The sequence below is a fragment of the Oncorhynchus nerka genome, linkage group LG28 (genome assembly GCF_034236695.1).
Source record: "Oncorhynchus nerka isolate Pitt River linkage group LG28, Oner_Uvic_2.0, whole genome shotgun sequence".
Classification (NCBI taxonomy): Eukaryota; Metazoa; Chordata; class Actinopteri; order Salmoniformes; family Salmonidae; genus Oncorhynchus; species Oncorhynchus nerka.
In genome coordinates this window covers 43,959,786-44,027,778 of record NC_088423.1, presented here as the reverse complement: position 1 = coordinate 44,027,778, position 67,993 = coordinate 43,959,786, and the positions used below count along the sequence as shown (strand labels likewise).

The 67,993-nt window shown below is 42.4% G+C and overlaps 1 protein-coding gene and 1 pseudogene across 1 annotated transcript; both read left to right on the top strand.

Annotated features, from left to right (window-relative positions):
• Positions 1-13,417: 13,417 nt before the first annotated feature.
• Positions 13,418-49,934, top strand: LOC115113260 (enolase 4). The gene is made up of 13 exons (XM_029640729.2): positions 13,418-13,872; positions 14,419-14,547; positions 24,279-24,478; positions 34,114-34,250; positions 34,737-34,906; positions 35,381-35,512; positions 35,959-36,027; positions 40,510-40,674; positions 40,763-40,888; positions 40,997-41,192; positions 46,561-46,622; positions 48,805-48,922; positions 49,466-49,934. The coding sequence occupies exons 1-13, from the start codon at positions 13,633-13,635 to the stop codon at positions 49,528-49,530; spliced, it is 1,809 nt and encodes a 602-aa protein (XP_029496589.1). The 5' UTR covers positions 13,418-13,632; the 3' UTR covers positions 49,531-49,934.
• Positions 49,935-66,108: 16,174 nt separating this feature from the next.
• LOC135565505 (general transcription factor II-I repeat domain-containing protein 2A-like) overlaps positions 66,109-67,993 on the top strand; it is a 13,169-nt pseudogene continuing 11,284 nt past the window's right edge.

Here is a 67,993-nt window from a genome sequence, read left to right as displayed (position 1 = left end):
ATCAAAGTTCGGTAGCCAAAGTCTATGCCCCTTCATCTGTGATTGGTCAACAGTACTACTCCTAGTAGAAATGTAAACTATGGATGGGATTCTTCAATTAAGTGTTTGTTCTCATTTAAAGAGAGGCAACTACTTTCCATGCAAATTTCTTCACTTGAGAAATACTGCACCAGACATCTTAGTTCAGTGTAAAATTGCGTGACTAAGACCTCCTTGTCAAAAACGTTACAATCAATTTCATATTTCTTCATTTATCTTAGATCAGGGCTCTCCAACCCTGTTCCTGGAGAGATATTGTCCTGTAGGTTCACAGTTCAACCCTAAACTAGCACACCTAGATTCTAATAATTAGCTGGTTGATAAACTGAATTGGGTTAGTTACGACTGGGGTTGGAGTGGAAACCTACAGGAGGGTAGCTATCCAGGAACAGTGTTGGAGACTCCTGTTTTTAGATTAATTCAGACTATTTTGAGGAAGTGTAGAGGCCCAACTCAGCAGAAAAGCTGTCTCCCTCCAGCAGGTGGCGTTTTCTTTGTTTCTTTGTTTTTCTACCCACCAAGCAAGGAGTTTTTGTATGGAGGTCAATGAGAGTGTGTGGAATTTGGTCAACAACAAAAAAATGTATGGCTTATTTGCTACATGGAGGTTTATTTGATTGAATAGAAGTTGTGTAATGCTTAGGGTGTTAAGAATGTACTGATATAAGTAGGACAAGTTACATCCCTGAAATTTTGAGAAAAAACAGATGGCTATTCATATTGATGTCAAGAGACTAGTGGCATAGCATCTCTCTCCATTGAATACAGGCAGTTGACATCAACAACTCTCATCAAATATTCAAACAAGTATTAAAATAATTAAATGCATCCACCAATCCAAAGAAAGGATAGGCAAGAGCTAGACTACGATGCCGCTTTGTGGACGAGGACTCCCATTGTTAGGGAGGAGAGACAAGTATAGCCATAATCTTTGATACTGGCTATGTTGTTGCTACTGCATCTCAAGAGGGACAAACAGTAACATTGCAGCTTTTTTCTCGTTTTTCAAGCTAAGATATTTTAAGGGACTATGCAAGGCACAGATGGTGCTTTGCCTATAGACAAGTTCTGCTAGAAGCAAACCGAACACGTCGGTCATTTCCAACAATCCGCACTTCCCTAGTGTTTCTTTGACCAAATTAGAATTATATGCACAAGCATCCTACTGGTTCCAAAATGAACCCTTCTTTGAAAAAGGTTTCTCAAACCACCCGTCACATGTGCAAAGTTTAAAGAACGATCTGATGGCAGTGTATAACCTACAGGTTCATGAAATAACCTTAAGTTTCCTTTTTTAACCTTAAATGATCTTAAGGATAAAAATCACATTCAAATGTATTGGTCACACACGTGTTTAGCAGATGTTATTGCAGGTGTAGCGAAATGCTTGTATCCACCAGGAAGCTGTAATTTTTTTAGAGTGATGATGACACATGGAGGTTGGAATAGCATTTTTAATATAGATGAAAAGGCTGTAGTGTGATTACTTCAGCTATGTCCAGTTAATGGTGGCAGTAACAAGCAATCATACTATTTGTATGACTCTCCACATGACCTAACAATCATGCAGATATAATTAACAATACACATGTATAAATGTGCATAACAATGTATTGCTTGGTTTTGGACCAATATTGTAATCACTGCCGGTTATCCAAATAAGACGTTTTCCCCAATTAATTACATTCATTTCTGAAGGAAAGGGACTAAACAGGTTTGTCTTATCTTGAAAACAGTGATGGATCATTATTGACTAGTAGGTTAATTAGTCACTCTAGAATTAGTCCTGTTTCATTGGACTCACATCAGGGAAGCAGGACTTTGTTAGATTAATCATTTGTGCTTTCATTATATAAAACAACCCAATACGCATGCTCTACTATGTGAGTGTGATGGAGATGAGCTTGTCTTTTTTTGTGTCAGATATGATTTGTGTCTAGATAGCTAATGAATGCGCTCGATTCCGTGGTGTCGCCGACGCTGGGGCCCTCTCGTTGATTTCCTGTCCTGGTGCAAACTGCCCTTTTGAGTGAACCCTGATTACAGGCTTGAGCTGATACACGAGCCTCCTCAACGGTATGGCTGTTCATTCAATGCGGTTTTAGGATTGCTTAGTGTAGTCCACAGTTTACATTTGGGTAGAGATAGGGGTGAACAATTTGCTGCATAGTGTTTAAGTAGAGTCACATTCTAAGCAACGTTGCTTGTTGGTTTCAACGTCGAAATAATGAACGCATAGATGTTTTAGCAGATGCGCTGATTTACACACACACACACACGACGCACTACTAGTCTATATTTTCCATGTAGGCTATTTTTATTTCTTCCACCGACCGATGTTATAAAACATACGCCTGACTAAAACATGGAAATAATATATGTAAATTATGTCAGATATTAAACCACCTCAACCAAACTTGTAGGCTACTATGTAGGTGTTTCTAGCCTATTGAACATACATTTTGGCCAAATACAGCCTAACTCGAATAAAGGTTTCGCCATGATGTAAATATGTTTACAAAAAAAAAGAATCTGACTGTGGAACAGTATGCATTTTCTGTAACTGTTTAATTTAAAGAGTAAGGAAAATATGTTCAACTCTACAGTCATATATTCATTTTCTATACATTAGCCTAATGCAATTTGTTCCTTTCCTTCAAAAAACGACTTCATCATGCCAAATGTGAACTACTGCAGTGTTTTCTTCCAGCAAGTGCGCATTTTGATGTCAAACATTGTCTCTTCTAACATCGGTGACCTCTTTGGCAACCAACGGCTGTCAATTTACGAGACCTGTCTTAATTCAAAAAACGAGACATGGCCACATTGGTCTTTTCCAGGTATGCCGGATTTAACCCTGGTTGTCTGCCAAAATTGAATGCACGGGTGTTATTATTAGAAGTGGACGTGGTAAATATAAAGATGCAGATTAAACAATCAGACTCACATTTGCGGGGATATTCTAATTCACCGGACATTCTCCATGAGCACCAAACTGGGGAAAGTGATTACCAATTACAAGAGCATCCCTGAATTGTGCTTATTGCGCTCCTCACACTCCGATACACCCATATGCAAGTCCTGTTCTCACTTATGATAGTGTAATAGTATTTCAGACTTAAACACGAGACTGAAATATAATTACGTGCTAGATAGGATCACCCATAATCGAGTAGAAATTCACCATGGAATACCCCAAGTGAAGTCACAAACTCGGGATTAGCCTATATATAAAAAAGAGAACGGAACGGAATGCTGTCATCCTTACATCATGAAGTGAAACCTATTTCATATGGCAAAGATGCAAATAGTAATAATTTATTTCACAATGATGTTTAAAGATGTGCCTAGTTGTTGAAGGCTATTACTACATTGTCAACAAACGGCAGGGGCGGCAGGGTAGCCTAGTGGTTAGAGCTTTGGACTAGTAACTGGAAGGTTGCAAGTTCAAATCCCCGAGCTGACAAGGTACAAATCTGTCGTTCTGCTCCTGAACAACCCACTGTTCATAGGCCGTCATTGAAATTAAGAATTTGTTCTTAACTGACTTGCCTAGTAAAATAAAATAAACATTGTCAGTAAACAATGTTGATGTCTGTAGGCCTACTCGTTAGAAATGATTATTTTTGGGCCTATAGACACATTGATTTGGCTATGAATTGTAATCAAACAGCCATCAACCTCTGTTTTTAAACTAATCAATGTATTGTTATCACCAGTGACTCAAGCCATCTGACCATGAACGGTTGCTCCTATAGTCTAAACAAAATTAGTGTTGGTTGAGAATGAATAGCAGTGCAATTGCATAGCATGACCATTTCTGTAAGGCATTGTTTTCTGGTTTCTTATATATATTTTGTTGTTGCATTAAATTCATTTTGGTTTGGAAACCCATTGAATATTAGACAGGTTGCCTACTGTTGACTGTTGGATAATCTAACCTATTGTCTATGGATAATCTAATGGATAACTTCAATTAATCACCAGATTTACCTCAGCTAATTATGTATACAGCCTTCTTCCCTGACACGAGTTATTATAAAAATATTATAGCCAAAATGTGGATAATGCAAAAGATATTGCCATATTTCTAGACAAACTTAAAGCCATATTTGGGTAATGTGGGATGTAGTGCAGTCTAAAATAAAGATGTGGAAATCAGAATGAAGATTATTGGACATTATGCCGATGTGCTGTGCTATGCTATGTGATAGTAGTAGCCCAAAGGTCAATGAGCAGAAGTGAGAATGGGAAATCCAAAGATCATCTACCGATCATCTTGAAATGTTCCTTTGTTGTTATTTTAAGTTATCCTAACACAACCTCAGGGTCTTTGCTAAACTATACATGACAGAGTCAACGCGTTCAATGGTTTAGAGACCTAGCCTACTCCAAATCAGGCCTTCATCAACTAACTTGAAATTATTATCGAAAGCATTTGTAGTGGAGGTTTGAGTTAAATACCAATGCCCCCCCCCCCCCCCCCTCCCCAAAAGCTAGGAGTTGGGATGGGGAATAGTTGTTCTTTATTCAATCATTTGTCTCCAGCTCTGTGTACTCCTTTAATCAAAAAGGAGTGCACAGCATTTCCCTCATATTCTTTGAATTGACATTTCTCCCAACAATGGGAGCCTATACTGTAACATTTTTGGATTTGGATTCTGTATGGCAGTGATACCTGGCTCAGCTGCATGGCTAATGAACACTGTAACCATCGTTTTCTGACCCTTCAAGACATATAAGCCTCAGCTCCTAATGCTGTTTCTAATATTAATAATACTAATATTAATACATTAATCATTTTAATAATAGTAGGCTATTAATAATAATAGTAATAACAAATAATAATTATAATAAATCATTAATGATAGGAAATGTGTTTGCTTGTGCTTAAGTAGCATCTTATTATTATGTAATTCATTACAGTTGTATTATGGTCATACTGTTCTATTTGTGGGTCACATGTTTAACCACAGTTAGCTGAAATCATTTATTATTTTCTTAGGTTTTAACTTTTTTGTTGTTACTACCACATGTATTTATCCATAGGGGATAGTCATATTGACTTAGGTTTTGGACAGTGGTATAAAGTAACTAAGTAAAAATACTTTGAAGTACTACTTAAGTAGTTTTTTGGGGTATCTGTACTTAATTTAATTTATTTGATCAAAATGTTATTTAACTAGGCAAGTCAGTTGAGAACAATTTCTTATTTACAATGACGGCCTACCCCGGACAAACACTAACCCGGACGACACTGGGCCAATTGTGCGCCGCCCTATGGGACGGTTGTGATACAGCCTGGAATCAAACCAGCCTGGAATCCACTACCTTCCCAAAGAAAATATTTACGTTTTACACCATACATTTTCCTTGAAACCGAAAAGTACTCGGTTCATTTTGAATGCTTAGAAGGACAGAAAAATGGTCCAATTCACAGACTTATCAAGATAAGCACTGCAGTGCTTGAGGCATCACTACAGACCTGGGTTTGATCCCAGGCTGCGCCGCGACCAGGAGAAACATGAGGCGGTGCACAATTGGCCCAGTATCATCTGGGTTAGGGGAGGGTTTGGCCTGCCGGGATGTCCTTGTCCCATCGAGCTCTAGCGACCCCTTGTGGTGGTCCGGGCGCATGCACACTGACTTTGTTTGCCAGTTATACGGTGTTTCCTCCGACACATTGGCGGGTTAAGTGAGCTGTGTGACTTGGCAGGGTTGTGTTTCGGAGGACGCATGGGTCTTGACCTTTGCCTCTCCTGAGTCCGTATGGGAGTTGCAGCGATGGGACAAGAATGTACCTACCAATCAGGGAGAAAAAGTAAAAAATATATAAATTCAAAACATTTGGTTGAGTAAGTTTGAGGGGTGAACGTAGCACTTTGGGATGTGTGAAACTTACTCCTCAGCCTCGTTAGCTAGCTTTTGAGGTGGCACGATGTGTTTGTGAGTCCGAGGTTCCAAGTTCGGGCCAGGTATGGGCTGAATAGGTAGGAAGTGGTACTCTCTAAGCAAGCAGCGTGACGTCCCATATGTCTTGAATGCTTGGAAGTCAAAGATTTCTGAGATCCCAGTTGTTTTGAACATGGCAGTCTCAGTGGAGGGAGAGCGAGCGGTTGAGGGCCTCTCCCGGTTCCTGCTATCTCCTTTCTTTTCTCCAGTGAGACTGACCAGAGAGTGGGCACCGTCTTCCACCTAAATTCATGTTGTTCCTATGACCAGAGAAATTGAGATATTCATAGACATTATAATAGACACAACGAGCTGCTAATAATAACAAAAACACAGGGCACACTTGGCTACTCTTTCATTGCCGCACAAGTGGATCTAGGAAGAAGTGCGTTTTATGATTTTTGTGCTGAATAAAAGTGTTGATAGTGCTGAATACATATTTAGACATGAACTCACTCGTAAAAACAGCATCTCTTTGATGTGTTCTTTGACAGTCTCTCTCTCTGGTAATGGTTTTAAAAGTTATGACATTTCACAAGAAATGGAGAAAAGGGGGAACAACTAGTCGCCATTAAAGAGCAGAGAAGACTCAGAGGGTTGGTATCCTCTGGAAACCAACTACATTAGGGCAGAGGGTTTTTATATTAGTTTTATTCAGTGCAGTTTTATTTTTAAGTGAACATGGCTGGCAACTGTTTTGACCTTAGAAAAAATATATTAAATGAAATACAGACAAGACAATAACGACATTGACAAGACAACCATAAAAAATCTGACCATTTTCTTCAAGATTTTTTTTGTATTAGAATCCTATCCTAAGTTCATATGTCTTGTTGTGCTTCTCTCCAGGCATATGTCCTAGCTCCAAGCACAGACCACGCTGAGGACTTCTCTGCCTTCCCACTGGGCACACACTAGTTGATTCAAAGTTGTTTCCACGTCATTTCAATGAAATTACATTGACCCAACGTGGAATAAATGTTAAGTTGGCGTCTGTGCCCAGTGGCTTAGCTTACCAAGACGACAATTCCCCTGGTTGACATTTGCCTCCTGGTGAAATGGGTTGCACTTTAACTATTATTTAAGCACTGTTGTTTGGATTTTTTTCTATTCCAACACACTGGTTATTTTGTACATTTTGGTGTCATTTCTCCTCCTGGCTTGTTTTCTGATAGAAGCACTATGAAGGAAATGTTCAATTAGGCCTGTGACAAGAAATGCGCTGGTAATGTTGATGGCTTGTCTCATCATGCTTTTTCCACTGCTATATTGAGGATAAGGAGTTACCTGTCTAACATAACACAGAGGGTGTTCTTTAATGGAAGCCTCCAACAAAATCCAGGTAGAATCAGGAAGGGCAGCTGTCTAGGCCCCTTACTTTTTCAATATTAACTAACGACATGCCACTGGCTTTGTGTAAAGCCAGTGTGTCTATGTATGCTGATGGCTCGGCACTATACACGTCAGCTACCACAGTGACTGAAATGACAGCAACACTAAACAAAGAACTGCAGTTAGTTTCAGAATAGGTGGCAAGGAATAAGTTTGTCCTAAGTATTAAAAAACTTAAAGCATTATATTTGAGACAAATCATTCACTAAACACTAAACCTAAACTAAATCTTGCAATGAATAATGTGGAAATTGAGCAAGTTGAGGTGACTAAACTGCTTGGAGTAACCCTGGATTGTAAACTGTCATGGTCAAAACATATTGACACAACAGTAGCTACTGTAGGATGGGGAGAAGTCTGTCTGTAATAAAGCACTACTCTGCATTCTTAACAGCACTATCAACAAGGCAGGTCCTATAGGCCCTAGTTGTGTCGCACCTGGACTACTGTTCAGTCGTGTGGTCAGATGCCACAAAGAGGGACTTAGGAAAATTAAAATAGGCTCAGAACAGGGCAGCACGGCTGGCCCTTGGATGTACACAGAGAGCTAACATTAAGAATATGTCAATCTCTCCTGGCTCAAAGTGGAGGCGAGATTGACTTCATCAATACTTGTATTTGTGAGAGGAATTGACATGTTGAATGCACCGAGTTGTCTGTTTGAACTACTGGCACCCAGTTCGGACACCCATGCATACACCACAAGACATGCCACCAAGTCCAGAACAGACTATGGGAGGCGCACAGTGCTACATAGAGCCATGACTACATGGAACTCAATTCCACATCAAGCAACTCATGCCAGCAGTAAAATATGATTTAAAAAACAGATAAAAATACACCTGATTGAACATCGGGGACTGTGAAGCAACATAAACATAGACACATGCATACAAACACACGCTAACATATGCACTATACACACACGTACAAATGGATTTTGTGTTGTAGATATGTGGTAGTAGAGTATAGGCCTGAGGGTATACACTTAATTTATTGTGAAATCTGTTATGAATATATTGTAATGTTTTTAAAATGTATAACTGCCTTAATTTTGCTGGACCCCAGGAAGAGTAGCTGCTGCCTTGGATCCATAATAAATAATAATAAATACAAATAAAAATACAAAATACACTAGCGTCGGCCTTGCCCAGCAGTTGCGCAGCCTCAGACCATAGAATATTGGCAGTCATTTTCTGATAATTTCCCAATGATTCTATGAATGACCACCATTCGTCGACACCAATTAGTGCTGCACACGGCTGACTGTTTGAGTTGGCCTGTTTTGTCCTTTACACACTTGAGTCTTGCCAGTTACAGTTAGGGGTGTTCTACATGATGTCCCTCAGTGGTGATTTCATAGATGTACAGCTACAGACTGAACATTCAGATCACTCATCACAGGAAACACTAGGGCTGTGTTTACACAGGCCTAATTCTGATCTTTTGACCAATCAGATTGTTGCAAAAAATCTGTTCGGCTGCCTGTGTAAACACAGCTTAAGAACAGGAAAAACATACACTCCTGTGATCAGCAACCACTATCCAGCTGTGAAGTATACAATATATGTACAGTATTCAAGATTAAATGCACAAAGCTTGGGAAATTGTGAGCAGTGAAAAGCGAGGGGTGCCCATGAACAGAAAACATAGTTGTTTTTGTACAAGATGTCACCATGCTTTAATAATTGACACGTCAGAATCTGGTTCAAAGTAAATAACTGTCAAGTACAACGGTGAGTATAAGTGGTGGTATTTTATTTAAAAAGGCTGGTATATTTCATGTTCTCTGAGCGGATATTTATTGCATGATAATCATGAATGAGATGAGGCCCCTTTAGGAACATCTTGTATGTTATACTGATTACTAAGGATCAAAAAGAAGAACAAAAATATTTAAACTGTAAATAAGTAATTTGATATACTGAAAACAATGAATTAGTACTTTTAAGTACAGCAGCTCAGCAAAAAAAGACAACTGACTGGAAGCTTCACTGGAGAATGAAAGAAATCTGGGGCATTTTAAGTGAAACACAACCGTGCAGAATGCCATCGATTATTCCAGAGAGTGGAATCGTAGAAGTTCTTCTTTGCATTACATTTCCATCTGCAACATTCTGAAAGATGGTCTCAGAAGAGCATAACCTGAGTAAACACTGTGCTTGTTCTAGAGGGCCCACTTGAGCTAGGCTTTTCTCAAATGATTTAATCTACAAAACACCTCAACTCGCAAACAACTGATCATGAACTCATATCATACAAAGGTTAAGAAGATATCTGAGCAGTGCCTAGCTCAGAAGGACCTTCATCAACAAGTAGATTGATCCTGAACTAACTAACATGTCAATCTGGGTTGCCATGGCATCTTTCTACTTGTACTTAAACAAGCAGGCAACGAGTATGTACATCTGAAATGACACTATTCCCACTACTTATGGCCAGGACTAGTAGTGCACTATACAGGGAATCAAGTGTTTTAAGATACACACACCCTTTATGTTATACTTTTGTTCCATTATATAAACAGTGACACCTGACATGATGACTCCTTGCTGTCCCCAGTCCACCTGGCCATGCTGCTGCTCCAGTTTCAACTGTTCTGCCTTACTATTATTCAACCATGCTGGTCATTTATGAACATTTGAACATCTTGGCCACGTTCTGTTATAATCTCCACCCGGCACAGCCAGAAGAGGACTGGCCACCCCACATATGCTCTCTCTAATTCTCTCTTTCTTTCTCTCTCTCGGAGGACCTGAGCCCTAGGACCGTGCCCCAGGACTACTTGACATGATGACTCCTTGCTGTCCCCAGTCCACCTGACTGTGCTGCTGCTCCAGTTTCAACTGTTCTGCCTTATTATTATTCGACCATGCTGGTCATTTATGAACATTTGAACATCTTGGTCATGTTCTGTTATCTCTACCCGGCACAGCCAGAAGAGGACTGGCCACCCCACATAGCCTGGTTCCTCTCTAGATTTCTTCCTAGGTTTTGGCCTTTCTAGGGAGTTTTTCCTAGCCACCGTGCTTTTACACCTGCATTGTTTGCTGTTTGGGGTTTTAGGCTGGGTTTCTGTACAGCACTTTGAGATATCAGCTGATGTACGAAGGGCTATATAAATACATTTGATTTGATTTGATATAAAAAATCAGTGCCCTGTTAAAAAATGTTTGGGAAATTAATTGCAAACTAACCAAACACGGTTGACATCTTCATTACATCATATCTGATAACTCGTTCTTCCTATTCCCAATTAGAGACATCAGATTTCCTCAACATCATCCCTTAATCAACAATGACTGGACTGGTTCAAGTAAAATTAAACCCAGACCACTCTTAAGAAATTAAGACTGGACTGGTATTTCTGTTTCAGCTGATCAAAAGACATAAGAACTCCCTCCTCATAACAATGTTCCAGAAGAGCGATACCCTTATCAGACCATGGTCTAAAGTTACTATTCTGGAAAAACATAGGGATCAATCTATTGTTCCATAAAGGGGTTTTAGGGGAAAGGAATCCCCCTCGTCTGAACAGCTCATGCAGTTTGCACCATGCCAGGACAGAATGTATGATTAAAGGGTTGTCTGTGATGTTTTTTTTATAGATTTTCTGTCCCATTTTTAAAACAATTCTGCCCCAGTGTCATCATTCACCTCAAACTTTTCAATGTTCAACCATGAGGGAGAGGGACCATTGTCAAACCTCTGAGCCAGAAACCTAGATTGTGCAGCCCAGTAGTACATTCTAAAATTGGGGAGGTTTAAGCCCCCTTGACCGTAATCAAGGGTCAGTTTATCCGGGCCAACCCTAGGGGTTTTGCCGTGCCAGATAAACTGTCTGGTCAGCTTGTCGAGAGAGGAAAAGAATGCTGCGGGCACAGGGATAGGGAGAGATTGAAACAAATATAGAAATCTGGGCAGGACATTCATTTTAATTAAATGTATTCTACCCAGTAGAGTGAGAGGCAAGTCCATCCATTTACAAAGGTCACCCTCCACCTTTTGCAATAACCTGCCAGATTGAGTTTATATAGGTTGTTCAGGTTACCAACCACCATTATGCCCAAATATGTGAAGCCCATAGGCGACCATCTAAAAGGAAACTTGTGCTTGATGGTATGGTGGTCAAAGACAGACAACGGTGAGATTTCGCTTTGATCCAAATTATAACACTGTAGTAGGATCTGCAAGTGAGAGAGGGAGTGTTCTGGGTTTGTTAGAAATAAGATAAGGTCGTCCGCAAAGAGTGATAACTTATGGGTATGGGGGCCCACCTCAAAGCCATGTATGACAGGGCACGTTCTAATAGCTTCAGCCAACGGTTCGATGGCGAGGGCAAAGAGGTGGAGGCTAATTGGACAACCTTGTCTGTTCACCCTATAGAGAGGGAAAGAGGAGGAAGTAATCCCATTGGTAGCAATCCTAGCTTTAGGAGATTTGTAGAGTGATTTTATCAAATTTACAATCACGGTACCTAAACCAAACTTTTCCAAGACGCGAAAGAGGTATGGCCATTCAACCCTCTCAAAGACCTTTTCAGCGTCGAGGGATACTAGGTATTTTGTTTTTGTTAGCAAGGTGAATTATATCAAAGAACCTTCTGAGATTATTGGAGGACAATCTATTAATTATGAAACCAGTCTGATCTGGGTTGACCAACAGGGGAAGACATGACTCCAGTCTCTTAGATAGCATCTTGGTGACCAGTTTACAATCTGTGTTAAGGAGAGAGATTGGTCTATAGGAGGCACACTTTTTAGCGGGTTTTTCCCTTTCTTGTGGATTACAGTAATCACTGCTTGAGAGAAAGATTCTGGAAAGCAGTTGTCTTCCCCGGCTTTTTTTAAAGTACATCCATAAGGTAGGGGACCAACAGCTCCCTAAATTATTTATAGAACTCTGGAGTGAAGCCATCCTCCCCGGGAGATTTATTAGAAGGTAAGGATTTAATGGCCTCCAACAATTCAGGAACTGAGAACTGTTCACTCAGGCGCTCTCTGTCTTCCTCTGACAGGCATGGGAGATTTAGAGTGGAGAGAAAGGAGTCGATCTCTGATAGATCATCGCTTGATTGGGAAGTGTAGAGGTCTTCGTAGTATTTCTTAAAAGTATAATTATTTTCAGTAGGCCTAAAAGGCACTTTGACTGCTAATATACCTGCAATGAGTTTTGCTCATGAAACAGCCTGCAGCATCTTGATTTATCAGCTTCTGAGGCTGCTATTGAATCTGATCAGCCTGCCAGGAATAGCGCTCACCCACTGGATCATATGCATTAGCCTATAAGGCACGTTGACTGCTTATTTGCCTGCAAGGAGCTTTGCTCATGAAACAGCCTACAATCTGATCAAGCTCTGAGACTAAAAGCGAATCTGATCAGCCTGTCAGAAATGGAGCGCTGTATGTTGTCTGTCTGTTTATAATTATACAGATCAGTTATGCAAGCTAACAACCAGCATAGATAACTAGGTAGCTAACTAGCTAGCAAGACTACCTAGCTAGTTCCAAAAACTGCGTCCTAGGGCCCCCCGTGGGTGCACATTTTGTTATTGTCCCTAGCAGTGGACAGATGATTCAAAGAACCAACTCATCATCAAGCTTTGGTTATTTGAATCAACTGTGTAGTGCTAACTTAGCACTGCTAAGGCAAAAACCCGAGAAGGCAGGACCAATTTTGTGAAACCCTGGCTCACAAGACTAGCAGCCCTGCTAGCAAGCAAGCTACCGAAAAGCACACAAATATGGTTAATCTACAACAAATCAGTCTGATATAATATCTGTGACATATCAGTATAAAGTTGCCTCAATTTAGAAATATGTTAGCTAACTATTTTTTCCCCCCTCTAGGCTTCAGGATTCTGGCTGTTTGTGGCTTGATAGCGCATTGTTCCTTGACTCGTTATTCCTCCGCTGGTCTTGGGGCAGCACGCAGCCTGGAATACAAAGCTGCCTGTCAGGCGCTGTTCCGGGCTTAAATGCCCACCAGCGATTTCTCTCCACGTATTCATAGTTCAGGTTATAGATGAAAATGTAACCAGATATGTTTCCTAACGATCGTGTTACGTTCTTTTCTCTCTGATGAAACATGTAAATGATATAATTCAATGTAGTAAGTTTGTCACATTTAAGTTGCTAAGCGACCAGTATTGTACACAAAGACACGGCTCTGTTGACAGTTTGCTTGGTGTAGTAGCTATGTAAGTGAACAGTAGCTGCATGCAGTACTGTCGGTAGCTCGTTTCTCTGGATGTGGCGACTGCGAATACAAGCCTTATTTTCTCTACAAACACTCCGACAGAACGTTATAGCTATGTCTTATAAAGGCTTTATAAATTGTAACAGTCGTGTCTCCAAAGAAGAGCAGGAGTTTTATGATTTAAAAATTAAAGCTGCAGAATATTATAGGGCAAACGGCGTCCCACAGAAGATGGAGGGTGTCCTGAACGACATGTTCTTTGATAAGCCCGAGGATATTTATGGTTACCTGGTATGATTGACAATGATTCATTGATTCCTGAACTGCTGACCATCATATTGTCATGCTTTCTATCTAGCTAGTTTGCTAAGCCAATGTTAAGTTAATCAGCTAACTTACTGGAGCCAGAGGTCATGTGTAAATGCGGGCAAGTATTTGGGTGCTGAAATTCGTTTATTTTTATTTTATTTTAATAAAAAATAAATTGTATGTAATGTCTAAGCTCCAGTCCTCCCTAGTAGTGGCTGCACAACTCCATCGTAAATCGTGGAGTTTAGTTGGCTAAATTAGCTTCTGTAGCTGACTCAAGGGGAACGTTATTTAGTCTTAGTTTACCATGTAAACAAAAAACAGCTATCTAACGTTAGCTAGTTTTGGCTCAAGTCGAGCACTAGTGTTACTGAGCACTGATGACCAAATCATGCCCTTGTTTAGGCCTAATTGAATCAGTAATCCTGCTGGGCTGTGGCACTGCAGTGTACCGGCTGGTGTGGTCCCAATATCCAGGTTGTTGTTTCTTTCTGCTGTGATTATTAAACGTTTTATGAAATGTTCTAGGCAAATTACTTCTCAAAATTGTCATCGCCACCTGTGATAAGCAGACTATTGGGGAAAGAAATGTATGATGGAAAGGGTCAACTATCCCTCCAGGCACAGGTCCTCTGCATCATCAAAAACGAAGAAAAGGTAAGTTCATGAGCAAGCTAGCTAGCGAGCTCCATTTTCCTTGTACCAGGTTCTTTTCAGTTTTGTGCATCTTCTCCTTGTTGGAAATTGAAGTTGCCCACTCACTTCCCAAATATTCAATTCATATAGCCAAATCTGTGATCAATATATGTAGAGGTTGCAATAGGCAGTGGGGGAAAAAGTACCCAATCATCATACACGAGTAAAAGTAAAGATACCTTAATAGAAAATGACTCGGGTAAAAGTGAAAGTAACCCAGTAAAATCCTACTTGAGTAAAAGTCTAAAAGTATTTGGTTTTAAATATACTTAAGTTTCAAACGTAATATACTTAGGTAAAAAGTAAAAGTATAAATCTTTTCAAATTCCTTATATTAAGCAAACCAGATGGCACCATTTTTTTGTTTTTAGGCATGCTCCAACACTCAGACATAATTTACAAATGAAGCATGTGTTTAGTCAGTCAGCCAGATAATTTGAAGCATTCAAAATGTAACGAGTACTTTTGGGTGTCAGGGAAAATGTATGGAGTAAAAATGACATCATTGGCATTAGGAATGTAGTGAAGTAAAAGTAAAAGTTGTCAAAAATATAAATAGTAAAGTACAGATACCCTCCCAAGTAGTAGTTCCAAATATTTTTTACTTAAGTACTTTACACCACTGGCAGTAGGTTCGTAATGTAACCTAATTTCTAGCACAATTCCAGAAAGTTTTTTCATCTGTCATATTATGGATATTCAATCAAATGTATTTGTTGCTATCAAGTGGGGCATTGTTGACTCATAAGGTTTTCAACTGGAATTACCAGTATGGTCATGTTTGACATGACAGTATCTGGGCTCTTCAGCCATTCAAGGAGATCTAATGTGAAGATGCAGCTGGGGAAACGTGCAGGCTTGGAGGGTAGTCATCAGAGGACAACCACTGCCCCTTGCCATTTCAGTTTTTCAGTATTTTAGTCTGGGCAAAGAAACATAATCATGAACTATCAGTTTTTACTAAACAGTCGCCTCTACAATGCCTGGGCATTCATTTACATCCGACGGTGCTGAGGCCAGCAGTTTTACACTGAACAATATCAAAGATTTTACTGAGTTACAGTTCATAGAAGGAAATCAGTCAATTTAAATAAATAAATGAGGCCCTAATCTATTGATTTCACATGACTGGGCAGGGGGTGCAGCCAGGTGGGCCTGGGAGGGCATAGGCCCACCCACTGGGGAGCCAGCCTCGGCCATTCAAAAGTAGTTTTTCTCCACAAAATAGCTTTATTACAGACAGGAAATACTCCTCAGCACCCCCTTCCCCCTCAGACGATCCTTGGGCTGGCGTGGTTACACGTGGTCTGCTATTGTGAGGCCGGTTTGATGGACTGACAAATTCTCTAAAACAATGTTGAATGCGGCTTATGGTAGAGAAATTAACATTCAATTACCTGGAAACAGCTCCGTTGGACATTCCTGCAGTCAGCATGCCAATTGCACACTTTTTTAAATTAATTTTTTATTTAACCTTTATTTAACCAGGTAGGCTAGTTGAGAACAAGTTCTCATTTACAACCGCGACCTGGCCAATATAAAGCAAAGCGACACAAACAACAAAACAGAGTTACACATGGAATAAACAAACATACAGTCAATAATACAAATGGAAAGGTCTATATACAGTGTGTGCAAATGAGGTAGGATAAGGGCGGTAGGTAATAAATAGGCCATAGTGGCGAAATAATTACAATATAGCAATTAAACACTGGAGTGATATATGTGCAGAAGATGAATGTGCAAGTGGAGATACTGGGGTGCAAAGGAGCAAAATAAATAACAGTATGGGGATGAGGTAGTTGGATGGGCTATTTACAGATGGGCTATGTACAGGTGCAGTGATCTGTGAGCTGCTCTGACAGATGGTGCTTAAAGTTAGTGAGGGAGTAAGTCAAAATTTGAGAGAAATAGGCTTTGTGTGTGTATGGAACATTTCTGTGATCTTTTATTTTAGCTCATGGGACCAACACTTTACATGTTGTGTTTATATTTTTGTTCAGTATAGATTCGACACAGGAAACCTCTCTCACAGTCGACAGAGAACATTTTCGGCCAAAGGGACAGAGTAGTGGATTTAGCAGCCTTTAGAGTGATGCTCTTGGATTATTACCATGCCCACTTGGCAGATACCATGAGATGGCTGATGGTAGTCTGCCATGACAGGGAACAGTGAGGCTAGTGGTTGAACCTAAAGGGAGAGAGAGAGAGAAAGAAGAGAGTGGATAATTAACTCAGATATTCCACCTTCTAACTACGCTGCTGGCTTCAGGTCAGTGGGAGGTGCCTGTGTTAGCGCTGCCTGCCTCAGTGCTCATCACAGTCTGGGACCACTCTAAGATGGCAGCCGAGGCAGAGGGAGGCACAAATCCAAACAAACCTTTATTTCACTGTTTTCCCTCAGTGCAACATTTGAATTGTTTCACACCTTGAGCCATGTTAACTCAGTCAGGGTGCAATGCTTTTGACGGATGCTGTTTTTGTTTGACTTATTACACTGTGACACTCTGGTTAAATTTCTAAATCTTTTCCCCCTAATCGAACCAAAACAAATCTGTTTGTTGACATTGGGCCCGATTCAGACTTAGGAAATGTATGCCTTTCATGTGCCTTTCCTTCATACTTCTTAGTAGTTGGTATTCAGACTTACCCTTGTGTAGGTGTGTGTAAAGGGCTTTGCAGGTGTGGTTCCCTTGCACATGCTGTATACATGTAATTGAACTGCTGAAAACTCTTACCCGCTTACCGGACAACAGATGTTCTCATGGAGTTTTCATTCAATAGGGTTTTCAGTACATTTATCTAAAGCCTAAATTATCTAAATTTGGTGTAGCTTTTAATTATAACTTTTTTTCCCGAAAGACTCACTAGAATATATGGAGAGAACAGTTCAGAATTTTAGGGATCATATTAGGAAAAGCCATGAATCCGTAAATACACTCATATTCGTCTCCTTTTCAGCACCAACTGGTAGATTTAAAAATACTCTGATCTATATTATTTAGGGTTAGGAAAGTATTTATGAATAATAATAAAAAACAGGTTTGGACAGCCTTTATGCACAAAATAAATTGGTGAATCAAAAAACGGTGTTTCGATTCATCCTGAAAGTTGCCATATTTTAAACAGTTAAATCCATGAAATATTGGACGGTGATAAAAGTGTACAAGAGAGCTTGAACAGTAGTCCTATAAATCTACCCTAATAATCCTCTCTAATCACGGAACTGTGATGATAATAGTCCAGTCGTCGTGAATTGAGTACCCCAGGCTGCAGGTTTAAACTGCTATGTATGGTCTGCGTTTTATAATGATTCAAATAGGCTACATGTCCCAAATTATTGCACAATTTGTAATATGTTAGTCTAATATGATCCACTGTTGCTAGCGATCCTCAGGAACTACCACACAAACGTAACAGAGGAAAGAAAGGTAAACTAACGATGTAATGGAATGATGCAAAATGTAAGGAAACTAAAGTGACAGTTATAAATGTATGTGGGTAGAACTGACGGTGGCTACCGATAGTGGTTCATATTTAACACTATACAAATTGTAAAGCATACAGTAAAAAGTCTGGGCATATAATTTAAACATTCTAGAAATTATAAATAAACTCGGTAGATTTGGCGCTATACGGTCATTTGCGCATGGCTACAGAAGCCTATAGCTTGTGTCTCCAAATTTCATCTTTGCAAGTTATAAGTCCAGCATTTCATAAAATTCACTGTGCAAAAGGTAATATGTTGATATGCTTCAGTTGGCTGCTATATGACTGGTTTCACATTTGTTTCCAGCTATCATAAGATAGGCCTAAAATAGATCTAAAACAATTGTCATTTATATTTACAATCCCATTATCCAAACGGCTTACTCATTTACCTAGCTCTTATCAAGAGCTGTTATCAATTTGTAAATTACAGTTCATGGAGAATGGTGTTCTTTCTAAATTAAAAAATGAAGTAGATGTTGTTCCACTTGGAACTGACAGGTTGCTCGACCTTATTCATTGTGTAAAGGTGGAGGCATTATGAGGGACTTAAGTCAAGGTCAGATTATGGCGTATCTGTAGACACCTCCGCCACACATTTCTTTGCTCTCCACCCCAAATGAATGATATATGATTGTGATAGCATGCTTTTCTCATGCTTAAACTCAAAGTCAGAATATGCATAGAGATAAAAGTGCATAAAAGGTGAATTATGTTCCATTTATGCACACTTAACTCGGGTCGGAATCCCCCCTCACATGAATAGACGTATGATATAATTAGTTGGTATTGGAGGTGTGACCATAGTCAAATTTTGGGGGGATATCTCTATGGAAGTGACATTCAGAACTTTATGGTTTCCATGTGATGTTCGCACAAGGATTGAGTAAAGTCTCTGTTTATTATGGTAAAACTTGTTACAGACCATTACTGTATACGGTGGCTTGCGAGGAGTATTCACCCTTCTTGGCATTCAACCTATTTTGTTGCCTTACAACTTGGAATTAAAAAATAGATTTTTGGGGGGCTGGTATCATTTGATTTACACAACATGCCTACCACTTTGAAGATGCAAAATATGTTTTATTGTGAAACAAACAAGAAATAAGACAAAAAAACGAAGAACTTGAGAGTGCATAACTATTCACCCCCCCAAAGTCAATACTTTGTAGAGCCACCTTTTTCAGCAATTACAGCTGCAAGTCTATTGGGGTATGTCTTGTCCCCGTCCCTTATATATATTGTTTCTTTCTTCGTATATATTTTTCTTCAAATTTTTCCTTCTACGGACTGCAACCCGCCTCACCCAATGCGGTATAGATCTGCAATTTTTTATACTTTAGAACCGTAACCCCCTTCAGAAGCTAGCCAGCTGACTAGCTACTAGCTAGTCGTCATTTAGCCACTGCTAGTTTGCCATCACCGTTAACTGGGACATCTGCCAGCTTCAGCCCGGTAAACTCCTGCCAGCCTGCACAGTACGATATCAACCCAGAGCATATCGGACTACTTTTCTCCCGGCTAGCCGAAGAGATCTATCAAGCAATTCCTGGGCTTCAATTACCTCTTTTGCCAATTGGCCTGGACCCTTTTCTGCCGACACGGAGCCCCGTCGATCCATCATGACTGGTCTGCCGACGTAACCATCCGAGGGGGTTTCAACAGGCTCCCCCGTTGCGACATCCCCCTGAGGCCCATCTGCTAGCCTGCTGCTAGCCCCTGTCTGCTAACGGAACTCTCTGTTCCGAACGCACTAGACGACCAGTTCTTTTAGCCTTTAGCCATACTCTTATCCTACTCCTTTTCTGTTCTTCTGGTGATGTAGAGGTTAACCCAGGCCTTCCAGCCCTCAGCATCACTCCCATTCTCCAGACGCTCTCATTTGTTGACTTCTATAACTGTAAAAGCATTGGTTTCATGCATGTTAACATTAGAAGACTTCTCCCTAACTGTATTTTATTCACTGCTTTAGCACACTCCGCCAACCCGGATGTCCTAGCTGTGTCTGAATCCTGGCTTAGGAAGGCCACCAAAAATCCTGAAATTTCCATCCATAACTATAACATTTTCAGACAAGATAGAACTGCCAAAGGGGGTGGAGTTGCAATCTACTGCAGAGATAGCCTGCATAGTTCTGTCATACTATCCAGGTCTGTGAAAAGCAATTCTAGCTTCTTCTTTTAAAAATCCACCTTTCCAGAAACAAGTCTCTCACCATTGCCGCTTGTTATAGACCCCCTTCAGCCCCCAGCTGTGCCCTGGACACCATATGTGAATTGATCGCCCCCCATCTATCTTCAGAGTTCGTACTGTTAGGTGACCTAAACTGGGTCTTTCTTAACACCCTGGCCGTCCTACAATCTAAGCTAGATGCCCTCATCTCACACAAATGATCAAGGAACATACCAGGTTCAACCCAAAATCCGTAACCATGGGCACCCTCTTAGATATCATCCTGACCAACCTGTCCTCTAAATACACCTCTGCTGTCTCCAGGATCTCAGCGATCACTGCCCCATTGCCTGCGTGCGTAATGGGTCCCGCGGTCAAACGATCACCCCTCATCACTGTCAAACACTCCCTAAAACACTTCAGCGAGCAGGCCTTTCTAACCAACCTGGCTCGGGTATCTTGGAAGGATATTGACCTCATCCCATCAGAAGAGGATGCCTGGTTGCTCTTCAAAAGTGCTTTCCTCTCCATCTTAAATAAGCATTCCTCATTCAAAAAATGTAGAACTAAGAACATATATAGCCCTTGGTTCACCTCAGACTTGACTGCCCTTGACCAGCACAAAAACATCCTGTGGGGTTCTGCATTAGCATCGAATAGCCCCGATAATCGATCATTTCAATAAGCATTTTTCCACGGCTGGCCATGCTTTCCACCTACCCCGACCAACACCTCAGCACCCCTTGCAGCAACTTGCCACCCCCCCCTTCTCCTTGACCCAAATCCAAACAGCTGATGTTCTGAAATAGCTGCAAAATCTGGATCCCTACAAATCAGCTGGGCTAGACAATCTGGACCCTCTCTTTCTAAAATTATCCGCCAAAATTGTTGCAACCCATATTATTAGCCTATTCAACCTCTCTTTCGTATCATCTGGGATCCCCAAAGATTGGAAAGCTGCCGCGGTCATCCCCCTCTTCAAAGGGGGAGACACCTTAGACCCAAACTTTTATAGACATATATCCATCCTGCCTTGCCTTTCTAAAATCTTCGAAAGCCAAGTTAATAAACAGATCAGATCAGACCCTTTCGAATCCCACCGTACCTTCTCCACTATGCAATCTGGTTTCCGAGCTGGTCATGGACGCACCTCAGCCACGCTCAAGGTCCTAAACGATATCATAACCGCCATCGATAAAAGACAGTACTGTGCAGCCGTCTTCATCGATCTGGCCAAGGCTTTTGACTCTGTCAATCACCTCATTCTTATCGGCAGACTCAATAGCCTTGGTTGTCAAAAGACTGCCTCGCCTGGTTCACCAACTACTTCTCAGACAGAGTTCAGTGTGTCAAATCGGAGGGCCTGTTGTCCGGACCTCTGGCAGTTTCTATGGGGGTGCCACAGAGCTCAATTCTCGGGCTGACTCTTTTCTCTGTATATATCAATGATGTCGCTCTCTCTGCGGGTGATTCTCTGATCCACCTCTACGCAGACGACACCATTCTGTATACATCTGGTCCTTCTTTGGACACTGTGCTAACAAACATCCAAACGAGCTTCAACGCCATACAACACTCCTTCCGTGGCCTAAACTAAGTGCATGCTCTTCAACCGATTGCTGCCCGCACCCTCCCGCCCGGCTAGCGTCACTACTCTGGACGGTTCTGACCTAGAATATGTGGACAACTGCAAATACCTAGGTGTCTGGTTAGACTGTAAACTCTCCTTCTAGACTCACATTAAGCATCTCCAATCCCAAATGAAATCTAGAATCGGCTTCTTATTTCGCAACAAAGCCTCCTTCACTCATGCTGCCAAACATACACTCATAAAACTGACTATCCTACCGATCCTCGACTTCGGCGATGTCATTTACAAAATAGCCCCCCACACTCTACTCAGCAAACTGGATGTAGTCTATCACAGTGCCATCCGTTTTGTCACCAAAGCCCCATATACTACCCACCACTGCGACCTCTATTCTCTCGTTGGCTGCCCTCACTACATATCCGTTGCCAAACCCACTGGCTCCAGGTAATCTATAAGTATTTGATAGGTAAAGCCCCGCCTTATCTCAGCTCACTGGTCACCATAGCAACACCCACCCGTAGCACCAACTCTAGAAGGTATATTGCACTGGTCATCCCCAAAGCCAACACGTACTTTGGTCGCCTTTCCTTCCAGTTCTCTGCTGCCAATGACTGGGACGAATTGCAAAAATCTCTGAAACTAGGGTCTTATATGTTGGGATGTTATCGATCTTTAAGCATCAGCATCAATTTAAGCATCAGCTGTCAGAGCAGCTTATCGATCACTGTACCTGTACACAACCAATCTGTAAATAGCACACCCGACTACCTCATCCCCATATTATTACTTACCCTCTTGCTCTTTTGCACCCCGGTATCTCTTCTTGCACATCATCATCTGCACATATTTCACTCCAGTATTAATGCTAAATTGTAATTATTTCGCCTCTATAGCCTATTTATTGACTACCTTCTTCATTTGCACACACTGTACATAGATTTTTCTATTTTTCTTTTCTTTTGTGTTATTGACTGTACGTTTGTTTATGTGTAACTCTGTGTTGATGTTTTTGTCGCACTGCTATGCTTTATCTTGGCCAGGTCGCAGTTGTAAATGATAACTTGTTCTCAACTGGCCTACCTGTTTAAATAAAGGTGAAATTAAAAAAAATGTCTATAAGATTGGCACATCTAGCCATTGGTATTTTTGCCCATTCTTCAGGGCAAAACTGCTCCAGCTCCTTCAAGTTGAATGGGTTCTGCTGGTGTACAGCAATCTTTAAGTCATACCACAGATTCTCAATTGGATTGAGGTCTGGGCTTTGACTAGGCCATTCCAAGACATTTAAATGTCTCCCCTTAAACCACTCAAGTGTTGCTTTAGCAGTATGCTTAGGGTCAATGTCCTGCTGGAAGGTGAACCTCCGTCCCAATCTCTGGAAGACTGAATCAGGTTTCCCTCAAGAATTTCCCTGTATTTAGCATCATCCATCATTCCTTCAATTCTGACCAGTTTCCCAGTCCCTACCGATGGAAAAACATCCCAACAGCATGATGCTGCCACCACCATGCGTCAAACGTGTTTGCTTATTTTGTCTATAAGTAATGGCTTTTTTTCTGGCCACTCTGTGGAGTGTCCGGCTTAAATTGGGCCTATGGACAGATACTCCAATCTCCGCTGTGGAGCATTGCAGCTCCTTCAGGGTTATCTTTGGTCTTTTTGTTGCCTCTATGATTACTGCCCTCCTTGCCTGGTCCATGAGTTTTGGTGGACGTCTTGGAAGGTTTGTTGTGATGCCATATTCTTTCAATTTTTTAATAATGGATTTAATGGTGCCCCGTGGGATGTTCAAAGTTTCTGATATTTTTTTACAACCCAACCCTGATCTGTACTTCTCCACAACTTTGTCCCTGACCTGTTTGGAGAGCTCCTTGGTCTTCGTGGTGCCGCTTGATTGGTGGTGCCCCTTGCTTAGTGGTGTTGCAGACTCTGGGGCCTTTCAGAACAGGTGTATATATACACTGAGATCATTTGACAGATCATGAGACACTTAGATTGCACACAGGTGGACTTTATTTAACTAATTATGTGTCTTCTGAAGGTAATTGGTTGCACCAGATCTTATTTAGGGGCTTTGTAGCAAAAGGGGTGAATACATATGCATGCACCACTTTAACATTTTTTATTTTTTAGAATTTTTTGAAACAAGTATTTTTTTTGAATTTCACCAATTTGGACTATTTTTTTGTATGCCCATTACATGAAATCCAAATAAAATGTATTTTAATTACAGGTTGTAATGCAACAACATAGGAAAAACACCAAGGGGGATGAATACTTTTTCAAGGCACTGTATCATGGTATTCATAGGACTATAGTAGATTATGTAGCAGACAGCATCATCATTCTTCTAAAAGGCATCATAGTAGGTTTTGCCTCACATTGTCCACCCACTGCTTTTTCTTGCTAAAACCCTCCTCCCTCTTGTCTTTGTGTTTAGACAACATGTTCTGCGGTGATATCAAGCCACAGGGAGGTCCTCGACAACAGTTTCCAGGACCCAAGTGTTGTGACCAATATCAACAATGATAAGAGGAGGGATTCTGTGATGGCCGCTCTCCACTGGATCCATGAATCACTGAACACAATCCTAAAGGGCTCTGATCCCTGCGACCAGACAGGAGTGGATAAAATACTTAGGTACGCATCCTCTCTAGAGCTCTGTGCACAGATATGTTTGTGAAACCAGTAGTTGTCAATACTGAAAGTCATGATATTGGTGATGAATGATTATCAGATATTATTCGCAGAGTGCAGAAATAATATATATTTTTTACATGGTTGGATATGTAACTAATAACTATAAAAACAACCTTGCTGAAATACCCCCAGGTATAATAATAACCCTCCTGCTGTAGATTTGAACCGATTTACAAGTTTTGAAAATTGATTGTCCTAAGGTTCCATTACTTTGTCCACTCAGGGAACCTGAACACACAAACTACATTTGGGTGATTTTCACAACATTTTGGGTGTTTTATTTAACTTTTGTACACCAGCGGTGTTCCCGGACCGGTCATTAGAAATGAACGAGTGAGACTACAATTAGTGTATAAAATTGAGTTCAGGCACATGCCCATTCATCAGAAGGACACACTTCCTCTCCCAGACCCCCACATGCAAGTGTGTTTGAGCGCACACACACCTCACTCTTTAATGGCAACCTCCACAGGAACCTGTGACAAATAGCACAATATGTTTCATTCTGAGTATCTGTTGTAGTCAAAATAATCCATACATTATGCTTTTTTTTACTCAAAAAATGAGTTGTATGAGCTCAGGTCAATGAGGCCTACAGGCTATAAATAGCTAATAGAAGTTCAAAACTTGTAATGTTCACAAGAACGTAAGTTGATAAAAAGATCTAACACAACATTAAGTGATAATATATGTATTACTATGGATTTATAATCAACTATAATGGGGCGGTCATTTTGGAACGGGAACACATCATTAATTAACATGAAACGAACACAACAGGAGGGTTAAATTAAGTCAAGGTCAGTGTTGAATGAATCATAGCAATCATAGGTTGAATGCAGCATTGCTGTATGGTGCGCTCAATATGTCTTGTAGTTGAGTAGCCAACCTAGGCCACTGCTCAAATGTTCCTGTAATAGGCCTGGGTTGGTTGTTGGTTATTGGTTATTCGTTGTCAAGCTTTAAAAGAATGAAGCCAGACTGCAACATTTTAGTAGCCTAGATGCCAAAATCCAAGCTGTCTGTACACTTTCCCTCAGCGGGCTGTAAACAGGACACACGAAAGCAGAGCAATTGACATTGCATTCACCCAATGCAAGTGCATCGGGCTGTAATTCCATAAAGTAGATGACTCAGCTGTTTACTTATTTATACTCGCTGTGTGTCCTATGGTCCGCGTGCGAATCCTTTATTTTATAAAGATTACATTTTCAGCAATGACCTGTTAGAACAGAAACTTGGCATGAACATTTAGCCTACATGTTTAAAGTTTCGGTCCGGTAGAATTGTGTAGGTCTGGGAGGAGTGTGTGTGTATTGGCAGTACTTTAGCAGTCAGGGGCGATATGGAAGCGGTCCAAAATTATTTGACAACACAAATCATTGCACGTGTCAACGGAAAGATGTGTCAGGGGCTGGATTCTGCCCGGCCTTGTGGTCTAGACTTAAGGAAATGCATTGATTCAATGGAGCCTAAACTATTTGGTGTCCACAAAGTATCTAATGTAAAAAATAAAAAAATTACCCCTTTTTCATGGTGTCCAATTGTTGTAGTAGCTACTATCTTGTCTCATCACTACAACTCCCGTACGGGCTCGTGAGAGACGAAGGTTGAAAGTAGTAATGCGTCCTCCGATACACAACCCAACCTAGCCGCACTGCTTCTTAACACAGCACGCATCCAACCCAGAAGCCAGCCGCACCAATGTGCCGGAGGAAACACCGTGCACCTGGCAACCTTGGTTAGTGCACGGCACGCCACAGGAGTCACTGGTGCACGATGAGACAAGGACATCCCTACCGACCAAGCCCTCCCTAACCCAGACGACGCTAGGGAAATTGTGCGTCGCCCCATGGACCTCCCGGTCACGGCCGGTTACGACAGAGTCTCTGATGGCACAGCTGGCGCTGCAGTACAGCGCCTTTAACCACTGCGCCACCCGGGAGGCCTGTATCTAATGTAATTAAATAGTATATCACAGCTGCAACATTTTAAGAGTATCTTCTAGTTAATTAACTATATTATTGTAGTTATTTTATAGAAAAGACAACACTAGATTAATAACAACAGATTAATAACAATCAAAATGAATTAATGAAATACATTAAATTAAACCGGTTTGCCTGTTCTAGCTTGTGCTAAATCCTAGTGAAATATATAAAATGTCTGATAAATGTTCCCAGACAAATGTATTAAATGATAAAGAACTTGAATCTCCATCCAGCAAATCCTGATGCCTCCCAAGTCACGCCACGGTCTAAGGCACTGCATCAGTGCTAGAGGCGTCACTACAGACACCCTGGTTAGATTCCAGGCTGTATCACAACCAGCTGTGATCCCATAGGGCGGCGCACAATTGGCCCTGCGTCGTCTGGGTTTCGCTGGTGTAGGCTGTCATTGTAAATACGAATTTGTTCTTAACTGAAAAAAAGGCAAATTCCAGTTGTCTTAGAGGAATATTTTTCATATTTTTCTCCTCAAGTTAGATGGCATAGCTTGTAATGCCAATACTTGTCTAACAGTGCATGCATATTATATTATTTGAAAGGCATGGCACTTCTCCAAGCTGTAATGATCACATAATATGATCTCACAGAGATTGGCATCCCTGGGGAGTCACAAGGGCACTAGGTTAGAGGGAGGAGGGGTCACTGCTTAGCTTTACCCCTGCCCCCGGCGCATACTGTGCCAAGATGCCAAAGCCTAGCATGCTATTGTCTTCTGCTGAACTGCTGTCGTTCTCTCCTCTTGGCAGAGCTGCAATATCAAATTAGATACCCTTGCCTAAAGGGTATTGCGTTAGTGACACAAACATGAAGTCATACACATTTCAGCTGGGTTGTTTCTGAAAAAGTCTTGATTTGGTTTACACTGAGTGTACAAAACATTAGAAAAACCTTTCTAATATTGAGTTGCAACCCCTTTTGGCCTCAGAACAGCCTAACTTTGTTGGGGTATGCTCTACAAGATGTCAAAAGCATTCCACAGGGATGCTGGTTCATGTTGACTCTAAGGCTTCCCACAGTTGTGTCATGTTGGCTGGATGTCCTTTGGGTGGTGACCATTCTTGATACACACTGCAAAATGTTGAGTGTGAAAAGCCCAGCAACATTGCAGTTCTTGACACACTCAAACCGGTGCGCCTGCTACCTACTACCATACCCCGTTCAAAGGCACTTAAAATAAATGTTCTTCATTCACTGAATGGCACAAATAAACAATCCATGTCTCAATTGTCTCAAGGCTTAAAAATCCTTCTTTAATCTGTCTCCTCCCCTTCATCTACACGGGTGACATCAATAAGGGATCATAGCTTTAACCTGGATCCAACAGGTCAGTCTATGTCATGGAAAGAGCAGGTGTCCCTAATGTTTTGTACACTCAGTGTATACAGTGCATTTGGAAAGTATTCAGAACCCTTGACTTCTTCCACATTTTGTTACGTTACAGCCTTATTCTAAAATGGATTAAATCATTGTTTACCCTCATCAATCAATACACAATAACCCATAATGATAAAGCAAAAACAGGTTTTCAGCAATGTTTGCAAAAGTATTTTTTTTAAATAAAAAATGAAATATCACATTTACAAAACTATTCAGACCATTTACTCAGTACTTTGTTGAAGCACCTTTGGCAGTGATTACAACCTCAAGTATTCTTGGGTATGACGCTACAAGCTTGGCACACCTGATTTTGGGAATTCTTCTCTGCAGATCCTCTCAAACTCTTTCAGTTTGGATGGGGAGCGTCGCTGAACAGCTATTTTTCAGGTCTCCAGAGATGTTAGATCTATTGTTCAAGTCTGGGCTCTGGCTTTTCAGGTTTCCTCCAGACGTGACGCTTGGCATTCAGGCCAAAGATTTCAATCTTGGTTTCATCAAAGCAGAGAATCTTGTTTCTCTGGTCAATCTTGGCAAATTCCAAGCTGGCTGTCATGTGTCTTTTACTGAAGAGTGGCTTCAGTTTGGACACTCTACCATAAAGGCCTGATTGGTGGAATGCTGCAGATATGGTTGTCCTTCTGGAAGGTTCTCCCATCTCCACAGAGGAACTCTGGAGCTCTGTCAGAGTGACCATCGGGTTCTTGGTCACCTCCGTGACAAAAGCCCTTCTCCCCTGATTGCTCAGTTTGACCGGGCAGCCAGCTCTAGGAAGAGTCTTGGTGGTACCAAACTTCTTCCATTTAAGAATGATGGAGGCCACTGTGTTCTTGGTGACCTTCAATACTGCAGAAATGTTTTGGTACCCTTCCCAAGATCTGTGGCTCGACACAATCTTGTCTCGGCGCTCTACGGACAATTCCTTTCACCTCATGGCTTGATTCTTGCTCTGACATGCACTGTCAACTGTGGGACCTTATATAGATAGGTGCGTGCCTTTCCAAATCATTTACAATCAATTGAATTTACCACAGGTGGACTCCAATCAAGTTGTAGAAACATCTCAAGGATGATCAATGGAAACAGCAAAATGTTGAGTCTCATAGCAAGGGGTCTGAATACGTATGTAAATAAGGTATTTCTGTTTTTTGAAAGAATTCTAAAAACCTGTCTTCGCTTTGTCATTATGGGGTATTGTATGTAGATTGATGAGGGAAAATATTTGGTTGTAACGTATGAAAATGTGGAAAAAGTCAAGTTGTCTAAATACTTTCCGAATGTACTGTATACTGCATATCAGGGTTCTCCTGATTTTTGGGGGGGAACATTTTCTGAATTTTCATTGTTGGACATAAAAGACTAAAAACACCAGGAAATCAGCTAGCTCCAAGTGAATTTAATTTGGGAAGTCTGTTCCAAAGTATTGCCACGCATAATAGAGAAATACTGCATATGTTATTGTATACAAATTGTCAGGATTTGGCCAGGGTTGTTCCGGTTTTTGGTCACTAGATGCCCCCATTGTGCCTTTTGACCTTTTGTTTTCCCTTGATCCCCATTATTATTTGCACCTGTGCCTCGTTTCCCCTGATTGTATTTAAACCCTTTGTTTTCCTCAGTCCTTTGCTCTGTGTTTGTATGTTAGCACCCAGCCCTAGTATTCTGTTAACTCTTGTTGATCCCGGTGGACGCTCTTGTGGAAGTCTGTTTTTTTCTGTCAGGACCCGGTTACGAACCCGGGTCTCCGGAGTGAGAAACAGTCACTTAACCAACTGAACCACGAATAGTCGGCAGAACCCAGAAGATGAGGCAGACACAGCAGTACTTGAGACGGTGTATTTAATGTAGTAAAAAGTGAAGTCCTTCAGGAACACATGTAACTCCACAACCTCAAAAGGAATTCCACAAGAACAAAGGTAATCCTCCAAGACAAAAAGGTAAATCCACAAGGTGGTAGGTATAGCACAAAAAGCCTCAAAAGATACTCAAAAATAAATAAACAAGAACAAAAAACAGACTTCCACAAGAGCGTCTAAAGCGTCTAAAATCCGTATTTTTCCGGCTGTTAAAATCATGGTCATTTTTGGTTCTGAATGAATGTTGAAAATATGTCATTTATAGACGTCTATGTGTGCTCTAAATCAAGGCTAGAAGTCTATGATTGATTCAGATTTGGTCTGGCCCGAACCAAAAACCAACGTCCGTGGATGTGGAAATCAGGGCCGGTATATCATACAATGCAGTTGAGGAACAATGGGAAAGTAATTCTGCTTTGAACATTGATAAACTTGTAACCCCACTTTTGAGAAAATGGCCCTTGAATATTTTGGTACACCTACTGCAGAGCCGGGGGGGTGACTTTTTACGTGCTCCCAACCAACTGCTATTTTGTTCATTTTTTGTGTTGTTTGTAACTTATTTTTTAAACTTATTTTGTACATAATGTTGTTTCTACCATCTCTTATGACTGAAAATAACTTCTGGACATCAGAACAGCGATCACTCACCTCAAACTGGAAAAAGATTTGTACTTTAACGAGTCTGACGTGAAGGATATACTTTTTTCTCGGGAATGGGCCCAAATCCCTGTCATTTGCTTGAAGAAAAGACTGAGAATAAGGAGGCGGAGGCCTACCTTCTGAGAATTTGTAGGCGAGTGAGTAAATTCCCACTGCCATCCATTCTATTGGCCAACGTGCGATGATTGAAAAATAAAATGGATGACCTAAGATTATACTACCAATGTGACATTAAAAACGGTAATATCTTGTTTCACCAAGTCGTGGCTGAACGACGACACATAGTATATAGAGCTGTCGGGATCTTACATGTACTGGCAGGACAGAGAAGCTACTTCTGGTAAGACGAGGGGCGGGGGTGTGTATCTATTTGTCAATAACAGCTGGTGCGCGATGTCTAATATTAAATAAGTCTCAAGGTATTGCTCGCCTGTGGTAGAGTACCTTGTGATAAGCTGTAGACCACACTATCTATATTATTCGTAGCCGCCTGTTTACCACCACAAACCGATGCTGGTCGTAAGCAAACAAGAAAATTCTCATCCAGAAGCGGCGCTCCTAGTGGCCAGGGACTTCAATGCAGGCAAACTTAAATCAGTTTTACCAAATGTTTACCAGCATGTCACATGTGCAACCAGAGGGAAAAAACTTTAGACCATGCCCTCCATTTGGCAAATCTGACAATAATCCTGATTCCTGTTTACAAGCAAAAACTAAAGCAGGAAGTACCAGTGACTCGCTCAATATGGAAGTGGTCAGATGACGCGGATGCTACGCTACAGGACTGTTTTGCTAGCACAGACTGGAATATGTTCCCGGGATTCATCAAATGGCATTGAGGATTATACCACCTCAGCCGTCGGCTTCATCACTAAGTGCATTGACGATGTCGTCCCCATAGTGACCGTACGTACATATCCCAACCCGAAGCCATGGATTACAGGTAACATCTGCATCGAGCTAAAGGCTAGAGCTGCCGCTTTCAAGGAGCGGGACACTGATCCGGACACTTATAAGAAATCCCACTAAGCCCTCAGACGAACCATCAAACAAGCAAAGCGTCAATACAGGATTGAGATTGAATCTTACAACACTGGCTCTGACGCTCGTTGGATGTGGCAGGGCTTGAAAACTATTACGGACTACAAAGAGAACCCAGCAGCAAGTTGCTCGATGACGCGAACATACCAGACGAGCTAAATGCCTTTTATGCTCACTTTGAGGCAAGCAACAAGCTGTTCTGGACAACTGTTTGATAACGCTCTCGGTAGCCGATGTGAGCAAGACCTTTAAACAGGTCAACATTCACAAAGCCGCAGGGCCAGATGGACTACCAGGACGTGTACATAAAGCAGGCGTGGGCTAACTGGCAAGTGTCTTCACTGACATTTTCAACCTCTCCCTGACCGAGTCTGTAATACCTACTACATGTTTCAAGCAGACCACCATAGTCCCTGTGCCCAAGGAAGCGAAGGTAACCTGCCTAAATGATTATCTCGTAGCACTCACGTCGGTAGCCATGAAGTGCTTCTGGTCATGGCTCACATCAACAGCATCCTCCCGGATAATTTAGATACCCACTTCAATTCACATACTGCCCCAATAGATCTACAGGCTCCCTTTCCCACCTGGACAAAAGGAACACGTTATGTGAGAATGCTGTTCATTGACTACAGCTCAGCGTACAGCACCATAGTGTCCACAAAGCTCATCACTATGCTAAGGACTCTGGGACTAAACACCTCCCTCTGCAACTGGATCCTGGACTTCCTGACGGGCCGCCATCAGGTGGTAAGGGTAGGCAACAAAACATCTGCCACGCTGATCCTCAACACTAGTCCCCTCCTGTGCTCCCTGTTTACCCACGACTGCATGGCCAAATACGACTTCAACATCATCATTAGGTTTGCTGACAACACAACAGTGGTAGGCCTAATCACCAACAACGATGAGGCAGCCTATAGGGAGGAGGTCAGAGACAACAACCTCTCCCTAAATGTGAGCAAGTCAAAGGAGCTGATCGTGGACTACAGGAAAAGGCGGGCCAAACAGGCCCCCATTAATATCGACGGGGCTGTAGTGGAGCTGGTTAAGAGTTTCATGTTCCTTGGTGTCCACATCACCAACGAACTATCATTGTCCAAACACACCAAGACAGTCGTGAAGAGGACACAACAACACCTTTTCCCCCTCAGGACACTGAAAAGTTTTGGCATGGGTCCCCAGATCATCAAAAAGTTCTACAGCTGCACCATCGATATCATCCTGACCGGTTGCATCACCGCCTGGTATGGTAACTGCTCAGCAACTGACCGTAAGGCATTACTGAGGGCAGTGCGTATGGCCCAGTACATCACTGGGGCCAAGTTTCCTGCCATCCAGGACCTATATACTAGGCGGTGTCAGAGGAAAGCCCCCAAAATTGTCAAATATTCCAGTCACCCAAGTCAAAGACTGTTTTCTCTACTACCACACGGCAAGCGGTGTCAGAGCACCAAGTCTAGGTCCAAGAGGCTCCTTAACAGCTTCTTCCCCCAAGCCATAAAAGTGCTGAACAATTAATCAAATGGCTACCGGACTATTTACATTGTTTTTTACACTGATGCTACTTGCTGTTTATTATCTATGCATAGTCACTTCACCCCTACCTACATGTACACGGTAAGGTCTACACATGTTGTATTCGGCGCATGTGACTAATAAAGTTTGAATTTGATTTGATTTTTTGTCTACACCTATTCAGAGTCGTTCACACCCTCTTAATCTTCTTTGGGACTGGGGGGCAGTATTGAGTAGCTTGGATGAATAAGGTTCCCAGAGTAAACTGCCTGCTACTCAGGCCCAAATGCTAGAATATGCATATAATTAGTATATTTGGATAGAAAACACTCAGAAGTTTCTAAAACTGTTTGAATGATGTCTGTGAGTATAACAGTACTCATGTGGCACGCAAAAACCAGAGAAAAAAATCCAACCAGGAAGTGGGAAATCTGAGGTTTGTAGTTTTTCAAGTCATTGCCTATCCAATATACAGTGTCTATAGGGTCATATTGCACTTCATAAGGTTCCCACTAGATGTCAACAGTCTTTAGAATCTTATTTCAGGCTTCTACTGTGAAGGGGGAGCAAATAAGAGCTGTTTCAACCAGGTGTCTGGCAGAATAGGCTATTTTTCGTAATGAACACTATCAGAAAAATGTTCACGATAGGTGGTTGGTTTTGTCGGTGTCGATACTTTTCAGTTGTTCTTCCCAGCTTTACATGACAGCCTCCAAAAATATTAGCCTACACGTTTAAAATGTATAAACTGAAAATAAGACCCTGTGCTTTGTTTTTACATAGCCAATCAAGCAAGCTTGTTTACTCTGTACCTAATTCAGAAATCATTTAAGAAATGTATGATGGCTTTGTGATAGCAGAGACAGAACATAGTTTGCTGTGCTCTCTCAAATACAATGCTCCGGTAACTCTGGTGTCACACAAGGAGTGTGTTCCATTCTCCATCAGTACCTATTTGGTCAATATCTGACATTTCTCCTATTATACAATGACTCATCCAAGGGTAAAATAAACCCTTGTCCTGATCAACCCCATAGTGTCATGCATGCTGCTTTTGATAACTCTATGCTGCTCCTGTGGATGAAGGCCAAGTGGTATTTGTTTTGTGTGGCAGTGATTTCTTCATGGCCCGCTACCTGGAGGACCAGGACATTCGGAACAGAGAGAAGGAGAACCCGCCACCTAGTGTGCCTGTGCCTGAGCCATCCCCTCCCACAGCACCCCCCAAAGACAAGAAGGGTGGAGACAAAGGTAACGAACCTCTCCCCTGGGCCAGCCTGCCAGATAATCTGACATCACACATCATATTACCACTGGATGCTTTTCTTTCAAAACATTAGCTTGTTCTCAATCAAATACAGCAGCGGGACCCTGTGTATGTTTTAAGTATGCATAAAGAAACGGACTGGTGCTCAGAGGTTATGTGCAGGTTCAATGTTACACTGAAGTTTCCACCTGGGATACACATTGAGAGGTGTTATTTTAAGAGCTCTGCCAGTATTAGGTCCCGGCTCCATAGAGAAGTCTTAATTGAAGCGCTGGTCCAATGGTCCAATGCAATGCTCTCTTTCTTATTTCCCTAGTGGTCCCCCTGTGGTAAACCGTCTCCTCCCCCCTCTCTAGTGTTGTAAGAGAGTCCCTGTGGGAGGCCTGGCCTCTCAGTCAGTCACTGGGGAAAATTCTTCTTCCTCTCAAGTTGTGTAACAAAATTGAGGCAGATGATTTCTGGTTTTCCAGGCAAAAAAGGCAACAGCACAGAGAAGCCCATTCCACCTCCAGAGCCCTCAGAGCTGGTCCTGCCTGGCAGCATGGCCATTGGTTCAGTGTCCTTGGCTGTGGCCAAGACTGGGGCTCTACTGCAATGCCTCCCCCTGTACAAGTACATCAAAGCTCTGAGAAACCAACAAGTCAGTGAGCCCCCCCTTCAACACACATACCTGCACACACACAAACACACCATGCAATGTGATATAGGTCATTGATCAGGAATGATAGGCCTAAGGGCAATACCAGATACTATACAGTATATGTGGGTGTAGGGAGGCTATTTCATCTAGTTGTCATACAAAACATGTAGCCAGTAGTTTTTTAAAAAGTGTCAGAAGTGCTGAGTAATAATATTGACCATCTTCTCTTGACTTGGGCATATAATGTCCAAAATCTGCTACTGTAACTAAAGTGTTCAATAATACCTCACCAAGTCTTTTATGTTCCAGAAGGCATTTCTGGCAAAAAAAAACATTTCATTTTTTTTAAATAAAAAAAACGTTAAAATGCCTCTCCTGTGAAGTAGTGGCGTGCGACATACACCTCGCTTCTTGAAACGGGTCACATTTGTAAAACACCAAATGCTTTACTATGCTTTTTCTTTATTTGAACAGCCGTGTCCAAAAGAGATGCACATCCCTGTGCCCTTGGTAACTTTGTTGAGCTGTGGCAAGATGTCCCCAGGAAAACTCAATTTACTGGAGGAAGTCATTGTCATCCCTAAAGCTGGACAAAGACTGAAACAAGTATTGACACTCACAACCACAACATATTTTCAGCCTTTATTCTCCAATTTCAAGTTACACATTTTGTTCTCCATCTGCCCAGTATTACTGGGAGAGTCCATCAAAACTCAAGTTTATTCTTTGTGTTCTATCTGTACACTTACACATTAAAGTAATTTAGCAGACCCTCTGATCCAGAGCGACTTACAGTAGTGAGTGCATACATTCATTCTGGTCCCATGCTTGAATCGAACCCACAACCCTGGTGGTGCAAGCCCCATGCTCTACCAACTATGCCGCACACGACCATACAGGACTTACTGAATACTAGTCTTGAGAGTGTCGAGGTTAAGTCAACCAATGTTCCTGATTGTTTTTCAACATAAGCACATTTTCTCTGCCAAGCTTTGGTATTACATAGTTTAACCAAACATGTATCGAAGACAACCTGTGAACTCCCCCAACAGATCATTACAATGGTACTTGAGCTTCAAAAGGAGATGATGAAAATAATGAACGCTGCTTCAAAAACAGGGGTAAGGAACATTGCGGCAGATATTTGTATGTTGGCTCTACTGTACAGTATAGGGCTCTGTTTGTGTCTTATGACTCACAGTTGCGAGAGGGGTCAACAGTACATGTTGTCTTTCTTACTCTACCTTCTAGAAAAGACAGCAAATACATTTTGGTGGACAATAAACTCAGCAAAAAAAGAAACATCCCTTTTTCAGGACTGTCTTTCAAAGATAATTAGTAAAAATCCAAATAACTTCACAGATCTTCATTGTAAAGGGTTTAAACACGGTTTCCCATGAACCATAAACAATTAATGAACATGCACCTGCGGAACGGTCGTTAAGACACGAACAGCTTACAGACGATAGGCAATTAAGGTCAATTAATGTCAAGGACACTAAGGAGGCCTTTCTACTGACTCTGAAAAACACCAAAAGAAAGATGCCCAGGGTCCCTGCTCATCTGCGGGAACATGCCTTAGGCATGCTGCAAGGAGGCAGGAGGACTGCAGATGTGGTCAGGGCAATAAATTGCATGTGTCCGTACTGTGAGACGCCTAAGACAGCGCTACAGGGAGACAGGAAAGACAGCTGATCATCCTCGCAGTGGCAGACCACATGTGACAACACCTGCGCAGGGTCGGTACATCCGAACATCACACCTGCGTGACAGGTACAGGATGGCAACGTCAACTGCCCGGGTTACACCAGGAACTCACAATTCCTCCATCAGTGCCCAGACTGTCCGCAATAGGCTGAGAGAGGCTGGACTGAGGGCTTGTAGGCCTGTTGTAAGGCAGGTCCTCACCAGACATCACCGGCAACGACGTTGCCTATGGCCACAAACCCACCATCGCTGGACCAGACAGGACTGGCAAAAAATGCTCTCCACTGACGAGTCGCGGTTTTGTCTCACCAGGGGTGATGGTCGGATTCACGTTTATCGTCGAAGGATTGAGCGTTACACCGGGGCCTGTACTCTGGAGCAGGATGGATTTGGAGGTGGAGGGTCCGTCATGGTCTGGGGCGGTGTGTCACAGCATAATTGGACTGAGATTATTGTCATTGCAGGCAATCTCAACACTGTGCTTTACAGGGAAGACATCCTCCTCCCTCACGTGTTACCCTTCCTGCAGGCTCATCCTGACATGACCCTCCAGCATGACAATGCCACCAGCCATACTGCTCGTTCTGGACTTGATTTCCTACAAGGCAGGAATGTCAATGTTCTGCCATGGCCAGTGAAGAGCCCAGATCTCAATCCCATTGAGCACGCCTGGGACCTGTTGGATCGAAGGGTGAGGGCTAGGGCCATTCCCCCCAGAAATGTCGGGGAACATGCAGGTACCTTGGTGGAAGAGTGGGGTAACATCTCACAGCAAGAACTGGCAAATCTGGTGCAGTCCATGAGGAGGAGATGCACTGCGGTACTTATTGCAGCTGGTGGCCACACCAGATACTGAATGTTACTTTTGATTCTGACCCGCCCTTTGTTCAGGGACACATTATTCAATTTGGTCACGTCTGTGGAACTTGTTCAGTTTATGTCTCAGTTGTTGAATCTTGTTATGTTCATACAAATATTTACACATGTTAAGTTTGCTGAAAATAAACGCAGTTGACAGTGACAGGACGTTTATTTTTTTGCTGAATTTAGATATGTTATCTGAATGTTACTTTTTCCAACTTTTGTTGTGTTACAGCCTGAATTGAAAATGGATTAAATTGAGATTTTATGTCACTGGCCTACACACAATACCCCATAATATCAAAGTGGAATTATGATTTTAACCTTTTTTACTAATTAATTAAAAATGAAGACCTGACATGTCAAAGCCTTAGTAAGACTACTGTAAATAAGTTCAGGAGTAAACTGCTAAACAAGTCACATAAGTCGCATGGACTATGTGCAATAATAGTTTTTACATTTTTGAATGATTTCTTCATCTCTGTGTGGTCCATCAGTCGAACAGTGAAAACACAGATTCAACCACAAAGACCAGGGAGGCTTTACAATGCCTCACAAAGAAGCGCACCTATTGGTATATACACTGCTAATAAAGGGAACACTAAAATAACACATCCTAGATCTGAATTAATGAAATATTCTTATTAACTACTTTTTTCTTTACATAGTTGAATGTGCTGACAACAAAATCACACAAAAATTATCAATGGAAATCAAATTGATCAACCCATGGAGGTCTGGATTTGGAGTCACACTCAAAATTAAAGTGGAAAACCACACTACAGGCTGATCCAACTTTGATGTAATGTCCTTAAAACAAGTCCAAATGAGGCTCAGTAGTGTGTGTGGCCTCCACCTCCTGATGAGGTGGCGGATGGTCTCCTGAGGGATCTCCTCCCGGACCTGGACTAAAGCATCCGCTAACTCCTGGACAGTCTGTGGTGCAACGTGGCGTTGGTGGATGGAGAGAGACATGATGTCCCAGATGTGCTCAATTGGATTCAGGTCTGGGGAACGGGCGGGCCAGTCCATAGCATCAATGCCTTCCTCTTGCAGGAACTGCTGACACACTCCAGCCACATGAGTTCTAGCATTGTCTTGCATTAGGAGGAACCCAGGGCCAACCGCACCAGCATATGGTCTCACAAGGGGTTTGAGGATCTCATCTTGGTACCTAATAGCAGTCAGGCTACCTCTGGCGAGCACATGGAGGGCTGTGCGGCCCCCCAAAGAAATGCCACCCCACACCATGACTGACCCACCGCCAAACCGGTCATGCTGGAGGATGTTGCAGGCAGCAGAACGTTCTCCACGGCGTCTCCAGACTGTCACGTGCTCAGTGTGAACCTGCTTTCATCTGTGAAGAGCACAGGGCGCCAGTGGTGAATTTGCCAATCTTGGTGTTCTCTGGCAAATGCCAAACGTCCTGCACGGTGTTGGGCTGTAAGCACAATCCTCACCTGTGGCCCTCATACCACCCTCATGGAGTCTGACCGTTTGAGCAGACACATGCACATTTGCAGCCTGCTGGAGGTCATTTTGCAGGGCTCTGGCAGTGCTCCTCCTTGCACAAAGGTGGAGGTAGCGGTCCTGCTGCTGGGTTGTTGCCCTCCTACGGCCTCCTCCACGTCTCCTGATGTACTGGCCTGTCTCCTGGTAGCGCCTCCATGCTCTGGACACTACGCTGACAGACACAGCAAACCTTCTTGCCACAGATTGCATTGATGTTCCATCCTGGATGAGCTGCACTACCTGAGCCAATTGTGTGGGTTGTAGACTCCCTCTCATGCTACCACTAGAGTGAAAGCACCGCCAGCATTCAAAAGTGACCAAAACATCAGCCAGGAAGCATAGGAACTGAGAAGTGGTCTGTGGTCCCCACCTGCAGAACCACTCCTTTATTGGGGGTGTCTTGCTAAATGCCTATAATTTCCACCTGTTGTCTATTCCATTTGCACAACAGCATGTGAAATGTATTGTCAATCAGTGTTGCTTCCTAAGTGGACAGTTTGATTTCACAGAAGTGTGATTGACTTGGAGTTACATTGTGTTGTTTAAGTGTTCCCTTTATTTTTTTGAGCAGTGTATATATATATATTTTAAGCAGACATTGAATATCCCTTTGAGCATAGTGAGGTTATTAATTACACTTTGGATAGTGTGCACCCAGTCACTACAAAGGTACAGATAGGAGAAAACTGAGGATGAATCAACAACATGTAGTTACTCCAAAATACTAACCTAATTGACAGAGGGAAAGAAGAACGCATGTACAGAATACACATATTCCAAAACATGCATCCTGTTTGCAACAAGGCACTAAAGTAATACTGCAAAAATGTGGCAAAGCAATTCACTTTTTGTCCTGAATACAAAATGTTATGTTTGGGGCAAATCCAATACAACACATTACTGAGTACCACTCCACATGTTCAAGCATAGTGGTGGCTGCATCATGTTATGCTTGTAATCGTTAAGGACTGGGAGTTTTTCAGGATGAAAAAAAAAGGAATGGACCTAAGCACAGGCAAAATCCTAGAGGAAAACCTGGTTGTCTGCTATCTACCAGACATGGGAGATTAATTCTCCTTTCAACAGGACAATAACATAAAACACAAGGCCAAATCTACACTGGAGTTGCTTACCAAGAAGACAGAAGATAAATTAAGTGTTTTACAAATGTTAGATTTTTTATTCCACTTTGACATTACAGACTGTTTTGTGTAAATCCTTGAATTTTTTTAAACAATTAAATCCACTTGAATCCCACTTTGTAACTCAACAAAATGTGGAAAAAGTCCAGGGGTGTGAATACTTTCTGAAGGCACTGTATACCTTACATGAAAGCGTACATTTTTCAAGGCTTGAATCAATTCAATGCCGTCTGTTTATGGTTAAGCACTAGTTGCACTAGCAAACTGCAAATAGATGATCCAGCACTTCTCTCCACATACGTGTATATAGGTATATTATTAACAATGACACTTTGCGTTCCTTTCCAGGTGGCTGACTAAACATCCCTTCTCTCTTTCCAGCCTGTACTGCCAACCGTGTCTGACTCTGGAGCCTTAGTTGTTGGGTATGAGCGTCCTGAGCAGCCTCTCGATCTAATTACTGAAGCATCTAACAATCTTGGATTGGCACTTGGAAAGGGGATCCATTTAGCAGTAAACTGTGCTGCTCACAACCTAATGGACTATGTACGTAAACAGAATGTTAAAACATGCAGTGTGCCCTTGCACAATGAGTACAATTCTATGTATTCATTCTGTCTTTGCTCCTCTACAGCCAAAAGGAAAGTATGAAGTTATTACAGGAACACCCAAGTCTCCTGATGAACTAGTGGACATGTATGAGGCTTTGATTAGTAAATACCCAGCAGTCGTAGCTCTGATCGATCCTCTGCGAAAAGAGGTAAGACAGGAACACAGCTCTGAACACAATACCGCAGTAAACGAAAGACATGCGTTGGTGAGTACAAATGTGCTTGTAGAAGCTCATGGTATGTGACCCCTGTGTAAGGATGTGGAGCAGTGGGAGAGACTGAGCAGTGTGGTTGGAGCCTCGTGTAGCCTGCTCTCTGACATCTCCTCCAAGCCCCAGTGTCACAGCTCGCGGGAAGACGCCCCATCTCTTCCAGGGGTCAGAGGGTATATCCTCAATCAGAGCAATGAGACCACAGTCACCGACCTGATCCACGTCACCACAGAGAACAAAGGTAAGGGAGCCACTGATGGAGTCAGTTTTACATAGAGCTATTGTTTACTAATACATGACTCATTGTCCTATTGTAAGTCAAATGTATAGTATGCATAGTTTTATGGAGGGAATGTCAAATCCATGCTAGTGGAATTAGCCTACATATTGGCCAGATTGACCTAAATTAATTGACGTCATAACATCAAAACTGAATAGACACAGTGTATATTCGACAGAGATGGAACTAAGGATTTTTACCAAAGGATGGGGTGAGTTCACTCACACGCTGACATACATGGTTGCTCTGATGGATTCTGTTGGATGAATCTTTTAGACGTCCTTTCCAGATGTTGAAGTTGGGTGCATTTTAGGTGCTGAATAAAAGGTGCAATGGCGTATTCTACAGATGTCGAAATGACGTATGTTCCGGACGTTGAAAATACATATTTTCCGGACATTGAAATCCGGTGGATTTTAGGTGCTGAATGAAAGGTGAAAATACGTATTTTCCGGACGTTGAAAATACGTAATTTACAGAAAATCCGTTTTTTTTTTCAGTCATTAATTCTATGGCCAAATTTCAACTGCACATACATTCTCATTGAAGTAAGCATCATATCACAATAATACTTTTTCAAGCCTCTTAATATAAGAAAGAGGAGCTAGAAGATTGCAACAGAATATTTATTTTTTTGTTACCAAAGCCCCTTATACCACCTACCACTGCCACCTGTATGCTCTAGTCGGCTGGCCCTCGCTACATATTCGTCGCCAGACCCACTGGCTCCAGGTCATCTGTAAGTCTATGCTAGGTAAAGCTCCGCTTTACCTCAGCTCACTGGTCACGATAACAACACCCACCCGTAGCACGCGCTCCAGCAGCTATATCTCACTGGTCATCCCCAAAGCCAACACCTCCTTTGGCCGCCTTTCTTTCCAGTTCTCTGCTGCCAGTGACGGTAACGAATTGCAAAAATCGCTGAAGCTGGAGACTTACATTTCCCTCACTAACTTTAAACATCAGCTATCTGAGCAGTTAACCGATCGCTGCAGCTGTACATAGTCCATCTGTAAATAGCCCACCCAATCTACCTACCTCATCCCCATATTGTTTTTATTTACTTTTCTGCTCTTTTGCACACCAGTATCACTACTTGCACATCATCATCTGCTCATCTATCACTTAAGTGTTAATCTGCTAAATTGTAATTACTTCGCTACTATGGCCTATTTATTTCCTTACCTCCTCACACCATTTGCACACACTATATAGACTCTTTTTTTACTATTGTGTTATTGACTGTATGCTTATTTATTCCGTGTTGTTGTTTGTGTCGCACTGCTTTGCTTTATCTTGGCCAGGCCGCAGTTGTAAATGGGAACTTGTTCTCAACTAGCTTTCCTGGTTAAATAAAGGTGAAATAAAAAAATACAAAATGTATTATATCTGTCACATGGACTTATGTTAGCTTTTTCAAAAGCAGCGATGACGTTCATAGTAGTCAAACCTACAGAATAAATCAACAGACCACTTCAACTACAATAACATTCTCAGTAACAGTTACATACTGTGCATCATATATACAAAAGTATGTGGACACCCCTTCAAATTAGTGAATTTGGCTATTGCAGCCACACCTATGACTGACAGGTGTATAGAATTGAGCACACAGTCATGCAATCTCCATACACAAACATTGGCTGTAGAATGGCCTTACTGAAGAGCTCCGTGACTTAAAGGGGCGCCATCATAGGATGCCACAAACAACAAGTCAGTTTGTCAAATGTCTGCCCTGCTAGAGCTGCCCTAGTCAACTATAAGTGCTGTTATTGTGAAGTGGAAATGTTTAGGAGCAACAAGTGGTAGGCCACACAAGCTCACATAACAGGACCGCCGAGTACTGAAGAGCCTAGCAGGTAAAAATCATCTGTCCTCGGTTGCAATGCACCAATTTGTAAGTCGCTCTGGATAAGAGCGTCTGCTAAATGACTTAAATGTAAATGTAAATGTTGCAACACTCCAAACTGTCTCTGGAAGCCACGTCAGCACAAGAACTGTTTGTCGGGAGCTTATTGAAATGGGTTTCCATGGCCGAGCAGCCGCACACAAGCCTATGAATGGAAACGAACACTATTATTCCAATGAGCTCCGCCCCAACAAAATTTGGTCGGTGCAGATCAGATCCAAATCTGAACTAATCATAGACGTCTACGCTATGTTTCACAAGTTTGAACATCACAGTACAGTGCCTGACAGTTTAGGAGAGTGGAGTACAATGCAGTACGGTACGGTATAGGACAGTAGAGTTTTATTCAGTAAAGTACAGTATGGTTTGGCACGGTATAGGACAGTAGAGTTTTATTCAGTGAAGTACAGTATGGTATGGTAGAGTATAGGACAGTAGAGTTGTATTCAGTATAGTACAGTATGGCATGGTATGGTATAGGATAGTAGAGTTTTACTCAGTATAGTACAGTTTAGTTCAGCAGAGTATACATTAGAGTATAGTAGGGTACAATAGTACACTATATTTGACTTTTATTTTATTTACTGTACTCTAATGTGTTCTGGTGTATTGTATTGTACTGTACTGTACTTTTCTTTACTTATCTTCAATGAAACGTACTTCAGCCAGTGTGCAAAGCTGTCATCAAGGCAAAGGGTGGCTACTTTGAAGAATCTCAAATATAATATATATTTAGACTTGTATAACACTTTTTTGCTTACTACATGATTCCATATGTGTTATTTCATAGTTTTGATGTCTTCATTATTATTCTACATGTAGAATGTAGAAAATAGTAAAAATATAGAAAAACCTGGAGTGAGTGGGTGTGTCCAAACTTTTGACTGGTACTGTATATTTTGACTGGTACCGCATTTCTCTATCCATCAGTAATAGACAGTAATAGACAATCCTGTTCAATATATATATATATATTATATATACAGTGGGGAGAACAAGTATTTGATACACTGCCAATTTTGCAGGTTTTCCTACTTACAAAGCATGTAGAGGTCTGTCATTTTTATCATGGGTGCACTTCAACTGTGAGAGACGGAATCTAAAACAAAAATCCAGAAAATCACATTGTATGATTTTTAAGTAATTTATTTGCATTTTATTGCATGACATAAGTATTTGATACATCAGAAAAACAGAACTTAATATTTGGTACAGAAACATTTGTTTGCAATTACAGAGATCATATGTTTCCTGTAGTTCTTGACCAGGTTTGCACACACTGCAGCAGGGATTTTGGCAGGAGGTTGTTGGAGGTTGTTGGCCAAGATCTCGCGATACATGGTCCCATCCATCCTCCCCTCAATACGGTGCAGTCGTCCTGTCCCCTTTGCAGAAAAGCATCCCCAAAGAATGATGCTTCCACCTCCATGCTTCACGGTTGGGATGGTGTTCTTGGAGTTGTACTCATCCTTCTTCTTCCTCCAAACACAGCGAGTGGAGTTTAGACCAAAAAGCTCTATTTTTGTCTCATCAGACCACATGACCTTCTCCCATTCTTCCTCTGGATCATCCAGATGGTCATTGGCAAACTTCAGATGGACCTGGACATGCGCTGGCTTGAGCAGGGGGACCTTGCAGGATTTTAATCCATGACGGCGTAGTGTGTTACTAATGGTTTTCTTTGAGACTGTGGTCCCAGCTCTCTTCAGGTCATTGACCAGGTCCTGCCGTGTAGTTCTGGGCTGATCCATCACCTTCCTCATGATCATTGATGCCCCACGAGGTGAGATCTTGCATGGAGCCCCAGACCGAGGGTGATTGACCGTCATCTTCCATTTTCTAATAATTGCGCCAACAGTTGTTGCCTTCTCACCAAGCTGTTTGCCTATTGTCCTGTAGCCCATCCCAGCCTTGTGCAGGTCTACAATTTTGTCCCTGATGTCCTTACACAGCCCCCTGGTCATGGCCATTGTGGAGAGGTTGGAGTCTGTTTGATTGAGTGTGTGGACAGGTGTCTTTTATACAGGTAACGAGTTCAAACAGGTGCAGTTAATACAGGTAATGAGTGGAGAACAGGAGGGCTTCTTAAAGAGAAAAAAAAAACAGGTCTGTGAGAGCCGAAATTCTTACTGGTTGGTAGGTGATCAAATACTAATGTCATGCAATAAAATTCTAATTAATTACTTATAAATCATACAATGGGATTTTCTGGATTTTTATTTTAGATTCTGTCTCTCACAGTTGAAGTGTACCTATGATTTAAAAAAATACAGACCTCTACGTGCTTTGTAAGTAGGAAAACCTGCAAAATCGGCAGTGTATCAAATACTTGTTCTCCCCACTGTAGATATATATTTATATATATATATATTGAACAGGATTGTCTATTACTGATGGATAGAGAAATGCTGCAAGAGTGCTCGCACGTGCACTGTTTTAAAGCAACGATATTCGAGTGATAGGCTGTTTAAAAAACATTTATCTTTAAAATTAAACAAATAATGTGACCCCCAAAAGCCAGATGGAGATGTGTAAATTAGAGGCGCATTCGGTCCTTATATTACTGTAGCATAGGCTATGCTGCAGAAAATGTAGGCCCACCTGTCACAAGAAAAAAAGCTCCCATGATGAGATGATAGGTCGACATGCATTGTCAACTGCCGTCCATACTGAGATGGGCCGTCTGTTCCCACCCTGAGCATTGATGATTGATCATGCAGAGAGCAGAGAGAAAGCCTTAGAGAATCCAGATTGAGACATTGCATATAATTTAACAGTTCCATTTAACGTCATGCTGTTCATATAAATAATTTCTCTAAGTGATTTTACCCAGGAAAAGGGGGTGGTTTAGGCGGTAATTCTTGGTAAATCTCCGTAACCGGTTTCCCGCCTTTCAACCCTAGTCTGGATAGGTTTTTTAAGTATCAGCTAACCACATCACATCTTATAGCAATCTGGTGCCCAACGGTACAGTCGAATGACGTGGCATGCAACCATTGGTTGATGCATGCAATGTCTGAGCAGAGGAACGCAACCTTTATATCCAGTATGGTAGGGCCAAGGGGCTTGTTTGGGATTCATCGCGATAGTTTCCACTTAGAGGGGTTGAGGCTTCGTTTGTCTCGTTAGTATATTTTATAGCACGTCTCCCCTCAGGATTTAACCGAGCATCTGACACAATTTCGCAAGATTCTAGTTCTGGGTTTCGGAGATGACCTTTGTTCTTACGATCTCACTCAAATGAATGTTTATATGAAACTAAGGTTTGTTAGTTTGTTCATGTTTATTTTGGGGAATGCAGTGTATTTCAAGAGGGAACGAACCCCTGTAATGACAGACAGTGTAAAGAGTTGATTAATTGACCTGGTCATGTACAGTAAATGACTTAAGTGTGTGTGTGTGTCACCTTTTGTATGTCAGGTGCAGTGATAATTGGAACGACGTGCGGTGAACCCTGCAGTGATGACGCCCTCTCAGATGTGGTGAGGTTTAGTCATCTATTCCCTGGCTTTGTGTGTCTCTTTACATCTATATGTTTACATGTCTATCTCTCTCTGTGTCTTTATCTATCAATCTGTTTGACTGAAAGTCTGATAAGGGTCGTTCCACCAATTAGGTGCCTTTTTAACTTTTTACACTCGTGGGAATTGGCATATATGGATAAGGCTCAATTGAAATGTTTCTGACAGAAGAAATATGATAATAATATGCATAAGCATGGTAGCATTTGAAAGGGAACGGTTTTAAACCAAAGTTGAGGACACAACATTTCACCTGGGACACAAAATTACACTGTTCATTTTATGTGCATTTGACATTTACTGTACTTTTCACCGCATTAGCTAATAACAAAATCTGAAAATACTCTGGATACATTCAGTAACATGATACGAATATTCCTGGAAAATATGGGGTAGGTGCGACATAAGACCAAAGAAGTTACACGGGTTTGAGTGAGAGGACTAACTGGTGTCTCCAAGTGGCCACACACACCTCTCCAAAGTGTGCACAGTTCCTAAATAATTTCAATGCACTTTTCTGATTTAAAGAAGAGTCTTCAACTATAAGGTGCTTTTGGGCTCTTCTAGCTGTGCTGTTGAGGAACTAGAGGAAGCACACTTGTAGTTGTTTTGTTTGGAACACAACCCTGCGTCCCCGCCATCACACAATTACTGTTGTTGTTTACGTAATCCAAAAACGGCCCATTATAAATCGCAATCTGGGTCAGGTAGGCATAATTTGAAAGCTTGTTCTATTGCCTACATGACTAGCTAAGTTATAAAATAGGATCATACGGGGCAATTAATAAAACTGATTGTTATTTTGGTGCGTTTAGAAAGGAGTCATGAGTGCATTCAGGTTATGACACTATGTCATCTTGTAACTGTACATGTAACAAAGTGATCATAAATGTTAACACTGTATATGACCAGATTTTTATGATATGGAAATGTGAAGTGCACATTTGGACTCATGGGTGTTTGGCTTGCTTGTATAACTTCAAAGGGATGTTTATTATAATCCTCAACGTCTCATCTTTAAAAATACATAGAGTCCTTTTGATTGACAGCAGTTCCCTGATTCAGACGACAAAAAAATTGCAAAAATGGACCAATTAGTCGGAGGGATTGGGGCAACATCTTGTCGCGTGCTGTGCCCAAGTTCAGAACGGCTGTCAGTCAAAACCCAAGAATACTGTGAATGAAGCGTAGAGCCTGAGCTCTGACGTCATGTATAGCATGTTACTGTACAGCCACTGCGTTCCAATTTAGGAGCTTACCAGTTCCCAAATCTTCCATTTTCAACCTGTACGAGTGTAAAGGGCTACGTAGTGGAACTTGATGATTTATTTTATTTTACCAAATGTTTTACTTTCTGTCATAAAAAGCACACGTTCAACTTCTTGAAAAACACATTTTTCCATCACAAGAGGTTAAATAAAAAAATAACTATAGTAAGTGCCTAATAAGTATAACGGGGTTGACCATAACAGGATTGACAACTTTATCTTAAATCAGCCATAAATCCCCTTGTAACATGGGGAATGGAAGCTTGTTGTGTGCAACCGGGAGGAACTTTTTAATCCAAGTTTCGCAAAAAAAGTTGTTGAAACATTTTTATCCCATCTAAATAACTAGGGCTTTAGAATGATGGTGAAAACTTGGAGAAGTGTTTGGGTTATTTGGGTTAAAATCTTCATAGAAGTCACAGAGAGATGTCAAAATGCAGAATATGGGCTCTTTAGTAAGTCTAATTATATAAAAAATCTGATTTATTGAATATTCAATGTGGTCTATATTAAAGGGCATTTCATTTTATATAACAGGATGTTTTTATTAAATATTTGCACACAATTTCTTCTTAAAATATCCAAGGGACGCAAACGGCACTCATTTCGTGGAACAACCCACAATCAATTGCAGTAACTCAGCAATTATGAATGTATTCTGTTCTGTACGAGTTTGACAATACACGTGTGTGTATTTACAAGGCCCAATAACCTCTGTTGAAGAGATATCATAAACAGTTTGCCTGTCATTGTGTACTCACACTACAACAAAGCTAACTAACGGCGTCTTGTCCTTTCCTTGCTGATGAGCAGTTGCATGTTGGAGCTCTATGCCTGTAAACTGTTGTCATTGTGCGTTTCGCTCTCTCCCTCAGGTCGTAGGCCTGGGAGTTGGGTATGTCAAACTGGGAGGTCTGAATCGTGGAGAGCGGCTGACTAAATACAACCGTCTGATTTCTATAGAGGAAGAATTGGCCCAGCAGGGAATACTGGGTATGGCTTTTTCTTCACTTGTCTTTTCAGCCGGTAGAAAGAGGAGGCTAGACAAAGCTGTGGGGAGGAGAGGCAGTAATGGGTTGGCTGGTGAGAACACATCTCTAACTGCCCGTGAAAGGAAACTGTGTGTCAGGAATCATGAAGGGGGGGGAAAGGAGCTGGCAAAAAAAATCTACCTTGGTTCTGTTAATTGGCTACATAATTATGCCCCCCCCCCCAAGGGACAGGGACATTGGACAATTGCTGAAAAGCGAGTTCATCTTTGTAGAATTAACTCGTGCACCAATTGCATATACAGGACTCTTGTATACTGTTTGGTTCTGGCTCTGTGGAATATATATTTTTAGTACTGTCAAAGCAGTAGAAAACATCACAGACCTAGAATAGAGGGACCTGGAGCAAGGAGGGGCATGTTCAATGTACACAGACCTCTACAGAACTTGTTCAATAGGCTGTCATACAGGGGCTAGTTTCTCTTTGGCCTTTTTAAAGTCTTTGTTGTCCATTCAACTTATTCCACTTTTTTTTCCCTGTCTGCAGATTCAAGAAAACAACACACATCCCCTCTCTTTGTTGGAGAAACGGAGGAGCAGTCATCTACATAATATTCTCGGGGACAAGGATTGAACAAAAACCATGTTTTTATTCCAAATGACATTTTCTATTTATGTTCACATCAATATAATGTAAATACAGGACTTAAAATGAATAGCTCATACAATATATTTAAATGATACACCATTACATTTTTTAATGGATTTTCCAGCCTTCACTTAGTGCAAATAGGTTTCACTCTAACCAAATGAAGTCTTGGTCTGTATTTTACCCTAGCAACAAAACTGAATTGATCAAAATACTTTTGCATTGCAAACTCTGAAATAAACTGAAAATGATATTTAAACACATTTTCAAATTCCAAAGAATATATATATGTTTAATCTAATTCAATGTAAGGCACTGTGCTGTGGTCATCATTATATTGAATAAACCTGTCCATATAATAACCATACTTTTTGGTGTGGTTTATGAATATTTTTCCATTATTGATATAATGCAGTGTGGACAACAGACGGGCTTTGTATTCTGAGGTCTTCTTTCCTTCAGCAGAGAGCGGACTGTAGCATTTACAGATGCAGGTCTGTTGTATGAAGATACATAGATAGAAAGGCATATACAAACACAACAAGTGTTTGTCCCATGTTTCATGAACTGAAATAAAAGATCCCAGACATTTTCCACATGCACAAAAACCTTATTTATCTCAGATTTTGTGTACACATTTTTTTACATCCCTGTTAGTAAGCATTTCTCATTTGCAGAGATAATCCATCCACCTGACAGGTGTGGCATATCAGAAGCTGACTAAACAGCATGATCATTACACAGGTGGACATTGTGGTGGGGACAATAAAAGGCCACTCTAAAATGTGCAGTTTGGTCACGTAATGCTATTCCACAGATGTCTCAAGTTTTGGGGCAGAGTGCAATTGGCATGCTGACTGCAAGAATGTCCACTAGAGCTGTTGCCAATTCATTTAATGTTAATTTCTCTACCATTAGCCATCTCCAACGTCAATTTAGATAATTCGGCAGTATGGGGTGGGGTTATGGTACGGACAGGCATAATCTACGGACAACGAACACAATTGCATTTTATCGATGCCAATTTGAATGCACATTTTTTTAAAGGTTTATGTGACCAACAGATGCATATCTGTATTCCCAAGTCATGTGAAATCCATAGATTAGGGCCTAATGAATTTATTTAAATTGACTGATTTCCTCATATGAACTGTAACTCTGTAACTTTGAAATAGTTGCATGTTGTGCTTATAATTTTTGCTCAGTATAGATGAGACACTGAGCAAGACCAAGGATTTCAACACTTAACAGCCCAGTGCAGTCCAAAAAAATGTTTTTCTGTGTTTTATATCATATTGTACAACAGCTGATGAAATGAATACCGTAAACGTGTGATCAGTGTTAATTCCTGATAGTTTCTGATTGAAAATACAATCTCCACAGGACTTTCCAATCAGCAGGTTTGGATAGGTGGGATTTTTCGGCTTTCCATGGTGACAACACCATACGGTAAATTGGTTAATAGACCCATAAAGAGAGTTCCAAACAGCTAATTTTCAGTTTCCCCCTCCCCACTCAGTCCACTCCCAGACAGTCCTAGCTAAATTCTTGCTTGAGAAATAGTTTTTTTTGCTAAAAAGATACTTTTGCACATTTTAATGAAAATCTATTACAATAAGGTTACCCAATTGTTACCGAGGAATTATTTAATATTGAGATTTAAATGAGCTGCATTGGGCATTTAAGTGTAAAGCAGGTGGACCCCGAGTAGAAATCCTGGAAGTAGGAGAAATATTTTACATGAGTTGTACTCACTATTACTCAATGTCTTCATGTAACATGTTAGTGCTGATATAGGCTGTTATAGAGGAAACATATTTTTAAGCAATGTTGAGAGGATGCTGACTATCAAGAAAAGCCAACACACTGAGAAAGGGCCCCTTCATAATTTGTCATATTTTCATCTGACCCCATAATACAGTTTCTAGAGGAAATTAAGTCCTTTTTAAAGACAAAACTACCGGTCTAAACAGTTGTGGCATCCCCTGCGCCAGTGTAACAGACGGGGCAGTTGTTCCAGTGGGAAGTAGAGTTCAAAGCTGCTTTGGGCACCAATAGACAGGGAGGACCAGCACACAACTGTGTTGGAGCACTTGTGGCCTGCATCAATGAGCCTGTCAAAGGAGTTTTCCTTCATTCATGCCTCTTTTCAACTCGAAAGACAACGTTGATTTAGCGACATGATCCATTAATTACTGTATTTCACCTATCAACTTACTTGATTTATGATTTAGGATATGTTTTCTCCATAATCAATTCAATTAATCATTTTATTTAACTTAGAACGATAGGCCTACGTAAGCTATCTGTAGCTGCACATGGCACAAAGCACAATTACTCCTATTATCAAGCATACCTGTGTAGTTACAACAGTTTAGCGTGAGTAAAATTGCATTTAAATTGAAATATCAACTTACAAAAAAAGATGAAGTATCATAATAGACTGGATTTCACTTGGTCTCAAAGTGCTTAGCTCAGCATTGCTCCATCTACTTTGGTATGGATGTAGTAGAAATTGTTGCTAAACATTTGGGAATATTCTGTGTGTTCATACAGCCATCTACTGAACCTCCAAACAAACCAAGGAAGGAGGGAAAGAAAGAGATAGGGAGCACACGGGATATTTACAGACATCCTCTAATCAATGAGTGTGGTTAGCCAGACAAAGCAGTCCTGTACATTGGCCCTGAGCAGCCATGGCTCCCTACCAGGCAATTACTCTGTTTGGAAAATAAATGAAATGACTGACAAAATAGGCTAAATTAAGTGTTTCCTAAACACACTAAAAAGGGGATTCCTAAATGCCAATCCCTCTGGGGGGGGACAACAAAACATTGCATTGTAATGGCTGATGGCAACAGAAATTGAGAGCGGTAAAAGATGGCTCTCACCAAAATAGAAAAAAGGGACACAGCATGGCTCCGGTTAATTACATGGCCGGCCTAATCGGTAGAATATTTACTGCTTGTCAATCAATGTCAGACTGCAGGTCACTGAAAAGGAAGCAGGGAAAGGTATTGACCAGGTCATCGACTCGGTTTCAACACTGAACTGCGGAGCTGTCCACGGGCTGAAAACAACAGCTCCAAGGGGAGCAAGTATCAGCTGGCCATAGTCGGTGATACTGTCGGTGACTTCTACAATTAACAACATAAAAATTAAAAAACGCAACATGCAACAATTTCAAAGATTTTACTGAGTTATAGTTCATATAAGGAAATCAGTCATTTTAAATAAATTGATTAGGACCTAATCTATGGATTTCATATGACTGGTGTGGCAGACCAGGGGGTTTAATCTAGATGTTTACACAGATCAGGCACAGACACAAGTGTGATACCTCAGTTTCAAGGGTGTTTATTTAAAACGATAAAGAAAAAGAAAAGAAACCGGTCTCCTCAAGGAGACCACTTCTGGGTTAACGCCTTCTGGGCTCTGGGGAATGCCGTCTCCCCTGGGGTAGAACACCTAGCCCCTCGGTTCTAGCAGACTGTGAGGACGTCTATCTGGTAGCAACCTCTCACTACCCCCAACCCTCCCGTGTGCTGCACTCCTGGCACCTTTATGGGCCCCGTATGGCTGGTGAGCATTCAGCCCCTTGATTACTCACCAGTCTCAATCCGCCTCAATTAGTCCTGGCCGGAGGAGCATGGTCTGTGACCAGGGTGAGTGGGTGCCCAACAGGTAATACTTAAGAGTATCTAGCGCCCACTTCACCGCTAGACACTCTCTTGACAATCAAGTACTTCTTTGCTCAGGTATCAACTTCCGGCTTTCGTACATGATGGGGTGTTCCTCCCCATCGTATACCTGGGACAGGATGGCCCCTAGTCCCGTGTCGCAGGCATCCATCTGCACCAGCATCAGTACCTGGAAATGGTGTGTCCCGAGAATTGGATGGGAGCACAAGGCTTCCTTCAGGTGCCTGAACACAGCTTCGGCCTCATCCGACCACTTCACTGTTTTCGGAAGGACTTGCCATGTCTTGGTGCGGGGAACGGGCCAGTCACAAACCACCTGGACCATCCTCTCCTGGGGCTTGCCGTACCCTAGGTACTCCACATCCTCGAACCCCAGCTTGCATTTCTTGGCATTCGCTGTCAACCCGGCTTGCCTGAGTGTGTCCAGTTCCACCTGGACGCACTTCAAAAACTAGCACCTTGTCACCCACATGGAACTCTCGGGGCTGAGTACCCCAATTGTAGACCTTGGCTTGGGCGCGCTGGGCCTTCTCCATATGTTCCCTTACTACTAGCCATATGGCTGTTATCCGCTCCCTCGTCGTCTCTGTGTTCCACCACGCTGCATAAAGGGGTCGGCTGGGCTTCCCACACCTCCTTAGTGGCTACTTTGGAGAATCTCCAAAATAAAATATATGTTATTATGTTTAACACTTTTTTGTTACTACATGATTCCATATGTGTTATTTCACAGTGTTGATGTCTTCACTATTATTCTACAATGTAGAAAATTGTACAAATAAAGAAAAACCCTATATATAAATTAATCAAGTGGTTGTACACATATTCTATAGGCATTTTGACAGTTGACACACTTGGAAACAAGGAAATATTTTACATTTTTGAATCAGGATCACAGTGCAAAGATTGTTTGAATCTCAGCCTGTGGCACAATTTTCTGCTATAATATCTATTATTACTAAAGAATTATATTTTTCTCTCTCTCTTTCCATCCTTCCCTTTCCATCCCTTTACTCTCTCTTTGTCTCGCTTTCTGTCTATCCAGCACGTAGAGCTGCTTACTCAAGCAAGGTCTGCTGCTCAATGACACTCATCTCATTGGGCGTTATTTGAGTTAAGTCTTAGATAACCTCATCTTCCTTCAACATGACAAAAAATGGAGGGCCATAAGAAAACATGTCAGTTTGCACAATTCCGAGTCCTTGGTCCATGCAAAGTCCCCCTTTCCACGGCTCCCTCTGTCTGCTAGGCCATTGTTGAGAGGAAGTCTGCAGTTAAATAAAATTACAAAGTGACTTCCTCTTCCAACAATGTTGTAGCCTCGTCTGTGTTTAGGGGCAGTCAGCTGAGGAATGAATGTGCAGAGCCAATCGGTCTTAAGATGAAGTCTGAGCCCCTTGAGGACCCCGCAAGATAAATCTAACACAGGACACTTTATCCTCATATAGGCTTTTGGGGGTAAGTTGCATGCATGTAAACAATATGGCAGAAAGAAAAGTCACTTACATTGAATTTCCTACACAATCCTAGGAGATTTCACCTTTCTTTCAGCTGTGCTCCAAGTGGAAATTGTGCCTTAGCGGCAATTGAGGCCCAAATCCTCAATTAATGCCCCACACAATGGTTACGGGACGTCACCCTAGCTCTCAAATTTCCCCCTCACTTCAAAAATAGTCCAACAAATGTGTACAGGTGAGGGAAAACAAAAAAGCCACATTCTCATGGTCAACCAAGCATGATGGTCATTGTGGCGTTCTGAGGGCAGGTTGATCCCAATCCAATTGGTCCGTAAGAAACACCTAGCATAACAGCTTAACCTCTAGCTGATGTGCCAAACATCAAATCAAATCCAATTTTATTTGTCACATACACATGGTTAGCAGTTGTTATTGTGAGTGTAGCGAAATTCTTATGCTTCTAGATCTGACAGTGCAGTAGTATCTAACAGGTAATATCTAACAATTCCACAACAAAACCTCAAATCTAACAAATTCCACAACAAACCGAATACACACAATCTAGTAAAGGAATGGGATGAGAATATATAAGTATAAAATATATGGATGAGCAGTGACAGAGCAGCTAAGATGCAATAGATAGTAAAGAATAGATAGTGAAGGATACAGTATACAGTATATACATATGAGATAAGCAATGCGAGATATGTAAACATTATTATGGGGCGGCAGGGTAGCCTAGTGGTTAGAGCATTGGACTAGTAACCGAAAGGTTGCAAGTTCAAATCCCCGAGCTGACAAGGTACAAAATCTGTCGTTCTGCCCCTGAACAGGCAGTTAACCCACTGTTCCTAGGCCGTCATTGAAAATAAGAATTTGTTCTTAAGGCTTATAAATGGAACTCTTGTCACTTTAATAATTACATTTTTCAATTTTAATTTATTTTTTTATTTTACCTTTATTTTACTAGGCAAGTCAGTTAAGATAGAAGCTGTTTTCAATCTCTCTGTCCCAGCTCTGATGCACCTGTACTGACCTCGCCTTCTGGATGGAAGCAGGGTGAATAGGTAGTGACTCGGGTGGTTATTGTCCTTGGTTATCTTTTTTGCCTTCCTGTGCTAACGGGTGGTGTAGGTGTCCTGGAGGGCAGGTAGTTTGCCCCTGGTGATCCATTGTGCAAACCGCACCACCCTCTGGAGAGCCCTGCGGTTGTGGGCGGTGCAATTGCCATAGCACGCGGTGATAGGATGCTCTCGATTGTGCACCTGTAAAAGTTAGTGAGCGATTTCGTGACAAGCCACATTTTTTTCAGCCTCCTGAGGTTGAAGAGGCACTGTGTACGTGGACCTTTTCAGTTTGTTGGTGATATATACACCAAGGAACTTTCCACCTTCTCCACTGCTGTCCGGTTGATGTGGATAGTTGGGTACTACCTTTGCTGTTTCCTGAAGTCCACGATCATCTCTTTTGTTTTGGTGACATTGAGTGAGAGGTTGTTTTCCGGACACCCCACTCCGAGGGCCCTCACCTCCTCCCTGTAGGCTGTCTCGTCGTTGTTGATAATCAAATCTACCATTGTAGTGTAATCTGCAAACTTGATGATTGAGTTGGAGGCGTGCATGGCCACGCAGTCGTGGGTGAACAGGGAGTACAGGAGAGGGCTGAGAACGCACCCTTGTGGAGCCCCAGTGTTGTTGATCAGCGGAGTGGAGATGTTGTTTCCTACCTTCACCACCTGGGTGCGGCCCATCAGGAAGTCCTGGACCCAGTTGCACAGGGTGGGGTCGAGACCAAGGGTCTCAAGCTTAATGATGAGTTTGGAGGGCACTATGGTGTTGAATGCTGAGCTGTAGTCAATGAACAGCATTCTTACATAGGTATTCCTCTTGTTCAGATGGGATAGGGCAGTGTGCAGTGTGATGGCGATTGCATCGTCTGTGGACCTATTGGGGCGGTAAGCAAATTTAAGTGGGTCTAGGGTAACAGGTAGGGTGGAGGTGATATGATCCTTGACTAGCCTCTTAATGCACTTCATGATGAGAAATGTAAGTGATAGTCATTTAGTTCAGTTACCTTTGCTTTCCTGGGAACAGGAACAATGGTGGCCATCTTGAAGCATGTGGGGACAGCAGACTGGGATAGGGATTGATTGAATGTGTCTGTAAACACACCAGCCAGCTGGTCTGCGCATGCTCTGAGGACACGGCTAGGGATGTCATCTGGGCCGGCAGCCTTGCGAGGGTTAATACGTTTAAACGTTTTATTCATGTTGGCCACAAAGAAGGATAGCCCACAGTCTTTGGTAGCGTGTCGTGTCGGTGGCACCGTATTGTCCTCAAGGCGCGCAAATAAGTTATTTAATTTGTCTGGGAGCAAGACATCGTTGTCCGCAACGGGGCTGGTTTTCTTTTTGTAATCCGTGATTGTCTGTAGACCCTGCCACATACGTCTCATGTTTGAGCCGTTGAATTGCGACTCCACTTTGTCTCTATACTGACACTGCTTGTTTTATTGCCTTACGGAGGGAATAACTCACTGTTTGCATTCGGTCATGTTTCCAGTCGCCTTGCCATGATTAAATGCGGTGGTACCTGCTTTCAGTTTTGCTCGAATACTGCCATCAATCCACGGTTTCTGGTTAGGAAAGGTTTTAATAGTCACAGTGGGTACAACATCTCCTGTCCACTTTCTTATAAACTTGCGTATACGTCAATGTCATTGTCTGAGGCTACCCGGAACATATCCCAGTCCAGCCTCAGGATATATGGTTTCCAGTTTGCATAAATTCAAATGAAGTTCCTTGATGGCCGTCTTGGTATCCGCTTGCGGGGGGATATACACGGCTGTGCCGATAACCGAGGAGAGTTCTCTTGGGAGATAACACGGTCGGCATTTGATTGTGAGGAATTCTAGGTGAACAAAAGGACTTGAGTTATTGTATGTTGTCACAATTACACCATGAGTTGTTAATCATGAAATATACACACCCGCCCTTCTTCTTACCAGAGAGATGTTTGTTCACGTCGTTGCAATGCACTGAAAATCCCATTCGCTGAACGGACTCTGACAGCATGTCCCCAGCTAGCCATGTCTCCGTGAAACAGAGTATGTCACAATCCTGGATATCTCTTTGGAAAGCAACTCTTCCCCTAATTTCATCGACTTTGTTAACTAGGGACCGGACATTAGCGAGTAATATACTCTGAAGCGGTGGGTGGTGTGCGCGCATCCGAAGCCTCACTAGAGGACCGCTCCGGCACCGTCTCTTCCGATGGCGTTGTTTTGGGTCGGCCTCTGGAATCAGTTCAAATGCTCTGGGAGGTGCAGACAGAGGATCCACTTTGGGAAAGTCGTATTCCTGATCGTAGTTCTGGTTGTGCTGGTAAGTTGACGTCTCTCTGATATCCAATAGTTCTTCCCGGCTGTATGTAATAACACTTAAGGTTTTCTGGGCTAACAATGTAAGAAATAATACATAAAAAAAACAAAATACTGCACAGTTTCCTAACGACTTGAAGCTAAGCTGCCATCTCTATCGGTGCCATCTTGAGTTCTCACATTTGACTCAATTCTAAAGCTCCAGCACTGCCAGCTGCGACGCTGAATTACATGCTTGAAATTCTTTAGTTTGAAATGGCCAATAGTGACCAATTGATTCTGCATAAAAAACTTTACAATAACACCTTCATATAACACCTGCACAGCCTGACACAAGAGGTCCCATTTCCCAAAAAAATCCTGGTCCATGAAGGTCTGGGGAAGCAACGAGCGAGGGGAGTAGTGGAAACAAAATCTGCCACAGTGCCCTGTAATTGCTCACTGGGAGGCTACAAGGTTAATACTGGTCTAGACAGACCAATTTAAAAGACATACTTGCTCTGGCAAATGCTCAAGGCTACAAAAACTGGCTGGCGGATCCTCTCAGTGCAAACAAAGACTGTCAATAATTTGGGCTTCACCTTCACCATTAAGGAAATTTGAACAAAGCCTCAGGTTGTGGGAACAAAGTATTTCATTTCACTTAAATCAATTGCACCATGGTAATCCTTCATACTGTAGGGTACTCCCTCCCCAAAACAAAACAAGCAGCAGTATCAGGACATCACAGCTTAATACAATATGAAGCCACTGGGCCTCAGACCTGCTGTAATAATTCATGTGATCATCAGAAACAACTACATCAAGACTGGTTCTTACACTATATGAGCATTTTCCTACAGAAAGAAGTAGGTTTTAAATTTTCAACCAGTTGGGTCTTGGGACTTGAACTTCAGTGTAAGTCATGCCGTGATGGTATATTTGAGGTGTTGAGTAATGCAGTGAGGCATACTTACCCAGGGCCCTGGGGTGCTAGTGAACAGGTCTCAGGCCAGCTGAGTGGGCCTAGAACTGTACAGAGTCCTGGGAGTTCTGCTTGGTCTGGGGCTGTTCCCCTCTCACACTGGTGACATCCAGCACACTGCTGGGGAAGGGATACGGTGAGGACGGTGAACCTTCACAGACAGTTATAAATATTTGATGAGCTGCAGCACTCCTACTTTGCGCGACTATGCCATTTGTCTGATGGAAAGATTTGCAGTGTCAGAGAACTGAAACTATTTGTAGTTATGTTTGCAACAGGGCACAACTTAGCTTCTTATATGTTATATTTATTGCAGAGGAGCATAAAATAATCACACATAAAAAAGGTTTTTAACATTTAACAAAATCAACAACCAGCAGACAGCAACCACCTCCTCAATAGCGGTGCCCATACTACAAAACTTGGGTGGACTGTGTGGAATCACACATAAAAAAGGTATTGAACGTTTAACAAAATCAACAACCAGCAGACAAGAACCACCTCCTCAGTAGCGGTACCCATACTACAAAACTTGGGTGGGCTGTGTGGAAGATGGAATGTCATAATGTATTTTTTTTGTTACAATATTTTGTTTCACTAAATTACTATTCTATAATTAGAATGTGTCTGGAAATTATTCATATTTATATGAATTTCACAACAGGTGAAGGGAGTAAGGCAATACCCTTATTGTGTGAATTACTAGAAATACATTTGAAAATCTAAATGCCTCATACAGTTTTCTAAAATGTCATGTCATGTCACTTGTTAAATTTAACATTCACAATAAAATAAGCTGTTCTTATTTTAACTATTAGTGGTCTGTCTTAATTGACAAAAAGTGATAAAATATTGTTCCTCATGTTTACAACTACTGAAACCTCCTCCAGAGTCCACCCTCAGAGTAAGTATGAGCTCGTCATTCTTTAATTTGATTTAGTTTAAAGGATACAAAACTCACAACTTTTATGTGAGGTCACAAATGAGGTCTTGAAAGCTCAGACTCAGTGTCTTTAGAACGCTCTCCAGCACACACTCAGGGTTTGTTAACGGAGATACAACTTTGATGTGGGGGGAGGGCCTTTGAAAGTGTCCTGTACAGTTAGAACAAAAAGTGAATCAGATTCTGGTATGGTCTTGAGAATAACTTCTATGCAGGGTTTGGAACCAAAATTATTTTCCCAATCATTCCATTCCAAACAGAACCCCTAGGTCAGAACCGGTTTGAACCCAAAAAAGTAACGGTCCATAGTTCATTTTCGTAATTTTTTAAACTTGTGAAATCAACATAGTTTTTAATTAGCACAGATAGAGCATGCTATGGATTGGTAAGATATGTGCAAGTGTGAGATGCGACTGAAATTTCCCCGGTTGTCAGGTCTTCTAGGAGTAGTGGGTTTGCTGTCAGGCGCAGAGAGCAGAGGACAATCGTATTTATTCCGGTACAAAACGACCACGACAAATACTAGGCGCATAAAATACTAGGCGCATAAAACTAACCGGTCCAAAAACAGGACTCAAACAGTCCGGAGAAAATAAAATACAAATGCACATCCACAAACTAACAGAGGAACAAGCCTGCACAAAAGCAGGTGGGCATAACCAGCTTAAATAGCCCTAACCAAAACCCAAACAAGAAACAGGTGTAACCAATAAGACAAAACTAACAGAAAAGGAAAAGGGAATCGGTGGCAGCTAGTAGACCGGTGACGACGAGCGCCGAGCGCAGCCCGAATAGGAAGAGGAGCCACCTTCGGTGGGAGTTGTGACAGTACCCCCCCCCCCCCCCCCGACAGGGATGGAGGCGAAGGAAATTCCTCAGCAGTGACGGATTCAAGATGTCCCCCACCGGTACCCAGCACCTCTCCTCCGGACCGTACCCCTCCCAGTCCACGAGGTACTGCAGGCCCCTCACTCGGCGTCTAGAGTCCAGAACAGCACCTACTGTGTACGCTGGGGACCCCTCGATGTCCAGAGGGGGCAGAGGGACCTCCAGCACCTCACCTTCCTGAAGGGGACCAGCTACCACCGGCCTGAGGAGAGACACATGAAACGAGGGGTTAATACGATAGTAAGAAGGGAGTTGTAATCTATAACACACCTCGTTTATCCTCCTCAGGACTTTAAATGGGCCCACACACTGCGGCCCCAGTTCCGGCAGGGCAGGCGGAGGGGCAGGTTTTGGGTTGAGAGCTTCCATAACCAAGACCTTTACAAATATTCAGTCCTGCCACTTATACACTGCCAGATCGTAATCTCTGCTCAGTCAGTCTACGTTTCTAGCCATTTGTTACTATTTAGCTCCTGTTATCCTGTTGTGCCTGTTTTCCTTGCCTGACATGGCTTTCCTCTCCGCTACAGTTCTGCCAGCTCTGACTGGTTCCTGTCTCCAGTCCCACGTCTCCTCATCCTGCTACTCTACCCTGGATTCCCCACTCTACTGCTCCCTTGGATTCCCCTACGGACCTGCTTACCAGGTCCCAACCCCTTTCGCTCCAGCCTCAGCCTCCGCAACTGGTTTCCTGCAACCTGACCGAGCTTCCCCTGGCCTGCACTCCATCTTACCCCTGTATTTCAATAAATACCTTGGTTACTTCATCCCAGTCTCCTCATCTGAGACTGCTCTTGGGTTTCCCTGTTCCACTCTGCCTAACAGTACGATCTGGCCAACGAGATGAACCCAGCAGACAGATCCTCTCCACCAAACCCTCGCTGGCCAAGGCGCCCTGCTCAAGCAACATGACCAGGCCCTGAAAGCCCTTCTGGAACACATCAAGGAGTTTTCACTGAATCTGTCTGACCTACAGGACCGAACCTTCGTCCAGAGCTTACAACCAGTCCCAAATACTTATTTTACGCCCTGGGAGCCGTTTGTTCCAAATCCTGAGCACTACGATGGCAACCTCGGAGATTGCAGAGCCTTTTTAGTACAATGTTCACTAGTCACTTGAGCAACAGCCCTAATCTCATGATAGCGATAGGGCCAAGATTTCCTTCCTGATTGGCTGCCTCCATGGAGCAACGCTTTCCTGGGCTACGGCGGTGTGGGAGAGACAGTCCCCAATCTGCTTCTTCTACTCCAGATTCACGGAGGAGATAAAGAAAGTCTTCGACCACCCAGTCTGTGGAAAGGATTCCGCTAAACGACTCCAGTCCCTTCGTCAAGGCCCCCATAGTGTTGCTGAGATGGCATGTGAATGTCGCACCCAAGTGTACAGACATGGCCAAAAGTTTTGAGAATGACACAAATATTAATTTTCACAGTCTGCTGCCTCAGTGTCTTTAGATATCTTTGTCAGATGTTACTATGGAATACTGAAGTATTATTACAAACATTTCATTAGCGTCAAAGGCTTTTATAGACAATTACATGAAGTTGATGCAAATAGTCAATGTTTGCAGTGTTGACCCTTCTTTTTCAAGACCTCTGCAATCTGCCCTGGCAGGCTGTCAATTTACTTCTGTGCCACATCCTGACTGATGGCAGCCCATTCTTGCATAATCAATGCTTGGAATTTGTCAGAATTTGTGGGTTTTTGTTTGTCCACCCACCTCAATCACACTTCCGGCGCCGACTGAGATGGCCGCCTCGCTTCGCGTTCCTAGGAAACTATGCAGTTTTTTTTTTTTTTACGTGTTATTTGTTACATTAGTACCCCAGGTCATCTTAGGTTTCATTACATACAGTCGAGAAGAACTACTGAATATAAGATCAGCGTCAACTCACCATCAGTACGACCAAGAATATGTTTTCCGCGACGCGGATCCTGTGTTCTGCCTTACAAACAGGACAACGGAATGGATCGCATGCAGCGACCCAAGGAAATGACTCCGAAAAAGAGGGAAACGAGGCGGTGTTCTGGTCAGACTCCGAAAAAGGGCACATCGCGCACCACTCCCCAGCATTCTTCTTGCCAATGTCCAGTCTCTTGACAACAAGGTTGACGAAATCCGAGCAAGGGTAGCATTCCAGAGGGACATCAGAGACTGCAACGTTCTCTGCTTCACGGAAACATGGCTTACTGGGAAGACGCTATCCGATGCGGTGCAGCCAACGGGTTTCTCCACGCATCGCGCCGACAGAAACAAACATCTTTCTGGTAAGAAGAGTGGCGGGGGCGTATGCCTCATGACTAACGAGACATGGTGTGATGAAGGAAACATACAGGAACTCAAATCCTTCTGTTCACCTGATTTAGAATTCCTCACAATCAAATGTAGACAGCATTATCTTCCAAGAGAATTCTCTTCGATTATAATCACAGCCGTATATATCCCCCCCAAGCAGACACATCGATGGCTCTGAACGAACTTTATTTAACTCTTATCCGGAGGCTGCATTCATTGTAGCTGGGGATTTTAACAAAGCTAATCTGAAAACAAGACTCCCTAAATTTTATCAGCATATCGATTGCGCAACCAGGGGTGGTAAAACCTTGGATCATTGTTACTCTAACTTCCGCGACGCATATAAGGCCCTGCCCCGCCCCCCTTTCGGAAAAGCTGACCACGACTCCAAACTAAAACAAGAGGTCCAACGCTGGTCAGACCAAGCTGACTCCACACTCCATGACTGCTTCCATCACGTGGACTGGGACATGTTTCGTATTGCGTCAGATGAAAATATTGACGAATACGCTGATTCGGTGTGCGAGTTCATTAGAACGTGCGTCGAAGATGTCGTTCCCATAGCAACGATAAAAACATTCCCAAACCAGAAACCGTGGATTGATGGCAGCATTCGCGTGAAACTGAAAGCGCGAACCACTGCTTTTAATCAGGGCAAGGTGTCTGGTAACATGTCCGAATATAAACAATGCAGCTATTCCCTCCGCAAGGCTATTAAACAAGCTAAGCGTCAGTACAGAGACAAAGTGGAATCTCAATTCAATGGCTCAGACACAAGAGGCATGTGGCAGGGTCTACAGTCAATCACGGACTACAAGAAGAAACCCAGCCCAGTCACGGACCAGGATGTCTTGCTCCCAGGCAGACTAAATAACTTTTTTGCCCGCTTTGAGGACAATACAGTGCCACTGACACGGCCTGCAACGAAAACATGCGGTCTCTCCTTCACTGCAGCCGAGGTGAGTAAGACATTTAAACGCGTTAACCCTCGCAAGGCTGCAGGCCCAGACGGCATCCCCAGCCGCGCCCTCAGAGCATGCGCAGACCAGCTTGCCGGTGTGTTTACGGACATATTCAATCAATCCCTATACCAGTCTGCTGTTCCCACATGCTTCAAGAGGGCCACCATTGTTCCTGTTCCCAAGAAAGCTAAGGTAACTGAGCTAAACGACTACCGCCCCGTAGCACTCACTTCCGTCATCATGAAGTGCTTTGAGAGACTAGTCAAGGACCATATCACCTCCACCCTACCTGACACCCTAGACCCACTCCAATTTGCTTACCGCCCAAATAGGTCCACAGACGATGCAATCTCAACCACACTGCACACTGCCCTAACCCACCTGGACAAGAGGAACACCTATGTGAGAATGCTGTTCATCGACTACAGCTCGGCATTCAACACCATAGTACCCTCCAAGCTCGTCATCAAGCTCGAGACCCTGGGTCTCGACCCCGCCCTGTGCAACTGGGTACTGGACTTCCTGACGGGCCGCCCCCAGGTGGTGAGGGTAGGCAACAACATCTCCTCCCCGCTGATCCTCAACACGGGGCCCCCAAGGGTGCGTTCTGAGCCCTCTCCTGTACTCCCTGTTCACCCACGACTGCGTGGCCACGCACGCTCCAACTCAATCATCAAGTTTGCGGACGACACAACAGTGGTAGGCTTGATTACCAACAACGACGAGACGGCCTACAGGGAGGAGGTGAGGGCCCTCGGAGTGTGGTGTCAGGAAAATAACCTCACACTCAACGTCAACAAAACTAAGGAGATGATTGTGGACTTCAGGAAACAGCAGAGGGAACACCCCCCTATCCACATCGATGGAACAGTAGTGGAGAGGGTAGCAAGTTTTAAGTTCCTCGGCATACACATCACAGACAAACTGAATTGGTCCACTCACACTGACAGCGTCGTGAAGAAGGCGTCACCAAAAGCACTCACAAACTTCTACAGATGCACAATCGAGAGCATCCTGGCGGGCTGTATCACCGCCTGGTACGGCAACTGCTCCGCCCTCAACCGTAAGGCTCTCCAGAGGGTAGTGAGGTCTGCACAACGCATCACCGGGGGCAAACTACCTGCCCTCCAGGACACCTACACCACCCGATGTTACAGGAAGGCCATAAAGATCATCAAGGACATCAACCACCCGAACCACTGCCTGTTCACCCCGCTATCATCCAGAAGGCGAGGTCAGTACAGGTGCATCAAAGCTGGGACCGAGAGACTGAAAAACAGCTTCTATCTCAAGGCCATCAGACTGTTAAACAGCCACCACTAACATTGAGTGGCTGCTACCAACACACTGTCATTGACACTGACCCAACTCCAGCCACTTTAATAATGGGAATTGATGGGAAATGATGTAAATATATCACTAGCCACTTTAAACAATGCTACCTTATATAATGTTACTTACCCTACATTATTCATCTCATATGCATACGTATATACTGTACTCTACATCATCGACTGCATCCTTATGTAATACATGTATCACTAGCCAATTTAACTATGCCACTTTGTTTACTTTGTCTACATTCTCATCTCATATGTATATACTGTACTCGATACCATCTACTGTATGCTGCTCTGTACCATCACTCATTCATATATCCTTATGTACATATTCTTTATCCCCTTACACTGTGTATAAGACAGTAGTTTTGGAATTGTTAGTTAGATTACTTGTTGGTTATCACTGCATTGTCGGAACTAGAAGCACAAGCATTTCGCTACACTCGCATTAACATCTGCTAACCATGTGTATGTGACAAATAACATTTGATTTGATTTGATTTGATTGACCACAAGGTCTCAATGGGATTAAGGTCTGGGGAGTTTCCTGGCCATGGACCCAAAATATTGATGTTTTGTTCCCCAAGCCACTTAGTTATCACTCTTGTCTCATGGCAAGGTGCTCCAAAAATGGCAAGGTGCTGGAAAATGCATTGTTTGTCACCAAACTGTTCCTGGATGTTTGGGAGAAGTTGCTCTCAGAGGATGTGTTGGTATCATTCTTTATTCATGGCTGTGTTCTTAGGCAAAATTGTGAGAGAGCCCTTTGCGGCCCTTCTTGACACCAGGCCATCCTCCAAAAGTCTTTGCGAGAGCCAAGAAACACGAGCAATGGACATTAGACTGGTGGAAATCTGTCCTTTAGTCTGATGAGTCCAAATTTGAGATATTTGGTTCCAACCGCAATATCTATTTGAAAGACGCAGAGTATTTGAACAGATGATCTCCGCATGTGTGGTTCCCACCATGATGCTTGGAAGAGGAGGTCTGATGGTGTGGGAGTGCTTTGCTGGTGACACTGTCCGTGATTTATTTAGAATTCAAGGCACACTTAACCAGTATGGCTACCACAGCATTCTGCAGCAATACGCCATCCCATCTGGTTTGCACTTAGTGGGACTATCATTTGTTTTTCAACAGGACAATGACCCAAAACACACCTCCAGGCTGTGTAAGGGCAATTTGACCAAGAGTGCTGCATCAGATGACCTGGACTCCACAATCACCTGACCTCAACCCAATTGAGATGTTTTGGGATTGGTTGGACCGCAGAGTGAAGGAAAAGCAGCCAACAAGTGCTCCGCATATGTGGGAACTCCTTCAAGACGTTTGGAAATGCATTCCAGGTGAAGCTGGTTGAGAGAATGCCAACAATTGAATGGGTAAACCCTTGTGACCTTCGATTAAGATAATACAATAAAGCCATTGTTATCTAGCACATAACTCAGCTATGAAAATGTGGTCCTTCAAAGTATTGACAGAAATATCCAAGGTATTAAAGAAATATATTTTCTTATTAAATGTTCTTATTCAACTGAAAAAGATAATTGATGACGGTATTCAAGACGAACTTCTCTACCTCTAGAGGCAACCAAATGCAGTATTGAGCACCCAATAACAGAAAAACAGAAAATAAAGGACTGGTAACAAAATAAGTGTATTTTTTAACGTTAATAAAATAGAAATGTACCACCCACTAGCTATTCAAGGTTTGTTTTTTGTTTGTGTAAATGGTAAAATGTAACTTTAACTCACATGGCCCGTGAATGCCCAATGCATCCCCAATACATTCTCATAAAACACAGCCACGTGCGTCCTTCGCTCTATTCAATTAGTTCCCAAGGGGAACTAGTAGCTCTAACAGGTTCCTGTTAGAGCTACTAGTTCCCCTTTGGGAACTCCCCTCACCCCCCCTGAGCTGTAATGTGGCGCAGGGAACTATTAATGTCAAGGTTCCTCATACAAAAGTGACACAACTGACCCAAATTGATTCTGGAAAATATAAATTACTTATAGAACAACTTTAATTATAGGTTAAATAATGGTCCTCACTCCCACCAAGGAAGTTTTTGAAATTGTATTGAGGTGGGGAAAATAAATGACAGAAAAATGTATTGTAAGCAGTTTTAAATTAGAATGCAATTATGGACACTGCAAGAAACCCAAGGACAAATAACATGGTATATCAACAAAATTCAAGATTAGAACTTGGTGAGGTGATTCAATCTGAGTGAAACTTGAAACAAGAGAGAGAGAAAACTATAAACAGTGAAACTTTGTGGATGGACTGAGAAAATGATAATATTGTGGAAATGACAGGTTGTCCAAAGTCACTGTGGACGTGTAGGTAATGTATCAATAAGACCCATGTTAGTTAATAACTTAATAGGCACTATCCAAATAAAGTGCAACCCAAAGATCAGAGCTTCTGTGAGAGGCTCTGAAACAATTCAAGTCTTCCAGACAGTGCTTCTCGGCTGCATAGTGTACTGGAAA

Bases quoted from the DNA above. Each gene is read 5' to 3' on its own strand.
- LOC115113260 (XM_029640729.2), top strand. From the start codon at position 13,633: ATGTGGCGACTGCGAATACAAGCCTTATTTTCTCTACAAACACTCCGA. The intron at 35,513-35,958 runs GTATTGACACTC...CTCCCCCAACAG, and splicing joins CTGGACAAAGACTGAAACAA to ATCATTACAATGGTACTTGA. The intron at 36,028-40,509 runs GTAAGGAACATT...CTCTCTTTCCAG, and splicing joins ACGCTGCTTCAAAAACAGGG to CCTGTACTGCCAACCGTGTC.